Source organism: Diceros bicornis, chromosome 21 (assembly GCF_020826845.1).
Source record: "Diceros bicornis minor isolate mBicDic1 chromosome 21, mDicBic1.mat.cur, whole genome shotgun sequence".
Classification (NCBI taxonomy): Eukaryota; Metazoa; Chordata; class Mammalia; order Perissodactyla; family Rhinocerotidae; genus Diceros; species Diceros bicornis.
Window position 1 is genome coordinate 6,623,523 of NC_080760.1, and position 72,089 is coordinate 6,695,611.

The 72,089-nt window shown below is 45.0% G+C and overlaps 1 long non-coding RNA gene and 2 pseudogenes across 1 annotated transcript; 1 reads left to right on the top strand and 2 right to left on the bottom strand.

Annotated features, from left to right (window-relative positions):
* The first annotated feature begins 1,792 nt into the window (after window positions 1-1,792).
* LOC131419397 (methyl-CpG-binding domain protein 3-like 1) lies at window positions 1,793-23,618 on the top strand (annotated as a pseudogene).
* Window positions 23,619-24,966: 1,348 nt separating this feature from the next.
* Window positions 24,967-26,185, bottom strand: LOC131419443 (uncharacterized). The gene is made up of 3 exons (XR_009223253.1): window positions 25,914-26,185; window positions 25,614-25,704; window positions 24,967-25,275 (listed from the first exon to the last, which is right to left on the bottom strand). It is a non-coding gene; the product is annotated as an uncharacterized LOC131419443 (long non-coding RNA).
* A 28,205-nt stretch (window positions 26,186-54,390) lies between these two features.
* Window positions 54,391-57,825, bottom strand: LOC131419398 (peroxynitrite isomerase THAP4-like; annotated as a pseudogene).
* Window positions 57,826-72,089: the final 14,264 nt, after the last annotated feature.

Below are 72,089 nucleotides of genomic sequence, written 5' to 3' on the forward strand. Positions count from 1 at the left end.
AGGACTCTCCTGGGCTTTATGGCCCTCAAAGGTTGGCTCATCATAAACTCAACCCAATTTTGATTTATATATTGGTTGGATTATTTGTGTCGACATTCTATTAGTCCTTCCAGTATCTAAACACAGTACTTGACACTTTGGGGCACTCAGAAAATGTTTGATGTGTGAATAAGTATGTGGAAGACCACACTGACTGGAGCAGAAGGGGCTTTTCAGGGAGTGGTAGAAAATCCACTCACATTCCTACCATAGTGGTTGAGGCTGTGGGCTTTGGACCAGTTTGTCTGGGCACAAATCCCAGTTATTCCACTTTTAAATGGAGAACAGGTGCAAAGTATTTACTCTCTGAGCCTTAGTTTCCTCATCTATAAAATGCGGTTACTGATAACTCTTGTCTCATAGGGTTTTAGTGAGATTTAAATGCATTAACTTATGTAAAGTACTTAGAAGAGCTCCTGGGACATAGTAGGCACTAAAATGTTAGCTACCTTAAGTTATCATTATTGCTCTTATATCTGAGCAATACTCTGGTTTTGAAAAGATGCGTTCATAATATAGTTGATCCTCATTATTTGTGGATTCCGTGTTTGCACACTTGCCCACTAGCTAAAATGTACTGGCAGCCTCCGAATAAACACCCACAGGGCTTTCATGTCCATTTGCAGATATGCACAAAGTGGTGAAAAATTTGATTCACTGGACGTGCACGTTCCCAGCTGAGGGGGAACCAGCTGACGCTCTGCCCTTGTTTCAGCCCACATTGTAAACAAGTGTCCTTCTTGCAGTCTATTTAGTGCCCCATTTCTTATCTTTTTGTGCCTTGTGTTGATGATTTTGCTGTTTAATATGTCCCCCATGTGTAGTGCTGCAATGCTGCCTGGTGTTCCTTAGGGCAGGAGGCTGTGACGTACCTTTACAGAGAAAGTATGTGTGTTGGACAATCTTCTTTCAGACGAGGTACAGTGCTGTTGGTGTGAGTTCAATGTTAATATATCAACAATATATATTAAATAAGGTGACTTTAAAGAGAAACACACAGAGAACAAGGTTATGTATTGATCAGTTGAAGAAATTGTGACTAAGGCTTGCAGCAACCTAACCCTGCATTTCCCATAGGAGCAGTGGGTCATATTCACCAATTCAGTGTTCACAGCGACTTTATAGAATGTCACACTGTGCATAATGAGAACTGACTGTATCTTATGTAATCCTCACGTACTTCTTTATAGTAGGCAGTGTAGGGAACAGGGTGTCCACATTCTACAGGCTATTACAAACCGTATGAGCCAAGTAGAGAATTTAAAATGTCTTGTGCTCAACATAAGAGCCATGAGATTTTGAGCAAGGAAGATCTATGATGAACTGATGTTTAAGGAACAATTATCTGGCAAGAGAATGTAGTATTGAGAGGAAGAGGGAGAACTGAGCTGGAAAGGAGAACCAGCTGTTAAATTCTCCAAGTATTCCCATTGTTAGGTGAGGAGATTTGGATCTAAGGTGCTGATGTGATAAAGGAAAAGTAGCAACCAAAGGATGAAATAATGGATTTGGTAACCATATATAGGGTGTAAGTTAGGCTGTGGTTCTCAAAGTGGGGTCCCTGGACCTGCAGCATCAGCATCACCTGGGAACTGAGTAGAAATGCAAATTCTCAGGTGCCGCCACAGACCTGCTGAACTGGAAACTCTGGGGTGGGCCCCGAAAATCTGGGTTTCAACAAGGCCTCCAGGTGCTTCTGGTAGCCTCAAGTTTAAGAACAAATGAATTAGAAAAATGATTCCAATACGTCACCATGTCCAGGTAAGCTCCCTGGCAGCGTGGTGGTATTTGTTTAGAAGATAAGATGCATTTTAAATTTTAGGAAAAAGTAGTTCAGCGTCTGTTTCATCATAAGGATTCCAGAGATGCCATTTTAGCTCTCTGCGTTTAGGCTCTTTTGTCCACAATATATTCTCTTTTAGAGACCCTTTGGTAACTTATTTACCACTTACCACATGTTCTGAGAGTCCCTTCTTTCTTGAAATCCCCTTTCAGACGTGAAAATATACTTTATTTTTTGTTCACAATCTCTTTTATTTAAAATCTGGATTTCTCTTCCTATAGGATCATGTATTGCACATGCAGCCTTACTGTAAATGTGGAATGCCATTGGTTTGTTCCAAAACCTTAGAATGTTCTAGAATTTAGAACCTGATGAATAGAGAATTTATATGCTTCTGTGTAGGACTCATATTTTTCAGATGTCTAGAGGTATCCCAACTTGCCAGTAATGTGGCCTTAGATTTAGCAGAACTTGAAAATCTGAATATAGTAGAAAATGAATTACATCTCTCATATTAACATTTACAAAATAAATGATCACAATGTTAACTTACCAATAAGCACTTTCTATATTCTCGGCTTGAAAGTATCTTGCTTACACAATAAACATGACAAAGTTTCAAAGATGAGCCAATTAACTTTTCAGCAAAAGCTTGACTTGAGTGTATCTTGGCTTCCTTTTTGACAGTTTTAGCCTTAATGTTACTGTATTGTTTTCTTTTTCTAGGAATCAGAGGTGAACATTTTAATTTTTAATGGCCACTTGTATTTTGTGATATGCATGTGTTCAAACAATCTATAAGAACCAACCATTACCACCCACATATAAGATTATACAGGAATGGAAGAGTTTTGGCTGATTTATTGTATATAATTGTTCAGCCAAAGCAGATGGCAGACTCTACCACTTACAATGATTTAGGGGTTTGAAACAGTATTTTTAAATACAAATAATCTCAAAATTGGTAATATATAAAATATAATACTGTGTTAACTAACCAAAACAGTTAAATTTGTTATCTTTCCTCCATTTATAAGGATACACCCATTACATAGATTCTGTACAAAATTGCAGAGATCACTTTTTTCCTTTTCAAAGTTTATTTATTTTAATTTTTAAAGTGAGAACCTTAGTGTTGGGTACACTGCTGCAGAATTACTGGAAATACTGAGAGTCTTTTTGAAAAGTGTGGAAGTCTAAAGACAATGAAAAGTACATTTCTCCAATGTCAAGTCCTTTGAGGTTCTGTCTAGTTGTACACTGAAGAGATGGAAGATTAAGTACCAGCACAGGACACAAGAGAACAGGCTGCCAACTTGAGGCCTCCCCACTGACCACAGTGTGCCTGGCAGATGCTTGGAGATTAAATCTGGCCTTTGTCCATGGGTGGGCCCTGAGAGGAGGATTTTGCTTAAATGACCAGAGAATAGACAACATTTTTTCTTGATAATAATACCATATAAATTTCTTTATAAATCTCTGAATAAAATTTTAAAAATATAACCCATACAGATTCAACTCTTACTGACAAGCCCCACAGCCTTCTCTAGAAAGCTCAACAGAAAATGTCTCAGCTGACTGTGAATTGGTCTTCTCTGAAAGCCAGCCAGCCCTTCACTGATAGCCTTGGATGAGGAAGGCCAGATACAATTCTTTGAAGATGTTTAGCTGAATTCAGAACCAAAAATCCTACCTCCAGTTGGCTCCTCTGTGAGAATGGATGGCCAGCCTTATTTCACAGGCTGGGCAGATGAGGTTTCAGATGAGCGTAAATGCTCTGTTCCCCAGTGATGGAAAAGCTGGATTGTGACTTTGATTCAGAGCTAAGATTTTACAGATAAAGATAGGGTCATAGAGGGAAACAAAGATTTCAGCAAATTGGTTTTTTGTTCTCTACAGTGGGAGTAATTTAACAAGCAGATAGTCTCTCACTCCAACTTCTCTTCCCTGTTCTCTATTTGTAATATCGCTGTAAAAATTTTCTCTATAAAAATTTCGATCTTTTTTCTTTGCAGTCTGTTTATTATCATCTTTATGAATTCTTTGACTTCATCACCTTCTTGGCACCACAATGTTATCCATTGAGATATTATTATAGATTCAGTTTTGCAATTTCATCCTCTTATCTCTATTTCCTCTGCCATTTCTTAGTTTTAGTTCTTATTGTATCTTATGCTTGAAAACATTTAAAGCTTACAAAGTATATCAGTTCCTTATTTTCTCAACTTTTTATTATCTAAGTGCCCTCAACTATCACTTTTTTTTAAAAAAGAATTGAAATACATAAGAGAACAATACACTGTAATAAATTGACCACTTATAAAATTAAGTTCAACCTGAAATCCCTCCCCACTTAACGGAGATGATCTTTTATAATTCACCATGCTTTAGTTTGGGCAGGGTCAGTTTATCAATGATTTTTGGATGTTTTAAACCACATGAGATAAATAGAGTGTAAGGTAAAATTCTTAATCTTGAGAAGTTGTAGAATTTCCTGATGGTTAGGGAAATTAATGGTGGAGAACCTGAATCATATGTAATGTAGTTGATTAATTAGCACCTGACAGAGTTTGTTAATTTGGTAATGATGATGATAAGACATATATGTTGAAAAGATAACTTTGCATATCAGAGGCCACTGGGAAAATTCATAATGTTCTGAAATACCACAAAAAATGACCATTTTTTCATAAAAGATGTCATACATGATGGCATCATATACTTCCCTCAAAAAATTTGCAATGAAGAAAATTAACGCTTGAGTCATTTTAATTCTAACAATTTGTTCATGCCTATTATTAGGTTAAAAATTTTAAGAAATAAAGTGGTAAGTGATGTACTTGCTCAATTTTTAACTTATTTTAGGAAAACAACTTTTTCACATTTTTAAAAAATATTTATTTGTATTTATTTTATGCTGAATTTATTCCTGGGCACAAAGCATTTTTTTTTAATTAAATAACATCAATTCTTTTAAAACTCTTTCAAAAAGTTGAAGAGGAGAAACTACTTCTAAATTCATCCTGTGGGGTTAGCAATATCCTGATATCAGAGCCAAAGACGCTAAGAGAAAATAAAATGACAGGTCTTTGAAACTACGGAAATGGAAAACTACAATAGAATACAATAGAAGAGAAAAGTACAATTTCTATTGTAGAAAACTACAATATCTTTGATGAATATTGATACAAAAATCCTCAATAAAATAGTAACAAACCAAATTCAGCAGCATATTAAAAGGATTATACATCATTTTTAGGTGAGATTTATTCCTGGAATGCAAGGATGTTTCAATATATGAAAATGAATCAATGTAATAAACCACATTAACAAAATGAAGGAAAAAATAAAAAGATCATCTCAATGGATGCAGAAAAAGCGTTTGACAAAACTAAACATGCTTTCATGTTAAAACACTAAAAATCCTTCAGGGTTAAAGGAAGCTACTTCAACATAATAAAAGCCATATATAGAAATTCACACAAAACATCATATTCAAGGGTGAAAGACTGAAAGCTTTTCCTCTAAGATCAAGAATATGGCAAGAAGGCCCACATTCACCACTTCTATTCAACATGGTATTAGAAGTTCCAGACAAAGCAGTTAGGCAAGAAAAAGAAAGAAATAGCATCCAAATTGGAAAGGAAGAAGTAATATTATATTTGTGTACAAATATTATCTTCTATGTTGAAACCCCTAAAAATTCCACAAAAAAATTGTTTGAACTAATAAATTCTGCAGAGTAGTGGGATACAAAATCAACATGCAAAAATTAGTTGTTCTTCTATACATTAATAATAAGTAATCTGAAAAAGAAATCTACAAACTTTACATTTTTATTTACAATATCATCAAAAAGAGTAAAATACTTAAGAATCAACTTATTCAAAAAGATAAAAGTTTCAATGATGATTTTGCAAAAATAGAAACATCTGTCCTAAGATGCCTATGGACTCTCAAGGCACTCTGAATAGCCAAAACAATCTAGAAAAAGAAGAAGAAAGTTAGAGAACTCATACTTCCTGATTTCAAAACTTACTACAAAGTAATCAAAACAGTGTGGTACTGGCATAAATACACACAATATATTAATGAAATAGTATAGAGCGCCCAGAAATAAACCTTTGCATATACGGTCAAATGATTTTTGACAAGGGTGCAAAGACCATTCATTGGAGAAAGGATAAGTTTTTCAACAAATGGTGCTGGGAAAACTGGATACCCACATGCAAAAGAATGAGGTTGGATGCTTACCTTACACCATATACAAAAATTAAGTCAAAATAGATCAAAGATTTGAATGTTAAAGTTGAAGCTATAAAATCCTTAGAAGAAAACACAGGGTAAAATCTGTGTGTCATTGTGTCCAAATGCCATTGCCAACAATGATTTCTTTAATAAGACACCAAAGACATAAGCAACAAAAAAATAACAAATTGGACTTCATCAAAATGCAAAAGTTTTCTGTATCACAAGATACTATCAACAGAGTAAAAAGGCCACCCACAGAATGGTTAAGAATATTTGCAAATCACATATCTGATAAGGGATTAATATCTAGAATATATAAAGAACTCCCACAACTCAACAATAAAAAAACAACCCAATTTAAAAATGCACAAAGGATTTGAATAGACATTTCTCCAAAGAAGATAAAAAATGGCCAGTACACACATGAAAAGATGCTCAACGTCACTAAGTATCAGGAAAATGCAAAATAAAACCACAATGAGATACATCTTCACACCCATTAGGATAGTTACTATCACAAAATCAGAAAATAACATGTTGGCAAGAATGTTGAGAAATTGGAACCCTTGTAATCTGATGGTGAGAATATAAAACTGTGGAAAACAGTATGGTAGTTCCTTCAAAAATTAAAAATAGATTTACCATATCATCTAGCAATTCCACTTATGGGTTCTGAAATAATAAAAAATATATTTATTGGTCTCTTCCTCCAGTTCCTGGCACAGAACTCCTAAAACCCTTGTCATTTTCAAAATGATAAGAACACTAGTAACATCTCTTGTTCTAATATTTGTCTTTGACTCCATCCCTGACACAGAGCTCCTAAAACCCTTGTAATTTCCTAAGTGATAAGAACACTAGGAGAATCTTTTGTTCTATTGAGGCAACTTTGGGTGGGCTCCTGGATAGCTCCTGGATGGGGGTTGGTCACCAGACAGACCAAGCCCTGATCAGAAGCTTGGAATGTTTAGTTCTACTCCATATCCTCCAGAGAGGGGAGCGGGGCTGGACACTGAGTTAATAATTGATCATGCCTACATGTGGGATCCTCCATAAAAATCCCAATAGAAGGAGGTTCAGAGAGCTTCCAGGTTGCCAATGACAAGGAGTGCCTGGAGAGTGGTGCACCTGGAGATGGCATAAAAGCTCTGTGCCCTTTCTCACATACCTTTCCCTATGAGCCACTTCCATCAGGCTGTTCTTGAGTTATATCCTTTTATAATAAACTAGTGATCTAGTAAATGTTTCTCTGAGTATTGTGAGCCACTCTAGAAAATTAATCAAACCCAAGGAGGAGGTTGTGGGAACCTCTGGTTTATAGCCAGTCAGTCAGAAGTACAGGTAACAGCCTGGGCTTCTAACCGGCATCTGAAGTTGAGGTGAGGTTGGGTGGATGTGCAGTCTTATAGGATTGAGCCCTCAACCTGTGGAATCTGATGTATCTCTGAGTTGACAGGATCAAATTGAGTTGAATTATCTGACGACCAGCTGACATCCCAAGAATTGCTTGTTGGAGGTCTGGGGAACCCTCCCACATGGGAGAAAATGAATCTCAGAACACTATTTATAGGTATACACTCAAAAGAACTCAATGCAGAGGTATAAAGTCATATACGTACACCCGTGTTGTTAACAGTGTTATTCAAAATAACCAGAAGCTGGAAGCAAGCCAGGTGTCCATCAACGGATGAATTGACAAAAAAAATGTGGTGGATACACACAGTGGAATACCATTCACCCTTAAAAAGGAAGGATTTCTGACACATGCTATGACATGGATGAACCTTAAGGACTTTATGCTAAGTGAAATAAAGCCAGCCACAAAAGGAAAAATACTGTATGATTCCACTCATATAAGGTACTTAGAGTAGTCAAATTCATAGGAATAGAAAGGAGAATGGTGGTTCCCAGGGGCAAGAGGGAGAGACAACAGAGAATTGTTGCTTAATGGGCACAAAGTTTCAGTGCAAGGTGAAAATAGGTCTGTGGATGGTTGGAGGTTATAACTACACAATAATGTGAATGTACTGAATGTGACTGAACTGTACACTTAAAAATGGTTAAAATGGTGAATTTTATGTTATGCATATTTTATGACCATTTAAAAAAATTAATTATTTTCAACAAATAAACAAACACTAGCTACATGCAATAGCATGGATAGATATCAAAACCACAATGTGGCATAAAAGAAATTATATTCAAAAGGGTATATATTTTATAATTCCATTTATATAAAATCCAAAAAAGAAACAAAACCGAGGTCTGGCTTCCAGTAATGGTGGAGTAGCATGTTGAACTAACACTCTCACAGATAATGATAAAATCTGCATAAAATATTATATATATTTATAGAGAATCATGTATATATATGTAATACACATATAATAAATATGTATATGTGTGTATGTATAAATCTCTTCCAAAGCAAACAGAACTGAGAGGGAGTCTTCCCTTAAATGATGGGAATTGCACCAGGAGATATTTGCAAGCTTGAGTCTTTTACCTCAAAGCATTCCAAAATCTGTACATGGCCCAGACAGGGGAGAAACTACAGTCTTACTTGTAATGTTAGAGGATGTATTTTGGGGCTGCCAGAGTAGCTGGAAAGTTAGGGGAGAAATTCATGAAGAGAGAGACCCACAAAGAGGATAATTTCAAAATAAGTATGAATGTCTCCCCCCTACACACACCAAATTGGCAGATCTTTGAACAACACACATACAGGGTAGGTCCCAGAGGGCCTAGTGTAAAAACAGTTGGAAGATGAAAGAACTGAATGAGAATTTCAGCTATGCTCACTGTAAAAGAGATAGGATTGGAGTTTCAGTCCAGCCAAGTTAACTCCCTGCTAGAAAAACAACAACACTCTTCAAAGGGATACAATAGAATCCAGAGGCTTTTTAACTATCATCCATGGTTTCCAGTACACAATTTAAAAAATCATGAGATTTGAAGAAATAGGAAAGTGTGATCCATATATGAGCAAAAGCAGGCAGTAGAAGCTATCCCCAAGGTGTTGCAATTAGCAAACCAGCATAAGAAAGTAGCTATTATAAAGATGATCATGGTGGTAAACAAAAATATTTTCATAATGAATGAACAGATGTGGAAACTCAGCAGAGAAATGGAAATTACAAAAGAGAACCAAATAGGAAGATGAAATAAAAAAAATACCTTTGAGTTTACCATTAGATTAGAAACAGTAGAAGAAACATGAAGATAGTGCAATAGAAATTATCCAGTCTGAAGAAAAGAATGTAAAAATTTTGAAGAAAAATGAAGAGAGCTTTACAACCTGTGATATGATTGAGTCCCCAGCAGAGAGGGGAGAGACAGAAAAATTAAATGAGGCAGAAAGGCAAATCAATAACTAATAGCATAATTTCCAAAATTTGGTGGAAAGTCTTAAATTTTAGATCCAAGAAAGCCAGGAAACACACAAAATAAAATACAAATTAAAACCATACCTAGGCACGTGATAGTCAAGCTGCTAATATCCAAAGATAAAAGGGAAATCTTGAAAGCAGTCAGGGAAACAGATATATACAGGGGAAGACATTACATACAGGGAGAAAGAATGTGAATGATGGATGATACATTATCAAAAACAAAAGAAACAAATCAATAACAAAATGACATCTTTCAAGTGCAGAAAGAAAACTCAAAAGTCAACACAGGATTCTATATTTAGCAGAACTCACTTTCATAAAGGAAGCAGAAGCCACAATAAGATACCACACACCTATTAGTGGCTAAAATAAAAAATAAAATTGCAAATACCAAGTGCTGGTGAGGACTAGGAGCAACTAGAACTGGGAATGCAACATGATAGTTGCATTCGGAAAACAGTTGAGCAGGTTCTTATAAAGTTAAACATACACTTATTATATGACTCAGATATCCCACTCCTAGAGATTTACTGATGCAAATTGAAAACTCATGTTTAAACAAAAACCTTTGTGTGAATCTTTATAGCCATTTTATTCATAATTGCCAAAAGCTGGAAATAAACTAAATGTCCTTCATCAGGTGAATGGAGAAAGAAACTGTGGTGCATCGGTACATTAGAATAGTACTTGGCAATAAAAAGGATAAACTCTTGATTCACACAACAAGATGGATGAATCTTGGATGCATTTCTCTAAGTGAAGGAAGCCAGATTCAAAAGGATATATGGTATATAATTCCATTTATATCACTTTCTAGAAAAGGCCGAATTACAGGGATGCAAAGTGATCACTGGTTGCCAAGAGATGGAGTGGGGGAAGCGGTTGACTACAAAGAGGCAGTATGAGAGAATTTTAGGGGTGAAAAAACAGCTCTGTATGGTACTGTGGAGGTGGATACATGACCATAAAGTTGTCAAAACCCATAGAACTGTACTCTGCAAAGAGTGAATTTTACTCTGCAAATTTTAAAAATCAATCAGGATGCTGGGGAACTCAGATGGAGTGCAGTGAAAAATGAATCTCACTGTATTACAAGCATGTGACATAACCACACAGAAGAGGTGGGGATGAAAGATCCTGACCTAAGTAACTTTGGAAGACAGTGTTTTGATGAGATACTGTAAAACTAAAGTACTGGACACAAACACTGTACACTAGGTGATAAATGTGTTTTTCATAAGGGTATGGATTAGCAATTCTGAAACTAGTTGACACATTAGTAAATATATTGTAGATAACTGGAGTTAAGTTTCTCACTGTTGGTAAAAGAAGTTACGTATAAACAAAAGGAGAATGCTAGAATAAACTCTGTGGTGCTGGATTGGAGTTGGAAGTATCAGTATGAATCCATGTCTCTTTTAATATATCTATCCAGATAGATAGTTAGATTGATAGATAGATTGATAGATCAATAGATAGATGTGTATACCTGAGTTTCTATTCATACATACATTTCCAAGCTCTGCTGAGTGGGTCTAGAAGCAGTGACACTCTAGTATCAATGAGCACACCTAGTTCCCAGATCTGGGTTTATATCATTCTCCAATTAAAATAAGCAGGTTTTCTTGGAGAAGTGGCTAATTCTAGGACTGGAGATGGAAAATACAAGATGAACCTGGAACATGCTGTAGTGCCAGAAAGTAGGAAAGTGCTTTAACAAAACACAGAAAATGATGAGATGTGTCAAAAGGAATCAATCTGAAAGACTTCCCAATGGTTCAAGCTGGAAAATTGTGAGCAACAAAATAAATAATGGTGGCATTGGATTATTACCCAGAGAACAAAATAAATATCCATGAGTCTATACTGATATAAAATAGATTAAATAAGAAAGGAAGAAAGAAAGAGAAAAAAAAAGAATGAGAGAAAGAGGGAAAGAGAGGAAGAAGGAAGGGAGAAGTAGGGGCGGAATCTTCCTCACAGAATTCCAAATAATAAACGTGGCTGGATAGCATGAAATAGAAAATCGCCACTAAAATACCACAGTAATAATTACCGTGAGCAAGGACCGGCCTGGTGGCTTAGCGGTTAAGTGCGCGCGCTCCGCTACTGGTGGCCCGGGTTTGGATCCCGGGCACCCACCGATGCACCGCTTCTCTGGCCATGCTGAAACCTCATCCCACATACAGCAACTAGAAGGATGTGCAACTATGACATACAACTATCTACTGGGGCTTTGGGGCAAAAAATAAAGGAGGAGGATTGGCAATAGATGCTAGCTCAGAGCCGGTCTTCCTCAACAAAAAGAGGAGGATTAGCATGGATGTTTGCTCAGGGCTGATCTCCCTCACACACACACACAAAAATTACTGTGAGCAAGACTGATTGATGAATGCAAAAGCTGTGAGTGAAACTTAAAGAAGAAACAGTACATTTGCAGAGCCTCAAAGCATCTCCCTCCAAATACTTAAATTTTTTCTCTTAATTTCTTTAAAAGACCTATGACTATTTAAAGCAAAAATTATAACACTGTATTGTGGGATTTATAACATGGGTAGATGTAAAACTTATGACAAAAATAGCATAAGGGACAGACATAGGTAAATGGAACTGTTCTGTAGCAAGGCTCCCATATTTTACATTGATTAAACTGGTGCACTATTAAGTCTAGTTAGGCTGTGATATGTTAAAGATGCATATTGTAATCTGGACCCACCACTATAAAATGCAAAGTTGTGTCACTTAACTGCTAATAAAGGAATTAAGCAGCAAAATAAAGGCTTTGTACAAGAATGTTCACAGGAGATGACCTGCACGTCCTCAGGAGAAAGACGAGCGCACTGTAGGGCAACCACAGAGCAGAACGCCCTCAGCCGTGCCGAGGAGCAAATGCTGACACACACATGCTGGGTGAGTCTCATCAACCTCGTGCCCAGGGAGGCAAGCTGGACAGAAAACAATACACGTGGGAGGATTTCAGCCAAGATGAACCTATGATGAAAAAACCAGAACAGTGGTTGCCTCGGGGGAAAGAAAAAATTGCCTGGGAAGGAACAGGAAAGAGTTTTCTGGGGGTGATGGAACTATTCTATTCTTAAAGGGGTGAAGGCTATATGGGCATGTTTATTTGCCAAAACTGTACAGTTGAGAGTTGTGTCTTTCTGTGTGCATACATCTTACCCCCCCACACACAAAGAACTAAAAGATTAATAAAGTGAGGTGGGAATGGGACGGAATGTGGATGAAACAAAATTGGCAGACAATTAGTAGTTGTTGAAGCTGCGTGACGGGCCGACTATGCTATTTTGTTTATTTTGTATATTGTTTAAGTTGTTCTGTAATAAAACACTCGTATAAGAAGACAAACTCGATATACAGTGTTTGCTGGTAAGATATCGGTTACCTTTTGGGAGGAAGGAGGGAGAAAGGGATTGTCAGCGCCTGAGTGAAGCTGGTGCTAGTTCTTGGTCACACAAGTGTGTTCACTTTGTAATAATTCTTTGAGGTTTACATGGATGACTTCTGCATATATTTCTGTACTAATGTTATACATCAATAAACACTTTAAATCCTGCATATTTCCACAAAGATCTTAACTCAATATCTCAGAATAACAGCAGTGTTTTGTTTTAAAGTGGAACATGTTCACTCATGGCATCATCAGATGGATTTTAATACTTCCAAGTATCTATTAATGCCCTCACCCTTGCGTGGCCCCCTGGGTCTTTCTATTTTTGGCTCAATTTGGCAAGTGTCATGGCTTTGAGTTTTTATGATGGGTATGGGCCCTTCAGGTGGGCGAGGTCCAAGGGAAGGATCTCTGCAGCGACCTTGACCACGGGAGTCAGAGGGAGGATCATGGCAACCTGGAGGGATGGAGGGGATGGTAGGACAGGTGGCCTTGAAAAGGCAAATTCCAGAATTCCAAGCACCCAGTATTTCCATTTTAGATATTGAATTTACACTTCAAATACTGGCCAGGAAGTTTCCACGAGGGCTGCAAGCATCCTCAGCAATAGCCAGGCTGGTGAGCCCCACCCTTACCTGAGTGCAGGCCTCAAAGGATGCAGCCCAACCACACTGCGCATACTCTGGGGGGTGGGCAGGGCATAGAGAGTGGGCATAGAGAAGAGGCGGGGTAGAGGATGGGGTGGAGAAGCAGAGGCATGGGGACCAGGGGCGGGGGGACAAGGTGGGAGTTGGGGCCCCTAGCTGTGCATGCTGGCAGCTTTTGTCTCTTAACCACTCCCAGCTGGGAGCTTGCAGGACTTCAGGACTACAAATTCCAGGAGGCTGTGAGCATGGGGAGGTGCCTAACTCCAGGGTGAGGAGCAGGGCGGTGTGCGCTTGGCCGAGGGCCAAACCGCCCTTGACTCAGGACTCTGCTCCTGCACCCGCTGCACGTGGGCTGAGTCCCGGAGGGATGCCACGGGATGAGCGGGACCAGGGAGTTAGGAGGATGTGGCGGCTGCATGGGCAGCCGAGGGCCTGCAGCATGCAACTGGTTTTGTCCAAAATTGAAGTCGGACTCGTGCCTCTTCCACACCGCCTCCCTCCATTGCTTGATTCCTCCTCCCATCTTCGTGCCTGTGGGTCTTTCCACAGCCTCCGACCTAGTCCAGGGCCAGGTGCTTCTCTAAACTGCCTATGGGAACTGGTTTGACATCCCAGAAACTTTCCACTTTGCCTGCTGCCCTCTGCCTTCTCCAGCCAAAGTGCCATCCTTTCATCAGCTTTTGAGAGAGATTTGCTCTTGTGGCCGCTCTTGCAAGTACAACTTAAGAGCTTTGCAGGGTGGTAACATTGGCTGTTGCTTGCCTTTTTTGCAGATATGGAAGTTGAGACATCTGTGAGGTTAATCATTGGTTTCCCCAGGATCCGCTAAGAGCAGAGGAGAACAACCCAATTTCCAGGCAAGTATCTAGTAGGCCGTTTTCACCAACGCATTCCAGTGCAGTGGCCTCCAAAACAGCAACCTTAAGATGAGAATAGCTTAAGCACTTTGCCCTTTAGATTGATCACCTAATCTCAGCTCAGGCATGAGTGGCCAGTCTCTCAGGGACACGGGTGGCGACTCTGATCACTCAGGAAGAGACCAGTCGTCCAGCTTTGGGAGAGGGACGTTCAAGGTAGACAGCACTTGGGCAGCATTTGAAACCCGTCAGCTTTAACATCTCTGCTTTGAATTCTGACAAGGTTCCCAGATAAACATGCCTAAGGATAGTCAGAGGTATGATATTCTTTAAAAATTGATTAGAGTGGTGAAAGGAATATAGCATAAAATATCCTGCTTATTTGCAAAAGATAAAATGCAAGCAAGACCTTCCTGTTAATTTTTTTTCTGCTCATTCTCTTGGCTGTACTGTACGTTTGAATGCAGAAACAAAAAATTTGAATTGCCAAATTCTCTTTTCCTGAGATTGGTAAATTAACTTAAAAGTCTTATTGAAACCTGTGGAGGAATGGTTAGCAGCTTTCATGATTTATGTCGTCCCTAAAAATCTGGGCGTTGATCTACAGGAAAAAAAGTCCCTGTTTATATTACACATCCCAATAGGTTACATTTCCGATTTCTGAATGTGGGGTATTATCAAAGCAACTGAAAAACCTGGTCATGGAAACTGGACCCTGTCACTTTGTCAAGAATTTGCCTCTGTATGAATTAATGACACATGAATTCTTTAACATTTTTGTAAAGAAAGGATGAGAAAGTGTGTAGTGTCTCCGAATGTGGCAAGACAGGGAAGTCTCATTAGACCACATCCTCGGGTTCTTCTCTCGTGTTCAATAGGCCCAGGTGATAATCCGTGTAGTCAGGTGCAGAGCCCCTCCCCCAGTCCCCAGTGTTCCATCCTACTCTGGCCTGTGCCCTCTTCAGGGGTTTCTGATGACACTCGTCCACAATTGTTGGAAGGAAACATTGTAACATGAGGATATTCATCATCTTAAAACAAGGATTAATGGAGAGGAAAGTCTCGGGGTGTGTGTGCTCCGATGCACTGCTGTTGAGGTGTGCCCGCAGTGACAACTGTGCTCCCAGCAGTCCCCACAATGGCTGTCTCAGACGTTTGATCTCCTGGCGCAACCACAGCAGCTGTTGACAGAGCTGGGCACTCGTCGTGGTTCAGTGTCTTCCGTCAGATTTTGTAGCTCTGACCCTCCTCTGCTTGCCCCATTCCCACTCTTATCTGCTGCATTCATTGCTTTGTAGTTGTTTCCTAGGAGCCACTGTGTGTAACTCTATTTCACAGTATCTTTAGGGACCCACTCTCACTACACGTGTCACTGTACAACAGCCCCTTATCCTGGTGTAGCCTATGTTCATCCTCTCCAGTGGAGCTGTGAGGAACCCTGCTTACTCGGAGCTCCTCTCATTCTCATGCTGCTGGGGCTGCTTACGAAACTGGGCATCTCGTCTTTGGTCATCAACATTATTCTTTTCATTGATTTTCTGAAGTCGGAGACGACTTTGTTAATAATGTGACACTGACTGTCACGGGCACTTTTATGTATCTTCCCCAACAGCTCTGTGAAGTAGGTCTGTGATCCCCATTTTACAGGGGGAAACACTGAGGCTCAGAGAGGTCGAGTAGCTTCCTTCACTTCACACAGTTTCTTGGTACATTTTGAGTCTCCACTTGGAACTTCGCCTCTCAGATGTGTGCACTTAGCTGGCCTTCCAATTTGTGCCTCTCTGCCATCCTCTCCAAAGGCACACGCCCCAACCTGAGTCCATTGTCTGCTTGATGACAGTCACCCTGCACAAACTGGCCCCATGCAGGGAGTGGACTAGTCAGGTGTGGTCCTCCAGCTTACCCAGGGTAGGTTCTAGGTTTATTGTGAGAGCTGGAGCAGGGGAAGATACTGACCGTCACTCACCTGGAAGGTTTGTTATGGAGAAATACTCCACTGACTTTTTGCAGGTGTCATGTCTTCTTTGTCTTCATTGCTGCTCTGGGCTTTCTCCTACAGTCCGTGCTGTGCAATAACATACAGTACAGAGACTGGTGAACATAATAGTATTGCCCTGCACCAAACGGTCACATCACTCATTTTTCTAATTATGAAAGAATTACATACTATAAAAAAAGTCAAGTTACCCAGATCTATTTAGAGTAAAGTGAAACCTCCCCCATCCATCCCTTTCCCTGCAAACGCACTCCCCTACTCAGAAGGAACTATAGTTAAGATGTTGCAGCTTATTGTTCTGGACATTTCCTATGAATATATAAATACACATAAAGTTTTTTTTAACATAAATGACATAACTACATCATTTTGCAATTTGCTGTTTCCCAAACCATATATCATAGATGTCTCTCCTTATCAGTGCTCGCCACCCTAACTTAGCTTTTTAGAAGTTTTAGAGGTACTCCAAAGAACAGAAATACCATGATCTGTTTATTTCTTCTTTGATAGAGATGGGATTATGTCCAGTTTCACTATTATACATAATGCAGCAGTAAGATCCTTGTATGGAGTTTATTACACTGCTATTCAACTGCTCAATTTTCCTTGTTTCCTCTTGGTCAGAGACTATGATATATTTTTAACAATTTTATGGGTATTATTATTATTATTGTTATTATTATTTTTGTGTGTGTGTGAGGAAGATCAGCCCTGAGGTAACATCCATGCCAATCCTCCTCTTTTTGACTAGGCAGACCGGCTCTGAGTTAACATCTGTTGCCAATCCTTCTCCTTTTATTCCCCCAAAACCCCAGTAAATAGTTGTACGTCATAGTTGCACATCCTTCTAGTTGCTGTATGTGGGATGTGGCCTCAGCATGGCCAGAGAAGCGGCGTGTTAGTGCATGGCGGATCTGAACCCGGGCCACCAGTAGCAGAGCACTTAACCACTAAGCCACGGGGCCAGCCCTATGGGAATTATTTTATAGGGAATTTAATTTTATCACTGAATAAAGACATTTATGGGGAAACTGGACTTTAAGGTCATCCCTCTCAGTATTCTGGAGAAAAATCATGAAACTTCGAAGGTATGAGGCTTGCTCTATCACACTCTAACAAGTCATGTTAACAATTTAAAGTTGAATGTTTGAATAGCCTCTACTCTCTCTGTTCAGAAGAAGAATGACTTTTTCTTGTCTTGAAAACTTCTGACTCCAGGGGCTCTCAGTTGGGCTTCAGAGAGGGTAAGATATTGGTGTTGTATCTGTTTCTCTTCAGCTGTAGGCTGCATCTTCTAAAGATCATAGACTTGAACATGGTCCAATAGATGCATATGATTTGGGTCAAAAATTCAAAGTAATGAACCCAAGATAGGGATCTATAACTTTGGTTCTTAATAAAGAATTTCCTTTGATATCCTCAAGTCTCTGTGATTACTAGTAAAAACTCACCTATGGGTGAAGAGATGTGGTTCTGCTGGCAATGTCTGGTTTGAACATCCATAGTTAAGGCTGCCACATCCATAGGTAGATTAGACTTGACCTCTTGACGACCTCTTCCCTTGGTCTTTGACCTGGGAAAAATAAGAATTTAAAAAAGCTGCTGTTATTAGCACTCAATGCTAGAAATGCCCATTAAAGAGTGAGTTTGATTTGGTAAACCAAGGGGAGTATAAGCAGAACAAAGTCAGTAATATCTATAAAATTTCAAAAAATTCTAATTTTTTAAAATATAACTCTATTTTTGCCACAGTGCAAACTGTGTATATATGAATGAAATATCCCTCTGTCCATTTCTTAAGTTGTTTCCATTGACTTGAGGGATTTATCCTCTAATCCGGATTCTAAGTGTGAAAGAACATCTTGGTCCTTCAAAGAAAAGAAGCCATTGAAATTTGATTTTCTTTTAGCTCGGCCTCCTACAGGTTTGAGGAATAAATTATCATGTAATGGTACAATGATTCTGAAATCTAATTGTTAATTAGAGGGGTGTAAGGGATGATTGAATGGTGGTTCATCCCCTTGGTCAAGGGTATTGTACACATGGACGTGTAAACACGATTCAGGAAGCTGCTTCAGCCCTGTGACATCCCTGAGAACCACAGTGCAGGAGGATCTAGGCACACAGCCATCTGCCTCGATCTCCTGGGTTACGTGTAGATCCAGGGGTCTTGAGAGTGGCGTCAGAGCAGATAACTTTTATCTATTTCTCCCCTTCCTTCTCTCCAGCTTATCTCCAACAGTCCTGACTATCATATTTTAAAGACCAATTATAGTTATTTACATGAGCTGCTTGTCCATTATTGCAGAGTAATAATCAGGCATACCATTAAATATCATTTAATCTACCTAATTAAATTTGTTGTACCTTTTGATTGATTAGAACACTAAAGTTAGTTCAGAGTTTGATATTCACCAAATGTGTTAATCTGCTTACACCTGCCATGTGCCTTATTCCTCTTAGAAGTGTATCTTTGGCCCGTCACAAGATTTTAATGAATCAAATCATCATAAATTAAGATAATGTACTGTCTTTTGGATTATCGGGAGGCATATGGGTCCATTTTGGAAATATGCCCATCTGTCTTTGCTCCCATGGGAAGTTTCTGGTCACTGGCTCTCCACGTGGCTTGCATAAACCCTAGGTCTATAAAGCTTGGTGCCTCTCCTTCTAATTGAGGTAGAAATAAAAGAGGTCAGAGAGACTTATTAAAGTTTTGGTTGCATGAAGTCTTCTATGAAGACCATCCATGCATATGTTATGGATAGCTCTCTGTTCCTTAGACTACTAGTTACTTTAAGGGCTTGTCAGGAACTGTGAATGGTCTGATATTTTACCTTACCTGCAAACCAATAAGTTAGCCTACCATGGTCTTACAGACGCTGGCAAAAGACACGAGACCCATGGGTCAGAGACACAGGACTTAATGACACAGCAATGGCAGTGGCCAGAGTATCAACATTTGCACTGTTTCACTAAATCCCACTTCCCAAAGGGTGATACACAGTGGGCCAGGAGACATGCTGAGGGTTGCAAGATCTCAGAGCTTAAGGAACTCATATCTTTGATAATAGGCAGGAAGTCTGCTGACATTTGGCCTGGGGAGGGGTGTTATTTTTATTATACTGGGCAGTAAGCAAGCATGACCTTTGCTCCAGAGGAGGCCACTATTTCTATCTTCCAAGGTTGACAGCTCTACACACGTTCTTGAAAAGATAACCTGGTTTTACTGTCTTTCAAAGATAAGCTTGAATGAGACTTCATCATCATTCCGTTCTTCTGTTACCTTTATTGAGATTGTTCAAATATGCTCTTTTCTCTGTAAAGTTCACTAACTTTATTCATACATAAGGGATGTTTTTGGTTTTATTTATTAAGTTAAAATTTTCTTATTAGAGCAAATGAGGAAACTATTATGGGTTGGATCTGAAGGTATGCTTTTCCAGGAAAAACGTGAAAGAAGATCGGTGCTCATAGAACTTTGCCACAAGGAGTTGATATCAACTTAAATGATTTTAATTTGAATACTGTTTTGTACAACTTTCTTCCATCTTACTTCATCCTCTCTGCTTCCTGTAACTCACATATGGGCATGGGGCAGTTTCAGGGATTCACTGAACTCGTTTACAATATTCAAATGGTTTTTTCTGTTGTGTGATTTTTTTTTTTTGAGGTAAAGTTAACATACAACATTAAATTAGTTTCAGCAGTACAACATAATGATTCAATGTTTGTATAAATGTTGAAATGATCACCACAATAAGTCCAGTTAACATCCATCCCCATACATAGTTACAAATTTTTTTCTCTTGTGATGAGGACACGGCGTATTTCAAGGTGCAGAAGAATCAACGATGGTGTCATACTTTTCCATATACAGCTTGATGAATTTGGACATAAGTATACACCCTTGAGACTGTCACCACCATCAAGGCCACAAACATATCTATCACCTCCCAAAGTTTTCTCTCACCTCCTTTATTACTATTATTGTGTGGTAAGAACTCTTAATATCTACACTATTAGCAAATGTGATGTATGCAATACAGTCTTGTTAGCTGTAAGCACTATGCCATATCCTTGATCTCCAGAACTTATTTATCTTGATTACTGAAACTCTGTATCCTTTGACCATCAGCTCCCCATTTCTCCATCCCCTCAACCCCTGGCAACCACCATTCTAACCTCTGCTTGTATGAGTTTGACTATTTAAGATTCCACATATAAGTGAGTATTTGCCTTTCTCTGTCTGCCTTATTTCGCTTAGCATAATGTCTTCTAGGTCCATCCATGTTGTCAAAAATGGCAGGATCTCCTTCTTTTTTCAAGGTTGACTAATATTCCATTTCTTTATCCATTCATCCATCAGTGACATTTAGGTTACTTCCATATCTTGGCTATCTTGAATTAGCTACAATGAACATTAGAGTGCAGGTATTTCTTTGAGACCCTGAGTTCAATCCTGTGGGCATATACCAGAAGTGGGATTGCTGGATCATATGCTAGTTTCCATTTTTGGAGTAAGCTCCATAATGTTTTCCATAATGGTTGTACTAGTTTACATTCCCACAAGGGTTCCTTTTCTCCGCATCCTCATCAACATTTGCCATCTTTAGTTTTTTTGATAATGGCCATCTTAACAGGTGTGAAGTGATAGCTCATTGTGGTTTTGATTTGCATTCCCTGATGATTAGTGATGCTGAACACCTTTTCATACACCTGTTGGCCACTTGTATGTCTTCATTAGAAAAAGTCTACTCTGGTCCCTTGCCCATTTTTTAAATTGATTTGTCTTCCTCTTATTGAGCCAACACAAAAAAAGAGAAAAAAATTTCCAGGCATTATGGATGTTTCCCAGTTGATGCAGATGGTTTTGTATTTACAGTGGTACCAAAAGATCATGTTTCATGCTTTTTATTCAGCTTGTTATAAGACCAGCAGTAGCTGCGGCATGGCAGATAATCGGGATCTTCTGGGTTTGGAGGTTTACAACATAAATGAGTGGTAAGGAATTTTTTTATTATTCCAAGGAAATTATTGAGATCATAGTCCATGGAATCCAAGATTGATAGGTGTAGGAGGAAATTAAGGTGAGGATCGGTGATCTGGCACTACTTCTGATCTTGAGGGACAGGTATCTACTGTATGAGTGTTTGAATAAAAATATTAGAGATCAGGAATTTGTGGTGGGTGAATATGTTTTCTGAATTATTTACTTTTGAACATAACCATTTGGATTATGTGAACATTTGGGATATGGGAGTAAGTCGTTAACAGGGGGTGGTTGATAATGTCACTATTGATTTAACTTCTATGAACACCAAGTGGTCAATGGATTAAGCAAATGAGTAGTCAGAAAACACAGAAATGGTAGGATTTGGGATTTAGTAAAGGTTTGGGGACCGACTGTCCTGAGAGGGAGTGTCAGGACTTGTGCGGTTTAGAGTGACAAGGACAAGAATAGAATAGAAACACACTCAAACAAGGAGGGGGTGTTAACAGGATGGAGGAAGAAATGATTTGGAGGAGCCTTGAGTTTGACCTTGAGCTTTCTGTTCTTGATGCAAATTTGCCTGATGACATCCCAGGACACAGGTCAGATCTATCCCCAGAGGATAGAGGGAGGGTGGAAGTACAAAACAGCCAGGATAATTGTCCTAAAAAGGCAGGCTTCCTTTATCATTTGACCCAATTTCATGATTTATTTTTGTAGGGTAAGAGGAAAAGAAGGATGATAGCCAAGTCTTCACAGAGGAAGCAGCATAACTGTGGGAACCAGTCCAAACCAAAGCCTGGTTTAACCATCTCCATCCCTTTGAGGATGTCTAGTGACATATTCAAGAGGCCGGTTACTAGAATTTCATCCCATCCTGGCAATGAAGGGTCTCTGGGAGGACACATTGGACGAGCCCCACCAGGTCTGCTGGCCCGAGAGACCACAAGGACTCAAGGCCTGTAGAAGTGCAGGACAACTAGTAAATCCTTTCAGTCTTGCCAAAGCGTTGGAAAAACTTGCCTCTAGTCACACAGGTGAATCCCTGCCAGGTGTGCTTGCAGGTGGTCTGCACTCCAGGTCCCATGCCCACTCCTGCCGGTCTTCAGATTTGGCAGAGATGATTCCAGGAGCTGATCTGGGCACTCCACAGTTCCACTGCCAACAATTTCTGGCGACTGAGGAAGGTATCAGGAAGGAGGAAAGGGCAATGAAGAGCACCGGAGAGAGACTGGTGATAGCACTGATGGCGAACAGACTTGCTAGCGAGGCAGAGAAAGTGAGGGGCCAAGAAGACCGTCTTGACAGCAGACGAAATGGAGCAGGCACCTCAGTGAGGTCTCTTGGCAGCGTCCCTAATGTTTTTGTGCTTTGAGCTCTTGAAACTTTGAAATATACCAATATGTTTCTTTTATTAAACTCTGCTGCGTGACAGAAAATATAGACAGTGGTTTCTTTCTGAGGTGAGAGGTTGAGTTTCAAGTGAGGAGAGAAAGGTCTTCCTTTTACATGCTGTTCTCTCATTTTCCATTACTATGTATGTTATTTATTTGTACTTTCAAGTCATCAGCGAGTTATCAACGTCACGGGATGATTCAGTTTTGCCCCATACTGTCACAGTAAAACCTACTTAAAGTGGATTATTCCTTTTGTGTCATGTTCCAATAGATTCCAAAATATTATTTCAAAAGCACTTCGATGTCTATGTTCTCAAATTAGATATTTACTTCTTGCATGCTACTTAAGAGTTGCATCTTCCTTCTTGCATGCTACTTAAGAGTTGCATCTAAGGAAATACCAGATTTCCCTCAGTTTTTTAGATACTTATGTGTTGGAAATTTGATTCATGAAGATGGACATGGCAGCTGGGGGATCATGCTCTTATCAAAAGAGACCATTTCGGCGTCAGTAATCTGACAAGAACTCACTGCTTGTTGAGATTTAATTGACTATTTGAGGGATCAAGCTTTCGCTATTGGCACTTCTCTTTCTCTTTGGAGGCGAAGTATTGCCTTCCCAGTCTTTTCATTACCAAATCACTTTCCTGAGTGGCTGTGCCATGTCAGGGAGGGCCTGGGATGCCAGGAACCAGGAGTCATCCTCAGCTTCTAGCTGTCCTAAGAAGGCTTCCCTGGCAGAGTCCAGCCTGTGTGTCTGGGTGACACTTGTAGCCATCAGACAGGAGGCGATAACTCACAAGTGCCAAGTGACTCATCTGACCCTTGTCTTACAGGGTGTTTCCAAGGGATGAGGTTCAAATGCCACTTGGCAACCCTTTGAAAGCCCTTGTCGTGGGGTGGGGTTCTCGGTGTGAGCTCAGAGCAGTGTCTATTCACCACCAGATGGGAAGCATTTCAGTATTTTAATTGGTAAGGCTGTGTTCATACACGACCATGGATCATCAGTTCCGTGGCAATTCCTGCTGGACCACCCCACACCCTGTCATGCCTCATCTTTCAAAGCTCCAAACAGGGTTCACACCCCATCAGGTGGTTGTAATGTAACCACAGCACAAGACTGGGGAAAAAAACACAACCACCCAAGGGTGACACACTTTAATGGCTCGGGCCCCATTGCCCCATTTGGACAAGTTGGCAACATCAACACTGAGTGTGTAAACTGGAGGACTGTCCAAGACCATGGACCTCAGAATGACACGGCCTCAGAAGTCATCTTGGACAGCAAGGGACAGTGTGGGGTCACTCACTGGTCAGGATTATGGTCCCTTATCCTGGTAAAGTAGAGCTTACCTGGGATCCATCAGGCCAAGCCAGGGAGGAGCCTTCTAGGGAATTTCTGCCCTAAAGTGAATGGCATAAGGAAGGCAGGTGTGCTGGAAATCCTGGTTCACAGAGAGCGGTCGTGTTTATGGAATGAGGCCCAGTGGTAGCCTTAAAGCTGCATCACAAATCTTTCCCATTGGATACAAAACAAGCAGGAAACAGAATTCAGAGTCCTGGACAAGGATCCCAGCAAGATTCAATTCTAGGTCAGTAGTGAACATGGAGGCACTAGAGGGGTCTCAGGAGGGAAAGTCCTGTCTGCCTTTAGTCCATTTGCACATCACCTTTTTGGGCCTTGTCCTCTCCATGTGCATGTTTTAATCTTTTTACATTGTTTTCCCCACTTAGAGCTGATGCAATTCCAGAGATTGAACTAGAAAACTACAAGTTCCTAAAATTTGGTCAAAAGAAACCTCAACAAGAGAAGCAGAAAACATTCCCTCTTCCTCCAGAATGTAGAAAGGCACCCCCTGCCTATGGCATGACCTGGTCCTGGGTAGTGCTGTTTTAAAGACACCCACATTTCAGTGGTTGTTGCTTTGCCTGTGAAAGTACCATCAACCTTTAAATCCCAAGAGAATGGGCGGGGGGCCGTGTCCGCCCCTGGAGCAGCTGAATGATACTGAAATGAACTTGTCCTCGGAGTTAGGGGGAATTGGGAGTGACGTCACTAGCCAAAAAAAGGGGCTGGCCTTTCTCCCTTCTCCAACATACAATAAGTTGATGACTCAGAAGAGTTCTCGATTCAAGGAGAAATGTGAGATTCTGTGTCTCACTCACATGCCTACAGAAAGCGACAGAACCACACGACAACTCCCAAGCTGTAAAGGGAACAGGACTTTAATATAATATTCAAATATGTCATTTATTATTTACAACAAATAACCACTGACCCTCCCCAATGGGTGAGTAGGTGCTGAGGTAGAGATGTCAGGGAGCTGGGATGGGGTCGTCCCTTCTCTCTTGGGCTTCAGGGGACCCCAGGAATCAGCTTACAATGCTCCCCTTCCCATCAAGTGGGAGGAGCTGACCCGGTGCATCGCAAGCATCCCAACAGTGTCCCCGCTGCTGAGGATGGGACTGTGATCGGCCACTGGTACGGGGTTCGGCGTTGGGGCCTGGGGGCTGAGTAGAAGAGTCGGGTTATCTTCTGCGGCCTCCCTCTGAATCATGGCCCCCCACCCTGTCCCCACTGCACTGGGTGCTTCAGACCCTGTGCTCAGTGCTGTCAGCCACCAGTACCCCATTCGTCCCTGCCACGTGAGCGATCATTTAGTATCAACTATTTCACAGAGAGGGAAACGGAGTCTCAGGAAGCTGAAGAGAGTCACCCCAGTCGCAGGACTGGTCAATAGTGGAGCTGGGATCCCAGTGCCAGCTATCCGACTCCCCAAGGCCACGCTTAGCCCGAAGACTTACTGAACCCCCAGGAGTCAGTCACCCCGGCCCAGACAGTCACTCACCCCAGACCTTGATGATGGCCTGTTCTTCTTGGCCTTGTGTATTTTGCAGGCCAAATAGGTCTAGGGCTCTGGCTGGCAGGACAGGTTGTAGCTACAGGACAGAGAGGCACCTGTGAGCCTACCAGGAACCACACCTCAGGTGTCCCCCTACTGCCTGCCCAGCAGCTGGAGTCTGGGTGTCCCAGAGGTCGCCATGTAATAAGGCCGGGGGATGAGTGGGGGACCATGGAGACAGGCTCTCTGGACTGGCCAACAGGGAGAGTCCACCCCTGCCCTCACCCAACTCCTGCCCAGCCTCACCTCTCATTCTCGTTGAGCAACTCCATGTCTTGGAACCAGGCCGCAAATCGCTCCCTCGGGTTCTAGGTTGTAATTCTTGGCAGCCTCCTGGAGCAGCAGGATCTTCCTCATGACTCGGTATTCCTGGGACCAGAGGGAAGGAGAGGATGCAGACAGGGCCTGGGTGGGGGATGCTGCAGGGGCCTTGTTGGAGGTGAGGAGTGGGGCAGGGGACCAGTCCTGGAAACCATCCTTCCCTCCAGTTCCATCCAGGCTCTACCAGTTATCAGAATGGGAATAATCAGCCCCTCCTCCAGGAAGATATCCTTGATGCCATCCTTCCCTCAACCCACCCGACAATTGGATGGATCTCCCACTCCTCTGTTATCAAACTCTTCCACTCAATGTAAGATACAGGGGGTGAAACCAGGGACTGTTCTGCCCAGAAGGTCTCTGATTTCCACCTCTTTCCCCTCCCCTGCAGGGAGTGCCACAGCTGCTCCTCAGTCCTCTTCTCAAGGTTGATCTCATTCCCCTGGAAGGTAGACAGCCAAAGTCCATCAGACAGAGCCCCCTAGCCTGACTAGCCCCTATGCCCACCTCTTCTCATGTTGCACTACTGCCAGGTCCCCAGAGGGGGCCGGGCACGCAGAGAAAAGAGGACTTGGACCTAGGCCGGGCTCTGGGCTCCAGAGGAGGAGGACATGGGGGTGAGACTGAGGTACCTGGCAGCACAACTCTCTCTGATGACAGACTTGGAGGCTGAGGCCTCAGGCAGAGGGGACTGCTCAGCCACATATGTGCTGCCTGACTTGGGGGAGCCCAACTTCTCTCTCCCTTCATGGACAGCATAGGAGTTAGAGGCTGAGTCCAGCTCAGATAAAACCTCACGCAGCTGTGCCATCAGGCAGCTCTGAGTTTCCCCAGCCTGGGGAACTGGAATGGGTGTCTCTGGCAGAGCCTCTTTTCACTCATCCCTAAGATGAGCCTGATGCCCCAGCTCCCAGAGGCAGCTGCAAGGCTCTCATGAGAGGAGATGTACCAAGTGCTGAGAACTCAGAGCTCAGTTTGGGGGCTCCCGCATCCCAAGGCTCAGAATCCTGGTCCTTCCTGCCTAGTCCTCAGGTTCACCCACCTCGAGATAGTCACCCATCGCCAGGTGCAGCATCAGCAGGTCACTGAGCAGATTGCCAAGATAGGGGAAGACACCCTGTGACATCGGGGTGCAGGTGGGATGAGCCCTTGCTCTCAAGTAGACCCCATGTAGACCCTCTCCTGAAAAGTCCCCACCCTCAGCCTCCTGGCCCACCACAGGGTTCCCACGAGGAGCAGCCTAGGATCCTCAGCAGCCTCCCCTCAATTCTTCCTCCCTTCACACCCCAAGAACACCACACTCCTCCTCCTCACCTCCTAGGGCCAGCTCCTGGCAAATCACATGGTGTGCCTTCCCTGGCCCTCCCCAAAACAACCTATCCTGCACCAGCTCTTCCAGGCCCTCCTCTTGGTCACTTCTACTGGGGGATTTGGGCACTGTGGCACCAAGAGAAAGGGCCCTCCTCTCTTGATTTGGGGCCTCCAGCTGGGAGCGCAGAGCCCCTCCCCCACAGGCACATTCACCTGCTGCTGCTGCTGCTTCTCCTGCCCTCTCCGGGGGTTGCACTCTGGGGGGGCAAACGTGAAGGGCCCCTCCTGTCAGGGTCGAGGACAGTGTCAGCGAGGCGATACTCCCCTCACCCCATTTCTCTCCAGCACCACTGGCCTCCAACACTGGACATCTGACTTGAGTCAACTGGTATCAATGTCAGTCCATCCTCCAAGGTCTTGTGATTCCAGAACAAGCCCAGTTCCAACTCTCACTCTGGGTGTGAGCTTGGGCTCATGGCCTGGCCTCCTTGAGCCTGTTTCCTCATCTGGAAAGTGTGACAACTCCAGCTACCACACAGGTTCTCATGAGGACTCACTGTCACAAGACTGTCATCCTTGTTCTGGCCCTCACCCCTCCAGGTGGAGCAGGCAGAAAGCTCCCACATTCCTTTCCTCCCTCTTACCTCAACACTACCCTGTGAGACCTGCACAACGCAATCACCATCCCTCCATTTCCCTGATGAGGAGACAAAGGCCCAAACATGGGCAGAGAGGTGCTCAGGGGCCCACAGAGGAGAGGCCACTTGCCCCTCTCAGCCAGAGGCCCTGTTCCAACATCCTCGCCTAACCCCCAGCCCCACCACTGAAAACAGTCCTGTCCGCTGAGCTCTCAAAGCTTGGTCCTGGGCCGAGTCATGGATGGAGAGGATGGGGTGTCTTGGGAGTCTGGTTGAGTGGTTCTTGCCTGGCCCAGTCCCGTGGAGTGTCTGGGCCCCAGGCTGGGCCATAGGCCAAGCCAAAGCCTTCTCCTCCCCAAGGAACGCCTCAGGACATTCCCCTGCACTGAATACTTTTTTTTTTTTTTTTGTGAGGAGATCAGCCTTGTGCTAACATCTGCCAATCCTCCTCTTTTTTTGCTGAGGAAGACTGGCCCAGGGCTAACATCCATGCCCATCTTCCTCCACTTTATATGGGACGCTGCCACATCATAGGTCAACAAGCGGTGCGTCGGTGCTCGCCTGGGACCCGAACCGGTGAACCCTCAGCCGCTGCAGCAGAGCGCGCGCACTTAACCGCTTGCGCCAAGGGGCAGGCCCCTGAACTCTTTCTTTATCCACACAGGAACTGGACCCCCAAGGTGCCACCTCTGATCAACAGGGAAGGGGATGACAGGACATTTTGATTCCCTGTTTACATGAGGCTCTTAACTTCCTTTCAGCAGGGTCCACTAAGAATCCATCAGTTGCCTAGACGCTTCTCATAAGCCACCGGGGGCGTATGTCATTGCCAACCAGGCACTCAGGTGAGACTCCTGTGGTTCACTCAAGTGACTGCTCTAGGGGTCCAGGGGGGAGTCCCAGAATGCACACACATCTGCCACCTAAGGATGAGCAGCCTGTTTGTGCACCTGGGCCATGGGAATCTCTGCCATGCACATCCCTGGGGCAAGCAGGCTGCAGCCTCTTGGAGATGTGGTGAAGACAGAAGGAGCAGCGGGGTCCTGGCTTCCTGAGGATAGTTTTAGGCTGAGGGCTAAACCCACACCAACCACCCAACAGCCTGGAAGAAGCTACTTCCTGCAGGATCGACATACATGGAAGCCAGAGACCTGTTGATGGCGCCAGCTCGGCAACTCCTCCTGGAACAGCCCAGCCAACACCATTGTGTCTCATGACCAGGGCCTCCTGCCCACAAACGGCACCCCACCTTCCCATGGGCAGAACAGATCCCTCTGCTTGTTAATCTGGATGAAATAGATGGGAATGTTTCAGAGAAAGTTCAAGTGAGAAACTATCAAAACCACAGCCTGCCCAGTGCCCCTCCTCCACACCCCTCCTCTCTTTCCAGACCCCCAGCCTCCACTCTACCTTGATCATCAGGTCTCTGCTCAAGGACTTGTCTTGACTATTGAGTTCCTTAAGATATTCAGGGCTCTCTCTCAGGGGAGGGGAAAGAACGAAGGATAAACATAGGAATAATGTGAGGGGTCTGAATGCAAATCCCTTTTCTTCGCAAACCCGAGAGATTCAAACTGCCTGGAGGAGTGCTCTCACTGGGCTCCTCTGAGCGCTAAGGTCTCGTGGTACTGGGAGGGGGCTCTCCTGTTGGTCACTGAGGTCTCCACTCCCCAGCTCCTCAGAGCAGCTCTGTTTTGACTGCTTTGAGTTTCAACTGGGCATAGAGTTCTGTTGCTATAAACACTTGAAAATCTCCAATTTGGCTCAACTGAGTACCCGACACTCAGGGAAGCCAAGTCCTGAAGCAGAACTGGTGACTAAGGACCCGGGAGGCTTAGAGACCCCCTACCGAGGCCCAGGCCCTGTCCCCAGCATTGGCTGCCTCCCAGGAGTTCCCAGCTGACTGAGGGGCCAATGGCAGACACACAGGAGATCCCCCATCCACCCTGGTCCTCCTATGGAGAGAGGCCTACTCACCAGGAAACTTCCCCCGTGTGTTCTTCAGGTGGCTTGTGGAGGTTTCCTGCAGAGCAGAGATGACAGTGCGGGGCGAGGAGAAGTTCTTCAGGATCTCGCACTCCTGGGGAAGGGAAGAGAATGAGCTGTGAGGTGGGGCACTGTAGCCCAGCTTGCTCTAGCTTCAGTCCCCTTCTATTTAAATCTCCCCTCCTGGAGAGAGACAGATGCTCAGGGACTCCCAGAAGGGCACATTTAGGACCCAAAGAGTAACACTCACAGGGAGCAGGATTTTAGCTCAACCCAGGGAAGGAGCCAGGTAGGAAGTGAGCATCCTCTCACTGGGACCTGGAGTCAAAGTCAGCAGGCCCCTAGCAGGAAGGGCCTAGGGACTGTGCAGTGGCTTAGATCACACACTGCAATCCTGTGAGCTGATAAAGGTGGAGAGGCAGTTCCCATGGCTTCAGAGAGGGACTCCACTGGGCCTCCCACAGCACACCTGGGCCACCTGGATCCAGTGCTCCACCACCCTCGCCCTGTCCTGGGCTGTCATGCTCGGGTCCCCGAGGCAGGGGGTGATGGCGAAGCTGGCCACCCTTCTGACATGGTCGATGGTGGCCTGGACGGTGGGTGTCTGGTGTTCATTTCGGGCTTGCTCCTCTTGCCCCAGGTGGAGCCCAGGCACGGAGAGGGCATCATCTTCCGGAAGAGGTCCTGGAGAACAGGGGGAGTGTCACCCAGCCCTGCCACAACCCAGGTCTGTGTCCACAGCCCCCAAAGTCCCACACAGGAGTCACAGTTTAGAGCTGGAGCTCAGAAAGCTCAGGATGTGGCCTGAGCCTTGTGACAGTCCCTGGCTTTTCTTCTCTGTCCCCCGAGGACACCCAGCACAGGAGGACCCAGGACCCAATACTGGCAGGGAAGGGAGAGGTGCTTTTGACCCAGCCCGTCCTGGCTAACTCCAAGCTCCAGACGGTGGCTCAACTTGGCTCATCCCAAGGGGGCATCTTCCAATACCCTGATCCCCCCTCTGGTCCCACTCCACATTCTGATGCACATCCCCACGTGGCAGCTACAACCACAGGCCTTGTCTGTCTTCCTTGTAGTGAAATACACATCAGATGTCTAATAAATCCTGAGGCTGTTGAGCCTCCTGAGCAGATGGTTGGGCCACCAGGGACCGGGCTGTACACAGTGAGCCCCTCCCTGCACAGATGAGCCAGGGCCCACCCAGCTTTCCGTCTCTTCTACCTCATGGAGTTGGCACAGTCACTCTGTGCAGCAGGTCCTCTTAATGTCCACCTCCACGGTCTGCAGGTGGACAGCAAAGGCTTGGGTGTTCAGAAAGTTGCCCAGGTCTTATGGTTGGTAAAGAGTGGAGCCTGGATTTGGGCCCAGATCATAGGAGTCTGGATCAGGTCTGGGGCAACGATGGCAGAGGGAAGGCCTGCCCCACTCTGCCCTGAAAGCCTAGCTGCTCACCGCATCCATCACGGTCAACTGCTCCACCACCAGCTTAGGAGGGAAGGCCGTGAGATTAAGTTTCTCATGCTCCTTAAGAGCCACAGGTGGAGATGGACTTCTCACTAGAAATGATGGTCCAGGTGACTCCAGCTCAGCCGCTCCCACTCCTGCTGGAGCCCATGTTGGCCCTTGCTCCAGCTCCAACACTGCTGATGGAGGGGACACTGGCTCCAGTGCTAGAGGGGGTGGTGTCAATGGAGCTGGATTCAGCTCTACCTCCACCACTGCCCACTGCTCTGCTTCTGCCGCTGGCTGGAGCTCCGTAGCTGGCGCTGGAGCGGGATAAAGAGAAAGGTTCACCCACATACCTGACTTTCCATGTGTCCTTCTAAACACAGGAAAGATCCTCCTCCCTTCCAGGAATACCCAGCCTGCAGTCCCCCTTACCCTCTGGCTTTGCCTCAGTGGCCTCTAGAAGCTCACACCGGACAAGGGTAAGAGGGTCACGGCAGCTCATCTCCTAACCAGGCAAGGTGACAATTCATGTGCATCCCCTTTAGCTTGAAAAAGGGACAGCCCCAGTCTGGTTCCGCCCTACTTCTAGTCCAACCCCGTCATCTCAAGTTTCTGAGTGTGGAGACCCTCTGCTCTTGCTCTCATCTCAGAGCAGTACTGGAAAGTGTGGGTGGCCTCATGTACCTGCCCCTTGTCTAGTGAGTTGGTGGAGTTGAAACCATTGGGCAGCTACTCGACAACCTCCTGCGTGGAGTTCTGCAAAGACTGCCTGGGAGCTGGGCCAGAAGGAATCATGGGCTGCATGCACACTGCCACTGGGGCCAACGCCCAAGAGAAAGTCTGCTCCTCAGTTCATGCACAGAGGGGCATCCCTGCAAAGAACTGTCGTCAGGGAGGGAAGGAGATGAATCCTCTAGTGCTTGGTAACATATGATTAGAGGTGCTCACCTTCTAATGCTGCCAGGCATGGCCTGGGGTATGAACATGACAGACTCACCAGGTTTCCAACACCTAACAACCAGCTCCTGCTCAGGAATGACCCGCCCCTTATGTCCTGCCTTCTCCCCTCCTCACAGACACATGCACACACACACACACACAAAGAGGGCCAAGGGATGTGGGGCTGATCAGGTGGGATCACAGCTGTGCCTTGGCCTGCACTAGCCTTTCCTGGGCTATCCCGTGTTACCTTTCACTGTCTCCTGCCAGACGCCCAGAGGCGTCAAGAATGAGGGCTGAGCCAACATCGCCAACTACCAAAAAGATTCTCTTTCTGGGATTTTTTGAGCCCAGATCCTCCAAAAGTTGGGAAACAACAACAAAACATCTTTGCCTGTTGACTGTCTCCAATCTAGTGAGCTGGATGGGGGGCTGTGGGTGCCTGGTTACCTGAGTTCTAAGATCTGTTGAGGTCTATGACCCCACGTCATCTCCTGAACTGTACACAATGAGCCTACACAGCCCTACCCACAGCTCACTGGAAACCTAACTAGGGACCTAGCTTTGAGGAGACAGAGATGAATACAGACCTCCTTTTCCTTACTAGTTCTTCATCCTGGGATAGTCCCTGTGCCTCTCAGGTCCTCCCCAGTCTCTAAACCGGCACCATGGGGATCAGGCTAGAATCTACTTCCTAGGGACATCACCCGGTGTATATGAGATAATATCTATTACCCCTGTGGGCTGGTGTCACATGTACCTAAGGCACAATCTTAGAGATGGAAGAATAACAAGGAGGGGTGGGATGTAGTACAGAATACCACTCAAAACAGGCCTGGGCTCCAAGAATGTGATATTGGGTCAGTCACTTCCAACTTGGCCTCATTTTCAGGTCAGCACCATGAGGGTGTTGCAACTAATGGAAATTCAGATATTGCCATCCTGTGGCATAAAACCATTCAATTGTTTCGTTTTATGGAGAATGAGACCCAAGTGTCTCATCTTGGCCTATGAGGTGGGCAGCCTCCACAGTGGTACCCAGTAAGCCCCACCTATGTTATACACATCCCCGTGGAACCACAAAGTGGTTAGTAACTGGCTTCTGAACACAATAAGAGCCAAAGTGATGGGATGTCTTGTCCAAATTTTAACTAAAAATGTCTCTCACTTCCTCTTACTCCCTCTCTCATGTGCCATCTCTCTCTCTCTCACTCTGTCAAATCCCTGGAAGTGAGGAATCAAACACCAGTGTATTGGGGCTGTCCAATGTGGAGGCACATTGAGGAGAGAAGCAAGGGAGTGCCTGGGCCAACAGACAGAAAGGAACTCAGGCTCTCAATCCAAAATGAATCCTGAAGGCTGAGAGTGACCTTGTGGGCCAGTCCTCCCCCAGTCCAGCCTCAGTTGAGGCCACAGTCCCAATCTGTTAATCTCACTGAGGCAGAGGCACCCAGCTAAAACACGCCTGATTGCTGATACACAAAAATTGTGATATTGTCAACATTTGATGTTTTGAAATGCAAGGTTAGGGGCAATGAATTCAGAGAGGGAAAAGTAATGAACACAACCTACCAGGCCCTGGTCCTACCTTCCACCCCAGCTCCTGTTCTCTCCTCCCAGCCTCCCTCCAGCTGCACTGGCCACCTTTCTAACCTCCTCTGGCCAAACTCACTTCTGCCTGTGAGGCTCAAGACCAGTGGTGCTATTTCCCTGACACACTGCTCCCAGACTTGTGCAGGGCAGGCTCCCTCTTGTCATTCTGGTCCCAGAAATTGTCACCCTAGTGAGGTCTTTCAGACTCTCCTACCCAGTGACGCCCAGCCCTCCCTCACAGCCCCCTGATGTGTTTCTCTACAGCAATTGCTCTTTTCTTTCTCGTCTTTGCTTTTGTCCATTTCCCCTCTAGACTGTGAGCTCCTGGCCGGCAGGGACCACTTAGTTATTTTCATCCTTCACTTCAGCCCACCAGGGCACCTGGCACAGGATGAGTGCTCAGGGCACAGCTGCTGAATGAGTACATGGGTAGATCTTGCACCTCGCCCCCTACTTTTGACCAACTTTCATTTTGGAGATGAACACTAGTAATAGGAGGTACAAGTTGTTTCTGAGGCAGGGGGACAGCCAGAAAGACCTCTGGTTGACTCTTCGCTGCTCCAGGAACTCAAGAAAAGTTCAGTGGACACCGAGTAAATTCCAGGTTTACAGCAGAATGACTTGATATATATATATTATGTAATGGTTACCAAAATAAGTTTAGTTAACATCAATCACCAAACAGAAATAAAAGATTGTTTCCTGATGATGAGAAGTTTTAGGATCTACTCTCTTAGCAAGTTTCAAATATACCACACAGCAATGTTAACTTAGTGTTGTATATCAAGCATATCTCAATACAACTGAAAAAAAATAAAAACAAAAACTTACTGGCCACCACTGGCATAAGAGGCTGCCCGTCCCCTCGTGGCCAGCACTAGCACTGCTGCCCAGGCAGGAACTCCAAACAGAAAGCAACCTTTCTTCAGGTGTCCTCAAGGCAGAGGCTCTCCAGGGTCCCAGGGGTAAAGCAGCAGGACCTGTCAGCTTCGAGGGAGTGGGAGGAGTCTCGGGAGCCTACCGTGCCCCCCTCTTGCTGTTCCCCACCAGGTGTCCTCTTCACTCCTAATGCATCCTAACTACTGCCATGACAATGGTTCCCCCTAGCTCCAGATGAGGACCGCAAGGGTCCAACAAGGATTAGTCTTCTCCCTGGACTCTGGACTTGGTGTCCAGTGCTCTGGCATCTTCTTCCTTATCCTCAGTTCTCATCCACCCAAGCCCCCTAACCTCCTCAGTTCTAAAGGATCTCCAGAGGCTGGAAATCATTTTCTCAGGGTTTCAGAGCACAGTAGGTCATCAACAGAGAACCTAGTCCAACAGACATGTTGTGAGTGCATGGAACACTTGGAGTCACTCGCTGGATGCACTCCATTTTATACAGGAGGACCCTCACTGAGGTATTCTCTCCTGTTCCCAATGCCTACACAAGGGGAGGATGGGCTCATCACAGTTCTGGGTGACCACAGAGGTGGACTGCAGGAGCCCAGTCCTGTGCTCCCCAGGCTGGGCCAGGGATGGATCTGGAACAGGTAGACACCTAGGAACCTTAGGGATTTCTCTTCCCATGTCTGGGCCTCTGCTCACGAATCTAGGAGAATGGATGCTACTGCCCCTTGGGAGAGCTGCCTCCAACCTCTCTCCCTCATGCCTCTTGTCACTTCCCCGGTGTCGGCTCTTTCTTGACTGCACCTCCGAGTTCTCCATATGAGAATTCAAGTGTGAGTGAGTGTTCCTGTGCACATGTGATGATGAGGAGAGGAAAATGACCCCATATGGAAAGGGGTGGGCAGCAATCCTCTAGGATCTTAACGCCTCTCATTGCCAAAGGAAACCTGAGGGAAGGGGTGGAGCTTTGGCCAAGTAAGGTGGAGCTCTCTCTAGTCTTCAAGACTCTGACGACCTCCTGTGGTCTGGGACAGTATCTGCTTCTTTCTAGGCCAGTTTCCCAACTGTACAGTGCGGGGTAAGATGTGCAACAGCACAAGCTTGTGCTCGGCCAGGACAAGTCATCAGGCCCCATAGATACATTAAGTATGTTTTAAGTGTATTGAAGACATTAATATTGCTGTGCAACCATCTCCACGATCCATCTTCAGAACACTTCTCATCTTGCAAAACTGAAACTCTATACCCATTCATGAATTACTCCCCATTCCCCCTCCTCCCACCCACTGGCAAACACCATTCTACTTTCTGTCTCTCTGAATCTGGTGATTTCAGGAACCTCATAGAAGGGAAATCACACAAGGTTGTATTTTTGTGACTAGCTTATTTCATTTAGAGTAATATCTTGAAGGTTCATCCATGGTGTCCCGTATCTTAGAATTTCCTTCATTTTTCAAGGATGAATAATATGCCATTGTATGTATATAGCACATTTTGCTCATCCATACATCCCTGGACAGATACCATAGCAAGGCCCACAACCAAGCCCAAAATAAAATGGGGCCCCAGCCAGATTTTTCTCAACAGTACCCTGGAGACTACTTTCTTAAGCCATATCCCATATGATATTTACTAAGGATCTAATCTTGGGCCGTGAGTTGCTTTTCAGAAACTCCATTTCTCTTCCTTAAGCAAGTTTCAACTACTTTGAGCCAATGAGACAACAAGACGGCTTGCAAGACTCAAACTGCAACTGCATAAGTGACTGGAGGATGACCTGGGGGACCAAGAACTCCCCTGCCAATCATGTTAAGGACACCGCCTTTTGAACGTGGGATGTGTGACAGAACATGAAAATCTGTGCTTGCACAAAATGCCTAGGACTGCTCCCAAACTTACTGCACCCGCTCCTTTGCCCTTGAAAAGCCCTTTTCAACAGCCCATTGGGGAGAAAGATTTAACCTTTGTCTCCTTGCTGGCCAACCTCATAATAAAGCTTTTTTCCCTTCTACAAGAGCGCGTATCCCTTTTGGCTAAGGGGTGCATTGGGCTGTAAGCCCTTCCTTGATTACAATACTTGTGTGGCTTCCATGTTTTAGCTATTATGAATAATGATGCCATGAACATGAGTGTTGAAATATGTCTTTGAGAACATGCTTTCAACTCCTTGGTGGGGTATACACCCAGAAGAGGAATTGCTGGGTCCTATATATTTTTAATTTTTTTTAGGAATTGTTATACTGATTTCTACAGCAACTATATATTCCCACCACAGTACACAAGGGTTCCAACTTCTCCACATCTTGGCCAACAGTGGTTCTATTCTTTTTCTTCTTCTTCTTTTTTTTTTTTTTTGATAGATGCCATCCTAATGAATGTGAGGTGGTCTCTCACTGTGTTTCTGATTTGCATTTCCCTAATGATTACTGATGATGAGCATCTTTTCATATGCTTATTGGTTATTTGCAGATCTTCTTTGAGCAAATGTCTACTCATATACTTTGTTCAATTTTGATTTGTTTGTTTTTTGTTGTTGAATTTAGGAGTTCTCTATCTATTCTGGATATTAAGCCTTTGTCAGATACATGGTTTGCAAATATGGTCGCCCATCCTGTGGGCTGTGCTTTTACTCTGTTGATAATGACTTTTGAGGCACAAAACTTTTTAATACCCATGAAGTCCAGCATATGTATTTTCCTATTTTATTGGCTGCTCCTTGGGTGTCAGAACCATGAAATCATTACCAAATCCTATCTTGTCAAGTTTTGCCTTATGTTTTCTTCAAAGGGTATTATAGCATTAGCTCTTACACTTAGGTATTTGATTCACTGGGAATCAAGTTTTGTATACAGTGTTAGGTAAATGTCCAAGCTGATTCTTTTGCATGTCGATATCCACTTTTTCCAGCACAACTTGTTGAAAAGACTTTTCCTCATTGAATAATCTTGGCACCCTTGTCAAGCATCATTTGATCACATGGGTGAGGGTTAATTTCTGGGCTCTCAATTCTGTTTCCATTGGTCAATATGTCTGTCTTTATGCCATGACAATGCTGTTTTGATACTGTAGATTTATAGTAAGTTTTCAATCAGGAAGAATCAGTCCTCTAATTTAGTATCTCCTTTCAAGATTATTTTTGGTATCTGGGCTTATTTGAGACTCCATAAGAATCTTAGGATGGGTTTTTTTCTATTTCAGCACAAAACGCCCTTGGAATTTTGATAAGGACTGCACTGCGTTTGTTGATCTCTTTGGATAATGTTGACACCGGCACAATAAGGAGTCTTCCTATCCACGGTGATGGGATGTCTTTCATTTCTACTAGTGCCAGGTGGCTGTTCAGGTTGAGGGGGTGGCACTCCTCGAGGTAGTCGTGCAGAAACCCACAGTTCCTCCTCACTGTGACTTCACCATTTCCTTAGAACCCATCTACAGTCAACGGAGGGCAAAATGCATGTAAAATGCACGTGGGAAGTTTTCAAAGACTGGGTGTGCATGGAGCACACATTTCTTCCACTCCTCTCCATTAGCAAGAACCACGGACTGAAGCAATAGACCCTAACACATGGAGACTGCAGACTCAACCAGCAGACCCCACCAAATGGGGACTGTGGACTAACTAAGGGCCAGGGACTCGGGTTCCTGGCAGAACCATCTGGCAGCTCAAGCTGAACCGCTAAGCCTTTGCCTGGCACTGCTGACTAACCAAGTGCTAAGACTGATGCTCTCTTAGAGCATCCTGTCAGTCTAGACTGACCCACTGACCCTGGACTGGAAAGCCAGTTAGATCAGGAGCTCAAGGCAAACAGAGTGGATCTCAGATCCAAGAGGAACTTACCCACAGCCCTCAGAAACAGTGAAAAAGATGGAGAACTCAAAGGTTTTGAGGGTACCAATGACTGTGTTTCTCATCCTTGAAGCCATCAGGTGTCTCCTTTGGATCCCACTGTTGCCACCAAACTGGTACAAAACAAAATAAAATTGAGTAAATTTTAAACATCTTATTGGCTTTATTCAACAGTTCATGAATTAGGCAGCATCCAGTCTAGCAGAGAGAAAGGAGCTCCAAGGAGTTCTACAAAATGAAGGATTTTATAGGCAGAAGGGAACAAGAACAAGGAAGTTACACTAGATAAAAAAGCGGGTTGGTTACTGCAAGGTTACCTTCCTTTAGAGGATGGCAGGGCTCTATCAGGAAGATGAGCTACCTGCTGTGCATCAGGTGATTCCTGATTGACTGGTTTAAGATTCTATTCCTGGGAGGGCCAAAAGTCTAATTAAGTCTCGACTTGTTTATGTGAGGCATAGCCTAAGCGGCTCCATTTGGGCCTGGTGTCTTGTTTTAAACACATGACTTCTGCTGGTCCCTGTTTTCCCCAGTTAAACCCCGGCTGTCCCTTCACTGACCATTGTTGGTCACACACCCACTGCACCTGCTTCCAGTCCTTTCCCTTCAACACCGTAATCTCACACACAGCTCCTCCCGACACTATCATGACGTCTCCCACCACACGTCCCCTATACTTTCCACACTGCCATCAAGATGCTTCACAAACACCACCACCATTTATGTCCAATGGGCTGAGAGGCCTGCCTGTGCACTGGGAATCAGGAGTCGCAGGGTCTGTCACTTGGCCTCCAATCACCTATTGTACCCCAGCTGAAGGGCTTACCCTGCGGAGACACTCAGTTGTACCCAACTCAATCGCACAACAACATCTTTGCCCCAGGCTTCCTTCAAAATGCTCTACCCACTTTCTGCCCCAACTGCTCCTTGAGGGGTCATTTTGGGGTAGCCTTCGAGGCCACCTTGGTGATTTTGTGCCCAGGCCCAAACAGCTCTTGGCCAACAAACACTTTAACTATACGCCCTGAAATCATATAGCATAGGTAACTAGTGAATGGGTGCAAATTACTGGTTTTACTTCCAAGGGCCGTAATGAATATTTCACACCAGGAGCATCCACTTTTGGGTTTTACTGTAGGCTGATATCACAAGGCTCTCACCCAGTGAGGCTCTCTCTTCCCCAGCCCTCTGAGCAGATTTCTCCAGGCTATATTCTGCAATACATCATTGTTTCTATCTCAGTCTGCTTCCCTCAGGTTGCAGGTCCCCCGAGGTTCTTGCCCTGACTGGCTACCACCAACCCATAGAGACACTGTCAGTCCTATAGGAGTGGGTGTTGATTTCTACTAGGACTGACTGACTGGACTGGGCGCAGGTGCGGTGGCCCTACCCACACAAAATCAGGTAACTGAGGCAACCAAGAAGTATCGAAAACCTTAACCCAACATCGACAACAACTCCATAAGACCCTATATTAGCCCTTGTGGAACAGTCTCATGAGTCTCTCGCCTAAATGGTTTTAGAGAATGGCCTGGCCCTAGACTGTCTATACCAACCAAGGAAGGAGGGGTTTTTGCCTTTCTTAGAACCACTTGCTGAATGTACATCAACACACAAGTTCAAACCTACCTCCACCAGATGGCCCAAGAGGTTAAAATATTGCGTAATGTTACCTAAATCTTTTAAAAGATACCCAAGGCCCCCGAGATCACTGACATATTTTCATGGCTGGTCTCTTCAAGTTGGGGACAATGGAAACAGACTGGATTTTAGACTGTTGCTTGTACAATTATAGGATCTGTTACTATAGCCATCATCGGATATTTACTCTCTTGGCTACAATGTACCCTACCCCTAATAACTCTATTAATTACCCTTATTAACTATCCCAACCAACTTTAAATTAACTAAATTAAAATTAATCAACATCCTGATTAATTTAAAAAATTCAAAAATTTTATGGAGAATCTGCTTAACACAGAATACACTGTTGTAAGCATTTAAGGTATACAGTTCAGTGCCATTTAGTACAATGATTATGTCGTGTGGTTATCACCACTATCTAATTCCAGAACATTTTCAACACCCCCAAACAAACCCATTCTCATTCACACTATTTTCTCCTAACCCAAGCCCATGAAAACAACTCATCTGTTTTCTCTCCCTATTGGTTTGCCTATTCTGGACAGTTCATTCAAATGGCATCATGCTATCTGTGGCCTTTGTGGGCGACTTCAGTGAGCACACGTTTCAAGGTTCATCCATGGCCGAGCATGTAGCAGTAGCTTATTCCTTTTTATGGCTCCATAATGTCCTATATTATGAATAGGGCACATTTGGTTTATGCAGTCATAACTGGATAGAAATTTGGGTTTGTTCCACTTTTGGATCATTATGAGTAATGTTGCTTTGAATATCCATGGAAAAGTTTTTCTTTGAACATATGTTTCCAATGGTCTTTTGGACATACCTACCTTGTGACTCTCCTGGTCCATGGTAATTCTAGGTTTAAGATTTTAAAAAATGGCAAACTGTTTTCTGCAGTGGCTGCATCATTTTACTTTCCCACCAGTAATGTATGTGGGTTTCCCATTCTCCATATCTTTACTAACACTTGTTACTTTCCATTATGTTGAGTATAGCCTTCATTTTGAGTGTGAAATAGTATTACACTATGCTTTGAATTTGCATTTTCCTAATAATTTATGATACTGAACATCTATCTAGTGCTTATTGGCCATCTATGTTTCTCCTGGAGACATGTCCATTGCAGCTGGTTACCCATTTTCACTGGTTACCCAATGAAAATGGTTTCATTTCAAACTTCTTTGAATGAAGTTTCATTTCAAACTTCTTTGTTTTTTATAATTGAGTTCTAAGAAATCTTTATATAGTCTCAATATTAGAGCATTCTCAGTTATATAACTTGCAAATAGTAGGGGTCTTCTGTACCTCACTTTTAACAACGGATAGAATATCCAGATAGAAAATTAGGAAACAGCAGATATGAAAACATTAATGGACTTATCAGACATACACAGAACATTTTACTGAACAGCAACAAAATGCAGTCTTTTCTCAAGGTCACACATTATTTTCCAGAACAGATCACGTGTTAGGTCACAAAACAAGTCTTAACTAAATTAAGAAGACTGAAATCATACCACGTATCTTTTCCAAAGACAATGGCATGAAACCAAAAGTCAATAACATATGGAAAACTGGGATATTCATAATACATGGAAGTTCAACAACAAACTCTTAAACAGCCACTACATCAAAGAAGAAATCAAAAGGGAAATTAGAAAATAGCTCAAGACATACAAAAAGAAAAAATAAAAACACCAAATCTTATAGGATGCAGCAAAAGTAGTACTAAGAGGAAAGTTTGTAGTGACAAACTTGTACATTATAAGAGACGAAGGATGTCAAAGAAACAACCTGACTTATAACACACAGCATTAGAAAAAGAAAAAATGAAACCCAAAGTTAGCAGAAGGATGGAAGTCACCAAGAGGAGAGTGGGAAAAAATGAAAGACAGTATGAAATATCAATAAAAGTAAGAGTTGATTTTTTGAAAAAATAAAATTGACAAACCCTTAGACACAATATCTAGGGAAAAAAAGAGAGATGACTCAAATAAAGTAAATCAGAAATGAAAGAGGAGGCATTACAACTGATGCTTCAGAAAGAAAAAGACCAGAAGAGACTATTCTGAACTACTGTACACTCACAAATTGGGTAACATAGACTAAATAGATAAATTCCTAGAAACAACCTATGAAGGCTGAATCATGGAGAAACAGAAATCTTGAACAGACCAGTAACAAGCAAGCAGACTGAATCAGTAATCAAACACCTCCCAACGAGAGGAGTGTAAAGTGAATGCCCGACTTCACCACAGACCCCTGAGCCAGCCTGCCCCAGCCCCAGGCTGACTCCCGTGGACCTAGCTGGCTCCCTGCAGGCTTCTGCAAATCCAGGCCCCTGGCTCACCCTGGAGCATGCCAGCTCTGGCGGCCCCAAGCAGCATCCCTGACACCAGGCTCCCACCAGGCTCCTGGGAACCCAGGCCCCCATCTCAGCCTAGGGGCTGCCATCTTCAGCAGCCCAAGGCGGCTCCTGTGACCACAAGTGGTGTCATTGGCACCAGGCTCCTGGTGGACTCTGATGAATTCAGACCCTGGCTCCCCCAAGTTTCTGCCTACTCCAGGCAGCCACAGGCAGCACCCACAGCAACAGGCAGCTTCCATAACAGGGCACCCAGTGGGCTCTCACAAACCCAGGACCCCAGGTCCCTCTAGCATTTACTGGCTCCAACAACCCCAGGTAGATTCCATGGCTCCAGGCTCCCCGGGGGCTACTAGGAACACAGGCCCATGGCTCACCACACCACCTGCCAGTTCCAGCAGCCGTAGACAGCTCTCATGGAACCAGGCTTCCGACAGGCTTTTACAGAACCAAACCCCCAGCCCACCCAGGTGCTTGCTGACTCAGGCGGCCCCAGGCAGCTCCCATGGCACCAGGCACCTGCAGGTTCCCATGAACCCAGGCTTCTATCTTGACCCAGCGCCTGCTGGCTCCTGCAATCTCAGGCAGCTCCTGTGGCCCCAGGTTCCCAGGAATACAGACTACTGTCCTACACCAGCACAAACTGTCTCTCATGGCACAGGCTCCTGGCAGGCTCTCGTGAGCTGAGACTCTCAGATCGTCCCAGCACTGGCCAACTCTCATGGCCCTGGATGACTCCTGTGGTCACAGGCTCTCAATGAGGACCTGCCAAAACAGGCTCCAGTGGGGCTATTCATGAACTCAGGGTCCCAGATTTGCCCAGGGCCAGACACAATACTGTGGACCGAAGCTTTCCACTCACCCCAGTACCAGGCTGCTCAAGGACTCCAGCAGCAAGCCTGCCCCTGGACACTACCAGAGGGTCCACCCAGGACCCCTAGATGGGCTGAATGTGAAGGCTTTGGTTTACTAAAGCCAGTCTGTAACGAGTGGAAGAAGTGCCTACTTCCTCAAATTTGCAGACACCAACGGAAGGCCACAAGGATCATGAATAATCAAAGATCCATGACACCACCAAAGAAAAAGAATAAAACTCCAATGACCGACCAAGAAATGGAGATATAGGAACTATGTGACAAAGACTTCAGAACAACCCTCTTTGAGAAATTCATAAAACTCTAAGGAAACACAGATAGACTACTAAATGAAATAAGGAAATAGTGCATGAACAAGTGAGAAGTTCAACATAGAAACAGAAAGCATTAAGGAAAAATAAACAGAAATCCTAGAGTTGAAGAACACAATGACTGAACTGAAGATTTCAATAGAGAGCTTCTAAATCAGATTCAACCATGTACAAGAAATAATTAGTGCACTAGAAGATGTGTCATTTGAAATCATCCAGTCAAAGGAGCAAAAAGAAAAAAAGGAACAGATAGGATTGGGGAAAGGCAGTGTGAATTATGGGATACCTTGAAAAGAAATAGATAAGCATTATTAAAGTACCAGAGGAGAAGACAGGGAGAAAGGAAAAGAAAGTTGACTTAAAAAAGTAGCAGCCGACAGCTTCCCAAATATGGGGAGAGATGTAGACATCCAAGGTCCTGATGCCGATCGGTCACCCTAAAATTTCAAACTAAAACTTTCTTCTCCAAGACACATTATAACAAAACTATCTAAACTCAAAAAAAGGATCAAACAACATGATCAAGTTCAACATGATGCAAATCAATGAATGTGATACACCGCATTGATAGAATGAAAGATAAAAATCCTAAAATAATCTCTCAATGCAGAAAAAGCAGTTTGACAAAATTCAACGCCCCTTTATGATAAAAACTCTCAAGAAAGGGTTACAGAAGGAACATACCTGAACATAATAAAAGGTTTACATGACAAACCCACGGCTAACATCATATTGAACAGTGAAAGGTTGAAAGCTTTCTTGCTAAGACAAAGAACAAGACAAGGGTGCCCAGTCTCAACACTACTCTTCAACATACTGCTGCAAGTCTCACCCAGAGACATTTGGCCAGAGAAAGAAATATAAAGCATCTAAATTGGAAATGAAGGAACAAAGTGTTCTCTGTTTGCAGATATGATTTTATGTAGAGAAATACTTAAAGACTCCTCCCCAAACTCTTAGGACTAATAAACAAATTCACTCAAGCTGCAGGAGACAAAATCAATATATAGACATCAGTTGCCTTTCTCTACACTAACAATGAACTATCTAAAAATGATATAAAGAAAAATTCCTAGTTACAATACCATCAAAAACAGTAAAATACTCATGAATAAATTTAACCAAGAAGGTGAAAGATCTAGAAACTGACAACTATAAGACACAGATGAAAGAACTCAAAGACACAAAGAAATGAAAAGATATCTTATGCTCATGGATCAGAAGAATTAATATTTTGAAAATGTTCATGCTACTCAATGCCATCTCAAGATTCAATGCAATTCCTATTAAAATTCCCATGGCATTTTTCAGAGAAATAGGACAAATAATCCTAATATTCATGTGGATCCACAAAAGACCTCCAATAACCAAAGGAACCCCGAGAAAGAAAAAGCTGAAAGCATCACAATTTCTGATTTCAAACTTTATTACAAATCTATAGTAATAAAAACAGTATGATACAGGTATAAAATGAGACACCTAGACCAATGGAACAGAATCAAGAATCCAGAAATAAAACCACACACATACAGTTTGCTAACAGTTGACAAGTCAGCTAAGAAGACTCCATGGGGAATGGATAGTTTCTACAACAAATGGTGCTGGGAAAACTGGATAACCACATGCAGAAAACTGAAATTGGACCCCTATTTTACACCACTCTATAAATGATCCCAAATTGAATTAAAGACTTAAATGTAAGACACCAAATATAAAACAACTAGAAGAAAATATATAGATAAAAGCTCCATGAAACTGGTTTTGACAAAGATTTTTTTGGATATAATATCAAAAGTGCAAGCAACAAATGCAAAACTTAACAAGTGGGATGACATCAATCTAAAAAGCTTCTGCATAGCAAGTGAAACAATTGGCAAACTAAAGGGGCTAATATCCACAGTATATAAGAAACTGTTACAACTCAACAGCAAAGAAACCAAGAAAACAGTATGAAAATGGTCAAAGGACCTGAGTAGTACTTTTCCAAAGAAGACATAAAAATGGTCAACAGGTACATGAGAAGATGCTCGTAACCACTCATCATCAGGGAAATGAAATCAAAACTACAATGAGATATCACCTCGCACCTGCTAGAATGGTTATTCTCAAAGAAACAACAGACAACAAGTGTTGGCGAGGCTGTGTAGAAAAGAGAACGCTGTGAACCGATGGTATGAATGTAAATTGCTACAGTCACTATGGAAAAAATATGGAATTTTCTCAAAAAAATAAAAATAGAAATATATATAAATGAGCAATTCCACTTCTGGCTGTATACCCAAAGGAATTGAAATCACTATTCTGAAGAGATATCTGCACCCCCATGTTCATTTCAACATTATTCACAGAGAACATGGACACAATCCAGGTGTCCATCAATGGATAAATAGATAAAGAAAATGTGAGATATATGTATACATGTAACATATAATGGAATATTATTCAGCCATGCAGGAGAATGAAATCCTGCATTTTGCGACAACATGGATGGACCTTGAGGCATTGCGCTAAGTGATATAAGTCAGACGGAGAAAGACAAATACTATATATTCTCACTCATATGTGAAATCTAAAAAAGCCCAACTCAAAGGAATAGAGACAAAAATGGGTTTCCCAGGGTCGCGGGGTTGGGGGTAATGGGGAGATGTGAGTCAAAGTGCACAAATTTCTAGCTGTAAAATGAACAAGTTTTGGGGATCTAATGTACAGCATGGTGACCATAATTAACAATGCTATATTCTTATAGACTTGAAAGTTGTTAAGAGAGTAGATCTTGAAAGTGATCACTAGAAAAACCAAGTTAATTATGTGAGGGAATGGTGGTGTTAACTCACCGTATTGTGGTAATCCTTTCACAAATCATCATCTTGAACACCTAAAACTTACCTATGTTATATGTCACCAATATTTAAAGAAATCTAAAAAAAAAATCTCTCAACAAAGTAAAACCCAGGACCAGATGACTGCACTGGTGAATTCTACCAAACATATAAAGAAGTATTAAAAACAAGACTTCTTACACTCTATCAAATATTGAAAAAGAGGGAACACTTCCAAGCTCACTTTATGAGGCCAGCATTACCCTGATACCAACACTAGACAAGGACACTAAAAGAAAATAAAATTACAGACCATTATCCCTGATGAACATAGATGCAAAAATCCTCAACAAAATACTAGCAAACTGAATTCAACAGCTTGTTAAAAGAATTATACACTACCACCAAGTGAAATTTATTCCTGGTATACAAGGGGAGTTCAATATACAAAAATTGATCAATGTAATAAGCCACATCCAGAAAATGAAGGGGAAAAAGTGACCAACTCAATTGATGCAGAAAACCATTTGACAAAATTCAACACCCTTTCATGATAAAAAACTCAACACACTAGGAATAGAAGGAGAGTGCCTCAACATAACAAAAACCATATATGAAAAACACACAGCAAACATAATACTCAATGATGGAAGACTGAAAGCTTTTCCTCTAAGATCAGGAACAAGGCAAGGATGCCCACTTTCACCACTTCTATTCAACACAGTATTGAAAGTTCAAGCCAGAACCATGAGGCAATAAAAATAAATAAATAAAAGGCATCTAAATTGGAAAGAAATAAGTAAAATGGTCTCTGTTTGAAGATGGTATCATCTCGTATGTAGAAAATCCAAAAGACTCCAAAAAGAGAGCCGTTTGATCTAACAAATGAATTCAGAAAAGTAGCAGGATACAAAGTCAACACACAAAAATCAGCAGCATTTCTAGACACGAACCATGAGCTCTCTGGAAAGGAAATTACAAAAACAATTCATTTATAATAGTATCAGAAAGAATAACATGCTTAGGAATTAACTTAACCAAGGAGGTGAAAGGCTTACACCATAAAAACTACAAAACATTTCAGAAAGAAATTAAAGAAGACATTCATAAATGGACACACATCCCATGTTCATGGATTGGAAGGCTTACTATTGTTAAAGTGTCAGTATTACCCAAAGCAATCTACAGATTCAATGTATTCCCTAGCCAAATCTTAATGATGTTTTTTGCAGAAATAGAAAAACCCGTCCTAAAATTCACATGGAATCTCAAGGGACTCAGAATAGCCAAAACAATCTTGCAAAAGAAGAAAAAACTGGAGGACTCACACTTCCTGATTTCAAAACTTACTACAAAGCTACAGTAATCAATAGTATGGTATTGTCATAAAGACAGACATAGAGACCAATGGTATAGAATAGCGAGCCAAGAAACAAACCCTCACATATATGGTCAAGTGATTTTTGACAAGGGTGCCAAGACCATGGAATGGAGAAAGGTTTCTTTTCAACAAATGGTGCTGGGAAAACTGGATATCCCTATGCAAAAGCTTGAAGCTGGACCCCATCCAACACTATATACAAAAATTAACTCAAAATGGATCAAGGACATAAATGTAAGACCTCAAACAAGAAAACTCTTAGAAGAAAACATAAGATTAAATCTTCATGACATCAGACTTGGCAATGATTTCTTGGATATGACACCAAAGGCACAGGTGACAAAAGAAAAACAATGGAAAAATTGGACTCCATGAAAATTTTATAAGTTGGTACATCAAGAGGCACTCACAGAATGGGACAAAATATTCACAAATCATATTTCTGACAAGAGACTGGTATCCAGAATATACAGAGAAGTCCTAAATTAAACAACTAAAAACAAGCCAATTCAAAAATGGGCATGGACTTGAAGACTCCTTTGCGAAAGAGGACTTAGAAATGGCATATAAGCACATGAAAAGATGCTCAACATCACTAATCATTAGGGAAATGCACATCAAAACCACAATGAGACACCGCCTCACACCCAGTAAGATGAGTGCTATTGAAAAGACAGCAAACAGCAAGTGTTGGCCAAGATGCAGCGAAATGCGAACCCTTGTACACTGTTGATAGGAATGTAAAATGGTGCAGCTGCTATGGAAAACAGTATTGATGTTCCTCCAAAAAATTGAACATAGAATTATCATGTGATCCAGCAATTCCTCTTCTGCATATACACCCAAAAGATCTGAAAACAGAGCCTTGAAGAGATATTTGTACATCCATGTTCATGGCGGTATTATTTATAACAGCTAAAACGTGGAAGCAACCCAAGTGTCCATTGACACATGAGTGGATACACGAAATGTAGTATATCCATACAATGGAATATTATTCAGCCTTAAAAATGAAGCAAATTCTCCATAACGCTATACATGGATTAACCTTGGAGATATTATGCTAACTGAAATAAGCCAGTCACAAAAAGACGAATACTGTATGAACTGAGAGTAGTCAAATCATAGAGACAGTAAGTAGAATGGTGGCTGCCAAGGGCTGCGGGGAGGGGAGAAGGGAGGGTTATTGTTTAATAGGTATAGAGTTTCAGATTTATAAGAGTTATGGGGATGAATGGTGGTGATGACTGTACAACTGTGGAAATGTATTTAACGCCATTGAAGTGTACACTTAAAAGTGGCTAAGATGAAACATTTTTTGTTATGTATATTTTGACTCAATATACAAAAAGAAAAAAAAAAGAAATGAGCTATCAAGTCACAAAAAGACATAGTGGACTTAAATATAAAGATCAGTGTTGCCAGGAGTTGGGAGGCAAGGGACGAAGAGGTAAAGCACAGGGATTTTAGGGCAACCCAACCCTTCCGTAGGATACTGTTGTGGTGGATACATGAGATTATGCATTTGTCAAAATCCAAGTACATGACAACAAGACAATGAACCTTAATGTAAACTACAGACTTGCTTACGAACGCTGTAGCAGCATCAGCTCCTCACTTGTAAGGAATGAACCGCACTAACACAGGTGGTCACGCAAGATGTTAACCATAGGGGAAACTGTGGGGGAAGAGGGAGAAATGCTCTGCTCTCTCTGCTGAATTTCTCTGTTCATCTAAAACTTTCCTAAAAAAAATCTCTTAATTAAAAAATAATCAATGGAAGGTAGGGAGTGGGTAGAAATATGGATGAAACAGGAATATCAGAATATTAATAAATGTTGAAGCTGGGTAATAGAGACATGGGGGGCTATCCCACTTCTCTGTTTAATTTGTGTATGTTCAAGGTTTTCCACAATAAAACATTTTTAAAGCTCCAGATTAAATCTAGATTATATGTAGAAGGAATCAAAGAATGTGAAGAAAACAGATATTTTTGAAGCAAGTACTCAAGGGGCACAATGAGGGAACGTGCAATCACACTGGATAAAGAGTGAATGTCCTGGTTCCACCAGGAAGGTTCAGAACTCAGTGAGCAAGGCAGGCAACAACACAGTCAGGGAAGTGACAGATAACGATCACAGAAAAATGTTTGCCCTCACTGATCACAGAAATGCCAATGATGGGCCCTGACAGAACTGCCCCAGGATTTACAATGTCATGACACCCAGAATTAGAGCGGGATCTGGGACAGAGCACCACGTCCTGTGAGAATGCCAATCAGCACGGGCTTTCTGGAGGGCAAATCTCCCAAACCCTGGAACCTGCAGGCCACTGGCCCGGCTGCGCTGTTGTATGGAATCTGTCCAAAAACAAAGAGATTGGGTAAAGATGATGGACTGAATAAACACATGTAGAGCCCCTTTGACATAGAATCCCTTAAACATGACCCAAAGTTTCCTTCATTGATGAACAAATTCATAATAGCCTTGGGAACCATCAAGAGAGCCGACATTTTGATGAAAACATCAAAGAGAGTCAACAGCTGGTGATCGGAGATCCCAGTGGGGAGCTCCGTGTGAGCCATGAAGACCAAGCCAGGGTGTCCTCTCTCCCTCTCCCTCCTCCCCCTGCTGTTAACCTAACACCCTCTGCATCGCCCCTCCACTCCCAGCCACTGCCCACCTCACGCTCCAGCAATACAGGAGCAGAGGCACAGGGCGCCCTTTCCACGAGCACATCTGTCCTCTTGCTCTCTGCACGGCGCCAGGCAGTGGAGCTGTCTTGACATGAGTACAGCCATGTTTGGCGGCTCCATTGACCTACAGCCACCAGCACAAAAAGAAATATAAAAGCTGCTTTCTGCATGGTGGGAACCGGCCCTTCTCCCATGGAGATAGTTGCAATGTGTAAAAAATTCAAGGCCCTTCGGGCACTGCAGCCTGGGACAGACTGGCCGTCTGAGCTGGGCTGAGAGGATAAGCAGGGTAAACAATGCACGTACACAACTACTGGGCTGGGACGATAGCCAGAGTGTGGGTCTCAGTGCATGTACGCCACTGATAACCATTTGTGCATGGGAACACTGAATGCTTTCTCTGTAAACTCTGTAACTGCTTATATAAATTGCTGGAGACTGAGACCCGGTGAGAGTTCCACCTGTGGAAGGGACGCCTTGCCCAGGACGTGTGATTCCCGCCCAGCCGTATCAATTGACAGGACTCTCCCAGCAGTGGGGCGTGGATGTTGTGAGTAATTGATTTATTGTGAAGTAATTGATCTGATGTGTTCTCTTTTCAGTTAACCTGGCGTTTCTCTTTCTGGTTGATTTGTGTCATTTCCCTTCAGTCGATCTGGTGTTTCCCAATCCGATAGAACTGATGTTTTTCCCTCTTATTATATGACCTATTCAAATGTGCCGCTATCTCAGCTGATGTGGATGTTTTCCCTTTCCAGTCGAACTGGTGTTTTTTCCCTCTTATTATTTGACCTATTCAGATCTGTTTGCGGACTATCACCTTTACCATCCTCTCTATAATACAATATACCTTCAACCCATTTGTTTGGAGTGGAAAGTTTCTTTTACGTCTCCAATTGAATCCCCAAACCGCTCATAACAGGAGCCAGCCAGGCACCTCCTCAGGGCCCAGCACACTCTTCCTCTCCATCTGGTCCTACCTGCAGCACAGACACCTGCTAGCTCATCTCCGCCTTACAAACAAAACTCTCCCTTGGACCCAGGCTCCCTTTTGGCTGCTGTCCACTTTCCCAACTCCCCTTCATGGCTAAACCTCTTAAATAAAGTGCCTTATACATACTGCCCTCCCATGGACCCCCTTCACTCACTCTAGACCCAGCTTCATTCCCACCCTCTCAAGGAGACTGAGGTCACCAGTGATCCCATGTGGTCAAGTCCAGCCATCTTTTCTCCATTCTGATCAGAGCTGTATCCCACCCAGCTGAGCACCCCTCCTTTCTGCAATACCCTTTCCCCTCATGGTTCCTGCAACTTCATGCTCCACCATTTCAGGCCCCTTTCCTGGACCCTCTTCAGCCGCACCTCTGCAAACACTGCCTGCTCCTAGGCTGGGCCCTGGTCCCTTCCACAGCTACAGTGTCTCCAGGAAACCTCATTCAATTCCACGGTTTTAAACATCTCTGACCTCATCCCGACTCTGCTGACACACTGATGCAACTTTAAGAGTTTAGGTGCTAGGTCCCCAGCATCAGCACCTAAGGAGTATCTCAGACTCGATTCATCTCAAAATTTCACTGTCATATGAGTTCCAAAATAACATCAAATCTTTCCAAAAGGAGGAAAAATTTGGATACAATAAACTGTTGTGTACAAAGTTACCAATAAAACTTATACTTACATCCAATCATGGTTGCTTGATGGGGAAAATAAGAACACAGAACTAAGATCAGATATTCTCAAGTTGGGGACCAGAAGGTGATGAGTTGGGAGTGTAGAACACAGGAACTGATCAACTCTAAGCATTTACAGAAAGAGAGGCAGAAATGGTTGTTCCTAAAAACTGAAAGACACCCACTAAAAGAAGAGAAAAATCATGAGAAAACCTAACAAATTAAAAATTAAATTAAATGGTAGACTCACATTCCAATTTATCAATAATCATAATTGTAAATGGATCAAATTGCTCTATAAAAACATGAAGGCTCTCAAGTTGAGTTAAAATATTGTTATAAAATAAAGGGATATAATATGGTTGAAAATAAGGAGATAAAGAAATAAGACTTTAAATGGGACAAAAAGGGGTTCTCTGTGTTGATAACTGTCAGGAACACTTATGCACCTAACAATATGGTCTTGAAGCATAAAGCAAAACTGGACAAACAAGAAGACACAGGCACCCCAAGGGAGGTGCCTTCCCTTTCCACAGGGAAACCTACCTTACCTCTCTTAAAAAGCCACAGGTCAACTGATACAGTAAGTTAGGAAACAGATCTGCTGACGAACACAAAAAAGCTAAATCTAGCCTCAGCCCCAGGGACAACAACGAAAGCATCTAGTGGAGAGCGAACATTCTCCTCAAACCACAATGAAACAGTCACCACAATGGACTGTGTGCTAAGCTACAATGAAATCTCTAGAGTCCAAAAAGCAGAAATCTATAAGTGACCATATTACTGGAACTTAAAGCAATAAAAGTAAAAAGTAATCACAAAATATTGGCTCCCCTCCCCCAACCTATCCACTTGAAAATCTGTCCACACCCTTCTAAATCTCTCAGGTTAAAGAGGGAATCCAGACAGACAGGAGAAACTCTTTAGAAATGAACAGCAATGAGAGCAGCATGAGACAAATCCATGGCGTGGGGACAAGGGGACAGAGGAAGGGACACAGCCTCCACTGCAGGTATCAGGGAATATCAACTCTACATGAAGAAGCTGAGCACTTCCCTCCAAGAGCAAGAACAACACCACAATAAAACCAATGACAGCAGAATGAAGTGAGAATTCACCAGGCAGGAACAAAAACATAGACCTGAGCAATGGAGTCAAGGGCTGGTTGTCTGGAAAGACCTGTAACAGTGAGAAACCTTGCGCAGTCTGACCAAGAAGAACAGACAAAGGCACCAAGAGGAACAGACAAAGGCACCAAATTGTACCATCAGGTACGAGAAACTACAGAAACAGCTTTAACGTGATAGGAGAACATAGTGGATAACTCTGACCAGGACATCAGTGGTCCGCAACTGGAGCTGTCCTTTCCCTAGGATGCATCTGGAAACACGAGGGATGGGTTTTGTTTCTTGTTTTGGGTTGTCCTACTGGTTGTTGCCCTGGGGGTCCCGGAGATCCTGAATAGCCTGTCACATAGACCCGTTTCCCTCCTGAAGTGTTACTGGCATCTGGGAAGACAAGCACTGATCCAGATTAAATGAACAATGTGGTAGGAAAATGTTTTCCATGGATGTATAACAGGCAAAAGGTGGTACCCTCAATACGTAAGGAATATCGAGAAACCAATGTTTACAACTACTAAACTGTAAGAAAGCAGGAAAATCAGAAACATAGCCAAGAAACACACCAAAAATATATCCAACCTATTTGTACAGGTGGAGAAATATGTATGTAAAGCACAGGGAACAGTCGAGGAGATTACACACCAAATTTTACTACCAACAAGGAATAAAAGTTGGAAGGTAGGTGAGAAATAGGAGTTTTTACCACTTCTTAGCTTATATATTTCTCTGGTGTTTTAAATTTTACAAAAGAGTATGTATTCTACTGAAAAAGATGTTTCAAATTTTAAAGAAATTATTAAAATGTTCAAAATGACTTCAGTTCAAAGATATTCATTAAAACACAAATGGAAAGAACCTCCCCATGATTTTAAGAGTCTGCTATAACTTTTCTAATAGTTTACTATGTAGATTTTATTTCACATTTAGATCCTAACTCATTGGAATTTACATTTGTGTGGGGGATGCAACAGAAGCTGATTTTCTCCTGTTCAAGTGGAAAACCAACTATCCAGGCACCATTCATTGCGTAGGTCTGGCTTTCCCAGCAGACCTGCAATGCCTCCTTTCCCACTTGCTAAACCCTGACAACTACCGCAGCCTCTCGAGCGCCCTAGAGCGAGCGGGGTGAGCTCTGCAACCTGGGCTCCCTGTCTGCGAGGGGCGGCTACCAGCAGAGCCTTCTCCCAAGACAGCAGCAGGCATGCTGCACACAGAAGCGCTCAGGGGCCATCTGCTGCGGAGCAGGAAACCCCTCATGATGAGCAGGCAGTGGCGGAGCCCCGAGCCCCGGGACTGACCTCGGCTGGGGGCAGCAGGCTTCTAAGGCAGGGAGCCCCCTCCCTTCAGCTCGTCCAGCTCCTCCTGCAGCGTGTGCACCTGGCTGTCGGCAGCTGCCCCTCTTCAGCTCGCCGTTCTTCTCCACCTGCTCCCGCAGGCCGCACCCGTGCTCCTGTTCCCCCAGGAGCAGAAGCAGTAGGAGTGCAGCAGTCGAGGAGATCTTGGGCCCCCAGTGCTGACTGGATGACCCCGCTGAGGGACGTGGGGCCGGTGTCGCTGTGTTCGCCCTGCACATCTTTTGCGGCTGGCTCGGGGGTGACATCTGTTGGAGGGTGAAGGGGCTCTGGGAGGGTTTCTGAGGCATCATTGTGAATGATGAATGTGGGGGCTCTGGGCCAAGCTCTCATCAGGCCCAGGGCTGGTCCCGCTGCTGCTGGGCTCCACATCTCTCTTCAGCCTCTTTCAGTCAACAGCCTCTCAAGGGACAGATGGCCTCTCTTGAGTGTGTGCTGAGGAGAAACTGTAAGAAGGAAGCCAGCCAATAAATGTGCATGCCTCAGATCCTGAGGGATAAAGTCACCCACGGAAATGCCACTCTTACCCAACCAGCCCTGGCTGGGCAGAGGGGGTCTCATCGCCCGCATCTACAGCAGACATGTTTGCATCTCCCAGGCTGCCACACACTGTGGAGGCCACATTGTCTCCTGGAGTTCCTTCCAGAGACTCTGTGTCCGCGCCTGACTGGTGGCTTCCCTGGGTGGCACTGGGTGCGGGTTCGCCCTGCAGAGAGGCTCGCTTCAACTTGCGGGACCCTGGCTGGGCCCTCAGGTTTTCCCTCAAGGATGAGGATGAACCTGAAGCTCCTTTCCCCTCTGCTTCACTGGCATGTTCCTCAGGCCCCCAGCGGCTATCTTGGTGTCATTTCTCCTGGGTAGCCACGGCCTTCAGCTCCTCCTTCTCAGTCAGGTGGAAGTTGGAGGGCAAGGCCGTGGGCTTGAGCACGTAGTACTGATCCTCCAGCCTGTCCAAGAGTTTTTTTTGGTGAAATGTTCACTACAGATGAAAGAATGCTTAGTAGGGTCCAGTCATCCCTGTGAACAGCTTTTAGCCACTGGACCAGAAGTTTTGAGCCCTTTATGTGGAGCCTGCAAGGATACACGAAAAAGTAATTAAAAAGAAAGAATTAAATGTCTCCCCCTAAAATAATCAACTATAAAAGCAAAACAAGTGTTTTTGGGAACACCCACACATAGGAACTTTGCCCATTTAAACCTTTAGGAAAGATGTAAGGAACACCTCTGCTTGCAAGTTATTACTGGAATAGAAAGATAAAAGACCCACTGTCTACCTTAAGGAGCTGACCATCTGTAGGGTAGAGAAGGAAGGAAGGTGAAGACCTCCTCCCAGGCTGTGGTAAGTGCCCTGTAGGGCCACAGATGCTCGGGCAGAGAGCACAGGATGGCACCAAGACAACAGGAAAGGCTTCAGGAAGCCTCAGAAATAGTTCCTAGAAGCTCATGGTTGTCCAACCCTCCTGCTGTCCCTGGGATGCAGGACTTTGGGTGCTAAAACGGGGAGGTTTGGTCCCCCTATTTCAAAGCCAGGCCAGGTGTCGGCCAGCAGAGCCTCCCAGGCACTCAGCAGGGCGCCTGGCCCCAGCTCTACTCAAGCAGCTGAGGATGTGGGACTGCCGCCAAGAGGAGGTCAGCCCCAAGAGCTGTGGTTCGTTGTTCCTCTTGTCCTTCCACTACCAGGAGGAAAGCTGCTCCCTGTACCAAGCAACCAGCCCCTGAAATGTACTGACCAAGACACTTCATAATCTTTTCTCCTCATTAAGGTAAAATCTCTATTTAGAGAAAACTATGCACATGGGGAGGAAGGGGGTCTCTCTCGAGGCTTTCTTCTCCTCCTGAGTTCATCTAACCCCCATTAGGCCATTGTGGACCAGACCGGGTGGATACTAGGTCCTCAGGGAGTTCCAAGCAACCTGACCTTCTAACATTTCTCAATGCTTTGTGACGAGTTACCAAAGGACCCCCACCCCTTTGGCCCCCAGACCACGTTAAACAATGACACATGCCAAGAGCAACCTTCTCTGCAGTGCTTTGCCTCATTCTCAAAAACAGTAACAAATCTTTTGGGACACAGACTCTGAAGGAAACTGTCAAGAAAGCATGCTGTCTGACCTCTGAAACAAGCTCACATTACTAGTTCTTTGGATAGATTGTAACAACTTCTGACTTAAAAAAACCACCGTTAACTTTGAATAAGACTAAAGACAACAAGTGGCATTCAGGTCTTTAAAAACTCAATAACAACCTGCAACATGAAACAAAAGGATCTGCCAGGAGGTTTTCAAAGTAGAATATCTTCAGTGCACTGTTCTGAGACCTCCATTGCAGAGTCTGCAGGAAAGGACTCACTCAACTGGCTGAATTCCAGAAGCCCTCATGAAGGGAGCCAGGCCAAGGGGAAGGCAAACCTCTCATCCTGCTGTGGGAGCCCAAGGAAGAAGTGAAGAGAGGAGCCCCTTCCCTGAGTCCCCAGGGTAAGCCTCCCAGTGAGGAGTGGGCCGCAACCTCCTCCACCCAGGATGCTGTCACATGCAGAGTCTGCAGAGTCAGACGCCTCTCCAGGACTCACATCCAGTGCAGAGCCACCTTTCCCTGCACTGCCAGGATCCTTCTAGCAACAGAGCATCTGAGAGGTGTGTCCATTTGGAGGTAGAAGCTGCATCTGCTCAGCCACATTCCTGATCGCAGAGATCAAGGCAGGTTCCCTGCCATCAAAAGAGCAGAAAAGTCACGGCAAATGCAAGAAGATAGTGACTTAAGAAAGAGTGTTTCCAGAATACCCTGTTTCTTGACATTGTTGGCCCCAGCCTGAATCAATGGAGAGCAGAGTGGCCAGGGGGTGGGGGTGACAGTGTGGTGGAGGCCATAAGGTGGACGCCAGTAGCCATGGGATGGCCACGGTGGCCCGAGGTGCCTGGAACAGAGACAGTGGCACAGACCAAGGCCACATAGCGACTGGTGCTCACTCACCCGCTGGACCGGCCCCAAGGCCCCAAGCACAGAGTGCTGCCTGCCTTGGGCTGGAACACCAGAGGGGCTGACTGGGCGGCAGCAGCTGGTTACCTGTGGAAGGAGATGGCTGTTTCTCCTCGTTGCCCAGTGGTGGGATCAGTTCGCGGCAGTGCAGTGATCACCATCCCGGGCCTCAGGCTGTCATGCTGCCAGGCTCCGGCCCCCTCCTCTCTGTCCCACAGTGGGACTGCCACAAGAGTAGGGCTCAAAGCGACACTGTGCAGCAAGTGGGAGCTGGTCCCCAGGCCCCAAAGGATGGCAAGATGGCGGCGTGTGCCCATCTGTCCTCCGTAAAGCAAGATGGCCTCGTCTGTGGGCCTAGGCAAACTGCTGCCTGATGCACCCACCCTGGGGTCACGCTGCCAAAACGCGTCTGTTCCGCTGCCCTGATGGGTCACTGCTGCGGTATTCATAGCAAATGACCCAGACCGAGGGGGTGGGAGAATGTGGCCGGCCCTCCCAGAGGGGCCCCGCTGGACGCCAAGATGGCGACTGATGCACTTCCACCCGCACTTCTGGCCCCACCCACGTTGCTCACCTGGATTGGCCTCAGCGGCTGAGCATCACATTGTCCTCATTCTCCTGGGCAGCGGGGAGAGGGACGCGAGTAAGTGCACCTGCACCAGTCGGCATGGAAGACTGTGCTCGCCTGGGCCCTTAGCAGCTGGGACTGGCTGGCGCAGTTTGGGGCGGGGCCGTTGTGGGGAGTGGCTCCTCAGGGAGAGCAGGCGGGGACAGCTCCCATAGTGAGACCGGTGCATCTGACAACCAGGTCCCTGTGGGTCTGGACGCTCTTTCCATCCAGCCTTGGTGCTCTGGCACTGGCCTGACAAGCCCATGGCTGCTGGGGCAGGAAGGGTAGCAGGGAGTCAGAGAGTGGAGGGGGGGCACTGGGTGGGTCTGGGGCAATGGTTCTTGGGAGGCTTTTTCCTTCCCCGCCAGGACTTAAGAAGTGGAAACTCTCTAACTCCTCTGTAGTTATGATGTAGGCTGGAGGGGAGGGACATATTCCAATGCTCACAACACATGCATGTTTTTGTTGACTGATAGGTCATTCCAACTTCTTTTTCTGTGATGAGAGAGAGAAACAATCCATCTCGTTGTGCCTTAACTTCTTGGGGTCCTAATACAATGTGTTGGGGGAACAGGGGTGGGGTATTGGTGCTTTGGTCAATGCTAGTGTTGGGCAGGAGGGAGAATCCTCCTCTGCCCTTTCCCTTAAGGATCTTATGGCTGCCCAAATGATTAAAAAACAGGTTAACAGGAGAAAATAATACCAAGTTTAATAACATGTATACATGTGAGAAACTCGGAAATGAGCAGCTCGTCATTCTGTCTAAGCTGCTTGCTTAAGTATTGTACTGTAGCTAAAGGCGTGGAAGGTGTTGGAGGGGTAGTGGTTTGGGATTTTACAGGGAAGAAGACAATTCACATGGAAATAGAAATACAAATGTTTGTCTGACAACTCTTTTGAGGGCAAGCTATAGAGAATGTGACCAGGAAGAGACAGAAATTTTGATAAAATGGGCTTGTTGGTGCCAATCCTATTGTAACATCTATTTTACATTATATTACAGCCATCATATGATATTGGCTCCTTCCTGAAACAGGTCTTCTATGTTAAATTCTTTAGGCAGTTTTGGAGGGGAAAAGCAAATGTTCTTCCTGAGTCTCCTGACTCTTTATTGTCTTCAGCTCAAAATAATCCTCATACCAGAGTGGTGCATCTTGGGGTGGCCTGCCCTGACCACCATCACCAGCACGCTTCTGCTCCAGAGGAGACAGTTCATTAATCTTTGCTGGCAAGATAATTTGGAATTTTGCAAGTTGCCTTGAAAGCATTTGTACACGGGCTCTCTTTTTCTTCCCACAACAATTTTAGTTCCCTCACTCCTTGTAAGGAGTGATTTTCTTTCAAGTGTCCCTGCATCTGTAAAGGAAAACTTTCGTTTGGTTTAATTCCACTTGTCATCGTGGATGGCATTGTTTTTGCTTCCTTTTTCTTTTCCTGGCAGCTGCAACGTAAGTTTACTGAAATCTCAGTTTGGGAACTGTACGGTAGACACGTGAGCAATATTTCAATAGTTTGTGGCATCTGGACACTTAAATGCTTTAGGTGTCTGAAGGAAACAGTAGCCCTGACTTCCAAAGGAGCATGTTCAGCAGATGTATTTCTGGTGAAGTTTGTTTTAAAAAGACAAAGAATCAGACAGTGTTGTACTGTTTGCTGGGGGCACAGGGTGGGGGAAGGAATAGAATTATTTACTTCTCCATCTGTTCTCAGGTTATTACTGCTTGCATACCTACAATCATTCCCAAGAGAGACTTGGGTAAGGTAGAAAACAGAGTTTAATGTCAGTCATATTACCTTAGATCTGAAAGTTATCATGTTAAAGTTAGCGGTAGGCATGTGATGAGCGATAATGGGACACTGAAGGCTGCTTCAAAGTAGAAAAGGTGTTTACATTTGAAGGGCTCTGTTGATGCTGCTAAAAAGATGTATGGTATTTGTAGGATGTGGTGGGGAGTTTTCTTTCTAACATGATGCTGTGCGTCATTTTAGGGCTGATAAATGGACCAGCCTCCCCTAGCCCCTGGTGTTCTTACAGATTTGGCCTTCCTTGCCCAAGTGTTAGGCAGTTCTTTGTTGTTTTTACAGTCATCCATTCGTTAAGCTACATTTCTTATTGAGTGCAAGGTTTGTGTCACGCATTGTTCTAGACCCTGGGGCCAGAGAAGTGAACAAAACACAAAAAGCATGCCCTGGGTGACGTTCTAGATGTGACACCAATGGTGTGACTCCTGTGGGAGAGTGATGTGTGCCAGGCTGGAGGGAGGTGGAGTTGTAGCCAGGAGGGCCAGGAAACGTCTCACTGCAGAGGTAGGTTTTGAACAAGGCCCAAAAGCAGTGTAGGAGGAAGGGCAAGTGGCCTGCTCTGGGAGCAGTAAGGAGGCCAGTGTGGCCAGGGCACAGCCGGTGAGGGCAGCAGGAGCTGAAGGCAGAGTGGTGGCTTGGGCCCAATCATGGGGCCTTGTTGGTCATAGTGAGGACTTGGGCGTTTATTCTGAATGAGATGGTGACCATTTGGAAGGTTTTGAGAGAAGGAGTAACATGGCTGGACAAAAGGTTAGCAGACTTGATCTGGCTGTTCTGTTGAGAATATACCACAGAGGGGCCGGGGCAGAGGCAAGGAGACCAGTTAGGAGGCTGTTCCAATAAGCCAGGCAAGAGGCCTTGGAGGCTTAGGTCAGGGTGGAGAGAGGAGGTTGAATTCTGGGTGTGTTTGGAGATCGAGACAGTAGTACCGTGTACAGATGGGAAATGGTGAGGGCTGGGGAGGGGGGAGTTGAAGTCAGTGCTGAGTTTATGGCCTGAGCTAAGAAATAAGAAACTCAGCTGGGGAGACTGGGGGCTGTCCTGCTTGGTCGGAAGCTGTTGGGAGTTTGCTTTTCGCTGAGTTGACTGTGAGATTTATATTTTGTCTGTGGCTCTTTTCCACGAGAGGAGAGCAGAGAATGGCCACCTGGAATCTGTCGTATGAAGTCCCTGTGCCCCTCCCAGGCTCTCTCCTGGCACAGACATCCTACGGGAAGGTCTTGGAGTGGAGGTTCCTCTGTGCAAACTTTCTTGGGTGTTCTGGCCTGTCAGCACTGTCCCTCCCTGAGTTTGTCACCTTGAAAAGATTTACTCACTTAGTTGAGCCTCAGGTTTTCAAAAGTTAAAGTTTATGTAATCAGTGGGCTTGAAAATCAGTATAAAATATTTCCAAAGAGGCAAGAAATAGATAAATTTCAGAAAAAATAAAAGATTCTAGTATTACATTGAATGTGTCAAAAATTCTTGTTTCCCTTTCTGCCTCCCCTGAGCGTGGGTAGTCATATTGTTAGTTCTGTTCTTTTCTTTGGGATGTAGTGTTTTCAACTGGAATTCCAGGGCTTACACTTGATCAGCAAGTGTTAAGTATGATTTAATTGTTTATAAAACAGTGTCTTGCCATGGAAACAACAGTTAATTAACATTATTTTCTGAAAGTAATAAATACATGTGGCTTTTCTTGTTGAACTAGAAAAATGCTTTACAACTTTCTTCCCTCCTTTCCATTAAAGTGTAGGTTTGTGTGAATTTGCTGGATTCTTCAAGCACTGGGTTGTGCCATTTACAAGATCACTGTAGCCGAAAGCAACGTGACTGGGAGCAGAGGCTTGGGGTCAGGGTCTCTAAGCTAAGCCCCCTTGCGCCTGCACAGGGAAGTACTTGAGGCCCACACCTTCTTGCTGCATGTCCTCTCTGCTCATATCCACCACAGAAGGAGCCTTTCTGCTGAGAGAAGCTGCAGAGCCCTGGAAAGCTGGGAAGGCACCTGCACAGGGGGAGGGAGTTGCTGCCCTTCCTGAGGTTGTCCCTGTGCTCTCCTTGGGCCTGTGTCTACACACAGGGTGGAGTTTTGCACCCACAGAGTAGGTGCCTGCAGAGGGTAATTTGTGCACATTGAGAAAGTCTGTGAATGTCAGGAGTTCTGTGTCTGGATTAGGGTTTATGAATTTAGGGTTCATTTGAGTCACAACCTTAAACTGCATCCTGTTGAGAGTCTCCTCACTTGTGAGAGTGGAAGCTGAGAGAGGGAGCCCTTCTCTTCCTCCCCAGGCAGGGGAGGGTGTATGAGCTCCCAGAGTGCATTCCTGTGGCTGCTCATGTGTCCCCACCCTCCTGCACCAGGAACTGACCCACTCCAGGGCTTCTGTCCCCACCAGGAGAGTTTAGAATGTGTTTAACTTTCTGAATGTGGCTTTCCTTCTGTCCTGTGGGAAGCAGGCTGCTTATCTGTGCTGATCCCAATATTTGTGTTTCTTTGCTTTGGATTCCTGTATCGATTGAACACTGCAGTCCTGTGCTTCTGGTTTCCCTTAGCTCTTTGTAATTTTATTTCCTGTATGAGAAATAACATTTTGAGTTTCTTGGGCTGAAAAATGTGAATTGATGGAGAGATATAATGTCAATAAGGCAAGAAAATTGTGGAACTAAAGAGAATTTTTGTTCTTTTTATGCAAGAGAATCTCAAGGTGTGAAATGAATGTGTTGAAGTTTTCAGGTGCGTTTTTCGTTTTTACATCATTGTTTGCGTGTGCTTGTCCCTAGAGTACATTGAGATTTAAAAAGCTAAAGTAATGGAATTTGTATTTTAATTGATGTGGAGAAAACTAATCAAACTAATCCTACTATGTTTAAGGAGCTAAACCCAAACCCCTCTTGCATTATAATATGCCACTGATTCCTGAAAATCCTGCCTGTGTGAGACGCAGTGGAAGACAAACTAGGATGCAGCTTGTCCTTGTAGTTAGCAAGAGATATGAAAATGTCATTTCATATGGTTACTCTTTTGTAACCGTTAGTGTGCTAAAGGAATTAAATCTTAGAATGGTTTCCTATGTACAGAAGTTAAAATTAAAGAAAGACTGTGAAATGGGAAAACATGGTATGTGTAAATTTCTGTTTATATTAGATAAATCTGTAAAATAGAAAAGTCTAACTTCAGAGGAGTCACTACCAACATTTCTGGGTCCCCTCCAGCGCTGTTACTCCAGCCATCCCCAGTACATAGTTTTGATCATTCTTGAGGTTCCTGTTGGTGTTTCTTTCTATAAAAACAAGTCATTGTGAATGCATATTTTTGTATGCATGTTTGTTCTCCACACTTTTTGATGAGTGCTGACAGCTTACGCCTCTCCTCTCCCTCTTCCCCTCGTGCCCACACCTGGACAAGCTGAGGAACAAGTTCAGAGTCTCCCTTCTCTGGCATTGGCTTCGGATCCAACCACACAATCCCTGTCTGTACGCAGAACTCTTGCCCTGGTCTCAGCCCTGGCAAAGATTTCTTGCTTTGACCAAACTTTAGTCAGGCTCCTGAACCTTCTGGTAGGCCTGTCTGTGCAATTCCTTGTAAAATCCAGTTTTAGAAAGAACCTTGCTAAGTCCGTTTAACCAGAACACCCACCCGTATGTCTGATCACCATCGAGATCTGCTCAGGCTCCTCCTCCTCCTCCACCATCCCTCAGGTGGTGTCTGATCACTCTGGTCTCTCTTTGGTAAGAATCCTGTTAGGTCAGGTTAGCCAGAAACTCCACACTTGTTTTTCTTCTTAGTAATTTTCCATCCCCTGACCCCCACCATGCTGCCTGGCCATGAATTCCCACTTGCCCATGCTGCATTCAGAGTCGAGCCCAATCTCATTTCTCCCCCGCTGTGAATCCCATCACGGTGGTCTCTGCGTATCACAGTGGTTCTGAATAAAATATGCCTTACCGACTTTGACAAGTATCATTAAATAATTTTTCTTTACAACCTCCAACCACAATAAAAGACCAGGCCAGGCTCCTTTCCTTGCTCTCTCAAGCCATTTCAGAGCTGCTTGAGATTCTGGCCCTGCTCTCCTCGGAGACCTCTATTATGTGAGTCATAAGACTTTTCCTAACTTCGGTGCGTGTGTGGAGGGGGGCACACACCAGCATCAGTCTCTCCATGGGAACAAAAGCACTTGCCAGTGAGCAGTCATATTTTGAAAGGAATCTCTTTCTCTGAGTGGTAGGTCTCAACAGTGGACTCAAAATATTCAGTGAACCATGTTGTAAACAGATGTGCTGTCATCTAGGCTTTGTTGTTCAATTTGAGCAGTGACTTTAACTTAAAGTCACTGGATGCATTCCCCTTAACAAGAGAGTGAGCCTGTACAAAGGCCCAGGGGGTGGGTTGGAGGGGGAGGGGAGAGAACAGGATCAGTTAGAGGAACCAGAGGTCAGAGTGTGAGACAGCAGCTGGAGAAGGGGCCAGAGCAGTCGGTAACAGCACTGCAGCCAGGTCAAGGCCCTGTGCACCAGGTCTGGGAGTCAGGATCTTCTAATTGCAGTCAGTGGGGGAGCCCTATTTCTGCTTGGATCTCTGGGGGACAAGAAGACAGTGTCTTGCCACTTATGTCTGTCCACAGCTACCAGACCCTGGCCAGGGAGCGTGAAACGCTGATGCAGAAGTACCTGCACCTGCTGCTGATCGTGGAGACAAGAAGACAGTGGCCAATCAGCTACGGCAGCAGATCGAGGATGGGGAGATCAATATCGAGTGACTGAAGGCAGAGGTGACTGCTGGCTAGGGGTGCAGAGGAGGCTGGCCAGGGGCCCCAAGGCACAGGGCCAACACCTCACACTCTGGGCTCCTGCAGGGAGCGCCAGGGGGCACATGACGGGCAGGGGGACCAGCTTCCAGTCACAGCTATGCCAGCCTTCAAACTTAAATTTAGTGATGCTGGCAGAGTGGGAAGGGCCTTAGTCAGATCTGAGTTCAGATCCTACCTCTGCCACTTGACAGTTGCAACCTAGAGTACATCCACCCATCCTCTGTGCCTCCATTCCTTCATCTATAAAGCAGCCTTTTTATACTTGCCTGACAAGGTTGTGAGGCTTGAGTGAGGTTATTTATGGGCGAGTTTTTAGTTACTCTGCTGATGACCACATTGACTAAGCATTCCCACATTATCAGCTGAAGTGTCCGGGGACATAGAGTTCCTGATGAGTCATCATAGTGTGGGCTGCTGGCTCAGTTCTAAGCAGTCGTTCCCTCTGCCTGTCATAAGAGCTCCTACAGGGGCTCGCCAGGCATTGGTCTGGAGGCCACGCTGTTCCTAGGTTAAGCCTTCTAGAACTTCACTACTCAAATTGGTTTCCATGAAGAAAGAGTATACTAGAGATGCAGAATCTCAGGCCCTGCCCAGACCTCCAGAATCAGAATCTGCACTTTCACAACATCCCAGTCGATTGCCATTTACATTAAAGCTTGGGAAGCGCTGGCTCTCTGTCCCTTAGACGCCCCTCACCAGCTGTCTACCCCAGCGCCGAATGATGTGATTGCCTCTCCCCCCTCATCTCACCAGTGCGCACCAGATGCTCAGAGCAATTTGGCCACATCACATAAGGACCGAGGACTCTGAGCTGAGGATGGGAAAATGGAAACAGATTCTAACCAGGGTTGGCTGCATGATTTGAAGGGCCTGACGCAAGGGAAAAATGCAAGGCCCTGGGTGGAGTCGGGGAAGTCGATCTCCCCTTCTCACAGACCACCAACCCACCCATGGCAGACAGGAAACCCCCCAATATCAACCTCCAACCTCCTCAAAACTCTGTGCCATGATACACTTGGTACCTAGATGAGGGTTGGGCAAGATGTCCCTGCTGAGTCACCCACCTAATGCCCAGGCATTGTCTCCTTGCCCTGCTCTGAGACACCATCGGGTTTGCACTGCACCCGTCCTGTCTACACTTACCCCAAGGCCCCTTCAGAGGGTGGAGGGTGACTCACTGTGGAATGTGAGTCTTACTGGCTGACTCCACCCATTTGCTCCCAGACAGAGGATACAGGAGGTCATGGTTTCTGGGGGTGCCGGCGTGTGGGGAGCGAGCAGCTGAGTAACCATCCCAGGGAGGCAGCAGGAGGCAGCAACACATGAGGGCTGAGGCTCCAAGCCCCTGGGGTGTGCTCCATTGTTCCATCAGATGTTTCTCATGAAAACAAATTCAAAGAGAAATAATAACTTCAAGGTTGCAACTGCAGAACTTGAAGCCCCAAGCATGGGGCCTTCTGAGCATAGGACCCCATCACACGCCCTTGAAGCCAGCTCTGCCTGGAATGTTCAACGATCTGAAATTTCCAATTCCACCTTATGGTGCCGCTGCCAAGCCCTAAACTAATGGTCACATCAGCTTGAAACTTGAGCTTGAACAAAAGTTTCAGATTCCACACACCTCCTCTACACTGCAGCAGGCACTGTCAGAGATGCTTTCTTAGTCAGTCCCCATAACCATCCTCATAGGTTGGAACGAGGAAGCAGGCTCAGAGAACTCAAGGCACCTGCCCAAGCTCACACAGCTGGGAGGTGGCAGAGCCAGGACTAGAACCCAGGTCTGCGTGTCTACTTGCCAGTCTTGCCACACTACTAGTGGGTCCTGGGATGGGGGCTTGTCCCGTGTCTAAACCATCTGGTTCATTCTGAGATCTAGCCTAGCCCTACACATATCCCTGAAACCAAGCTGAGTCCTTGCTAGGGACAAAGGAATAGGTCTAGGGACCAGTACCAGGTTACTGGCTTCATGATCAAGGGTGTCATTCACTCACTCACTCATTCACTAACTGCCTAAGATCAGCTGACCACTTCCTCATCCTCTTCCCCAGGCTCCTCTTCCCTCATCACTTGGGGCTCCAGCCAGTGGTCTCTGGTCATGAGTTGTGCACATCTTGGCCTTTGCATATGCTGGGGCTTCTGTTTGGAGTGCCCTTGCCACTCCCACGCTTCTCTGCCTGGTGGAATCCTACCAAGCTCGACTGCCTCCTCCTGGGGACTCTCATCCCAGAATGTGCTCCATGACCCCTGCTGCCACAGCTTTCCTACCCTCAGCATGCCATGGTAGAGCCGGCTCCACAGGTGTCTGTCCCTCACCTGGTCTGGTGGGCAGGGGTGTCCTTTATCACTTGTCCCTTCTGCGTTGCACATAGTAGGTACTCTGTAAGGACTTGATGAATGAATGGACATCAGGTTCTGTGGGAGGCAGTAAAGAGATGGAAGTTTCAAGTCTTAAGGTCTGATTGTGGTAGAGTGTGACTGGCACCATAATAGAGCTTGCAGTGTGAACCCAGGTAGAAAACGAGTCATTTTATGGCCAAAGAAGGTATGGGTTCATGTCGCATATGGCCTTGAAAGTTTTCGGGGTTTGGTAGGCAAGAGAAGGGGTGGATGCAAAGGACAGGGCCCTCTCTGGTGCTGGGGGCACAAAACTGGTCAGTTTTGGTGAAAGTGTGTGTGTGTCAGCGTGGCAGCAGAGGCCTTTGTAATGGGAATTTGGAGCAACGTTTCCAACTGAGTACATTACTCTCCAGGGAAAACAATTTTTTTAAGTGAGACTTTTTTTTTTTGTGAGGAAGATCAGCCCTGAGCTAACATTCATGCCAATCTTCCTCTTTTTGCTGAGGAAGACCGGCCCTGAGCTAACATATATTGCCAGTCCTCCTTTTTCTCCCTAAAGCCCCAGTAAATAAGTGTATATCACAGTTGCACATCCTTCTAGTTGTCGTATGTGGGACGCCGCCTCAGCATGGCCGGATGAACAGTGCGTCAGTGCGCGCCCAGGATCCGAACTCGGGCCACCAGTAGTGGAGCGGGTGCACTTAACCACTAAGCCTTGGGGCCGGCCCCTAAGTAAGACTTTGCAAGATCAGCTTGGTAAACCTTTCTGGCTGTAGTCTTTCTTTCTCTCTCTCTCTCTCATTCTCTCACTCTCTCTCACTCTCACACACACACACACACACACACACACACCTTGCAGAGCAGAGGGCACCTGTGTGCTCTGGAGGGGCTCCAGGAAGGTGAAACAGAGCCCATTTCCCAGGAAGTAGGCCATCAGGTAGGCAGGAGGTGCTGAGGAGCCAAGTAAGTGATGAGTGATGCCCATGACAAAGACAGAGGGTCATAGAACATCAGAGCTGGGAGGGATCTGAGAACTGGGAGGTCCACAGAAGAGGAAAGGACTTATCCAAGGTCACTCCAAGGTCACTTCCAGCGCTGGAACCCAGGCTCAACCTTGGGTCTCCTGGCTGTAGATCCTTGGCCTGTGACTGCCACACACGTTATTCCTTCCTTGCTGGGGAGACAGGCCATATAAAAGGTGCATATTCAGGAACCACTGTGTCACCTGGCTGGCCTCAAGCTCTCAGGGTACACCTGATAGCCAGAAAACATCCTCAAGCCCCATCCCACGTATTCCTGAGGATTTTCAGGGTCTTCCATTTTCCTGGCCACATCTGGCTTCCAATTCTGCTTCCTCACTTCTTGTATCACTTCTCACAGTGCCAGTCTCCACTCTGTCTTGACTGCTCCTTACCCCCGTGTGGTCACTCCATGTGTCCGTCAGGTGGAGCTAGATTCTGCTGCAATTACAAACAGCCCCCAAGTCTCAGAGGCTTAAAACAACAAAGATTGCTTTCTCTCTCACACTGTGTGTCCATTGTGTGTTCTGCTCCACAACATTCTCACTCAGAGTCAGGGACACAGGTTGACAGGGGTCCCACCATCAGGAAATTCACCAGTCCCAGGGCTTTGGAAGCAACGTGGCAAATGATGCCTGACAACTCTGCTCACGTTTTATTGGACAAAGCGAGTCATATGACCACACCCGACTTCAGGGGCCTGGGCAGTACAGTCCTGCCCTGTCCCAAGAGGAGAACCAGAGTATCCACGAAAGCCCTAATGACACCCAACTGGCTCCTCCTTCACTCCCAAAGCCCCCAACATGGGCCAAGTATGGACCAGACTTTCTGAAAGGCTTAGATACAGTCGAGGGGGTTTCCAGTACTGAAACAGAAAACAGCTGAAAGCTGAATAGAAGACATCCTTGCCCTTCTGTCACTCAGCCTTTCCTGCTACAGGGATTTCTTGCTGACCTCCTCTCCGCACGCTGGCCTCTCTCCATACTCTCCCAACTGCCATTTTGGTGGTGGTGGGGGTGTTCATAATCCCTTTATCTGCCAACACCCTCGCCTTACATCCAGTGATGTGCTGGAGCTGGCTCACACCAACTTGCAAGTCGGTTGTGAAATTTTCAAGAATCTTGCAAGCTTGTTATTCACTCTTTGGTAGCTTAAAATGGGCCAGGAATGTTTACAGCATGGACATTGGCCAGTGCTACCAGTCAGAGTTTTTCTTTCAGAGAGCTGGTCATTAATCCTTTACCAATATACACTTGTCTACACATTTTTTCAGGATCAGCTAAACACTTTGCTGGGCCCAGTGCAAATTGAAAATGCAGGGCTCTTAAGAGTTTCAAGGCAACAACAGCAGAGCCTTAAACCAGGCATTAGGCCCTTCTTAGCAGGCTGTGCACAGGTCAGACATCGAGGACACTGCCCTGTCTCTAGTCCCTCTATACCCTCTACACCCAGAGCCCCCACCAGCAGCCAACTCTCCCTAGAGGTAAGGGGAGATCACACCCAAACAAAAGCAAAGTTATTAAGCAAAACTATCCAGCTCTGCTCAGTCTCTTCTCTCTCATCTAAAGAGTTCTCTTGGGCTTCATCTTTTGTAACCAAAAAGCTCCAAGGACCATCTAAAACAAAGGGAGCATCCTCTTCTGCGAAGAATCCTCCCCTCCTCTAGAATCCTCAGTTTGGCACCATTTCATTGTTTTAATAGCTATTTTTCTCCCATTTATGATTGGAAGTAAGTTGGAACGGCTCAGGCAGTCCTAAAGGGCAGGGTAGAAGTTTAGAGATGGTCGTGGTATTTTCCTGGCTTGGGAGCACTCAGAATCCTGGAAGGCTGACTCTGCAAGAAACTGCAGAGATCTTTAGTTCAGAGTTTAAGGTAAAACTGTAGCCTTGGGATCAGGTTTACAAACCAACTTTGACATGGAGAGGGCCACCTTGACCCCTCCCCAGGCAGCCCCTCTGCGGGGCCCACTCTATGCCTTGAGTCCTGTTTCTCATGTTCCTCCTGCCATCCCCACCCCTGCTGCCCTGCACTCAACACCCTGTTGTACTCTGCATCTTTGTTCACATCATCCTCTCTGCTCCAATTCCTTCTATACTCTAGCACACATGTTGAGTTCCTTTTTTTTATTTTTTGTGAGGAAGATCAGCCCTGAGCTAACATCCATGCCAGTCCTCCACTTTTTACTGAGGAAGACTGGCCCTGGGCTAATATCTGTGCCCATTTTCCTCCACTTTTATATGGGACACAACCACAGCATGGCCTGACAAGCGGTGCATCAGTTTGGATCCTGGGCCACCAGCAGCGGAGCTCATGCACTTAACTACCACACCACGGGGCCAGCCCAATTGGGCTCCTGTTTTGTCCTTCAAAACCTCTGGGTAGCGCTTGTGGATTCCATGGTGAGACCCTCCCACTGCAGTAGGGGCACCCCTCTGTTCTGGCCTCACTTTGTTGGAGTATAAGTTACCTCTGTGGGTTTCTGACCCCTTTCTTAGGCTGGAAGCTCCTCCAGTGAAGGGATCTGACTTATCCCCCTCTGGCTGTGTCTCACCCATGCCCAGCATGGTGCCCACCACACGAACTCCATCAGGACATGCTGACAGCATTGGCACAAAGGGAGACAGAGATGGGCATCTCTTAGGCTTGGAAGAGGCCAGAGGGAATGGAGAAGGAAGGAGAGAGAACTGAGTTGTGTGGCAGCTGTTTGAAAAACAAGAAGTACAGAGATCTTTAGCAAAACCTTGACTGCTAACAAAAGAGAGAAAACATAGACTAATTCCTCCATCAATGACTGCACTGACTAAATGCATTCTGGATTAAAGACACTGTCTCCAGAGAGGGCACTGTGGTGGGGCAGGAGCGAATGAGCAGTGCAGCCAAGGGATGTGGCAAATGAGGGTTTACCTCTGATGGGCCAAGAAGGCCAGACTGTGGGGTGGCAAGTGGGCAGGGCTCAGCTGAGACACCAGACATTGAGCCAGGTTGGGTAGCCAGAGCTAGACTCTAGCCGGCGAGTTGGGATAATAAGCCAAATTCCCAACTGTCCATTGTCATCGTTGACAAGGGTCAACTGAGCAGGTCTTGGATGTCAGCCAAGCCAACCTGGATCCAAAGCAAATGCATCCTCAGAAGGGACCAGCAGGATAAGGGAAAGGCTGGCTCTGTGAGCTCAGAGGTTCCTGCTACCATCCTGACATTGGGTCCTAGTAGGGGTGGGCCATAGCCCAAGGCTTCTGCAGGGTCCCCAGGCTCACAGCTCTCCAGAGCTTTGCCCACCCAGCCCAATCCTTAAATCAGACTCCCAGACTGCCGGTGTTGCCTGTGTAGGGAGCAAAGCGTCTCACCTGACTGCATCTGGTTATTGCTCTGGTCCCTGGGGAGTAGATGTCCTGTAGATGGCTCTGAGATGAGCTCCATCAGTTTTACATACAAACTACATTTACCCACACACACACTCCCACACACATACCCCACAATCCTGAAGAGAAAAGGATACCACGTGCAAATCCCAGAACTGGCAAAGAGAGCAGACTGGCATGGGGGTGATGAAATCAGGGCAGTGGGGGTGCTGACTGGGCATCCACGTGTCTCTGAGCTCTCCATGAGCCTGTGTGTGAGTCCCCTAGCTCTTTAGAGTTCAGATCCAAGAACAGCCATTATTTCATGTGCCAAGGTTCT